Source organism: Natrix helvetica (genome assembly GCF_964273705.1).
Source record: "Natrix helvetica genome assembly, chromosome: 1".
Taxonomy (NCBI): domain Eukaryota; kingdom Metazoa; phylum Chordata; class Lepidosauria; order Squamata; family Natricidae; genus Natrix; species Natrix helvetica.
The window spans coordinates 70,558,390-70,619,009 of NC_138548.1; the positions used below are offsets into that span (position 1 = coordinate 70,558,390).

A 60,620-nucleotide genomic window follows, 5' to 3' on the forward strand; every position below is an offset into this window, starting at 1 on the left:
AGATTAGATTGAAAATGCTTATAGCCTAGCTAAAATTACTTTACATTGTTTTTGCATATGGGGTGTGTGTAAAAATAGGTTTGATAATACTTTAACTCAGTATTAAAGCCATTATTAGAGGGAATAAAATTTCTAAAAAGAAAATGTATCATGAAAGTTGTAATGCTATTTATAATACATTCAGCAGCATAATTTGGTGGATATAGGGCGATTGCTTAATTCCAACAGACAATATTTTTAAAATTTATCTCATGTGGCAGTTATTCAAGACAGGATAATAATAATAATAATAATAATAATAATAATAATAATAATAATAATAATAATAATAATAATAATAATTTGTTAGCCGCTCCCTCTCCACAAAGGACTCGGGGCGGCGTACAATAAAACATATAAAAACATAAAAAACATATGTGAAAACACATAAACATCCAAATACACATATATACAGAGACATACATGCTCGGAGGAGGTAACAATTACATCACATTCAGAATATTAAAAAATCAACCATTAAAATACCCCTTAATAATAACACTCATAATATCTCATTTGAGAAATGTAAAACAGTATCAGTATCAGTCCAATTTTAATTTCTCATCATGTCCTGGTTTAGTGTAATTGAATTTGGGGGGGAAATTGTATTTGTGGGAGATGATATTTTACCACTTTATGATATTTTACTATTTCTTTCCTGGAAGATTTGAATTTGTAAACTAACAAGAGAAACAACATATAAATATGTTTTTATCCAAACAAATAAAATGTAATCTATCAGGGACAGTTTCAAGTATATTTAAGCCATTCATTTGTGATAATACTGTAGTTGATGTGTCTGGTGAAAAAAAAATGCATAGATCACAATATAGAAAATTTGAATTAAGAAATAAAAGAAATGCTGAAATAATATTTCATAAAACAGACTCAGGTAGTGTATAACACTTTTAGATCTGCTAAACTGAAGTTAGAGCATCTATCTGCCCTGGACTCAATTTAAAAAAAAAAAGATTTGTCCATTTCTATAGATACGTCCATCAGTTAAAGACAAGGGCAATCTGTATAATTCATTGCATTTTTTTGGTATATCCTTTAAAGACCTTTCCCATACACTCTTATATTTCATACAATTGGGTCATTGATTGTCATGGCTATGATTATCACTTTTACAATTTTAATGTTTAGAAACCTTGAAAAGATGCAGCAGAGTAGAAGGTTTATCTGAGTGTGATATAAATATACACACATTAGGGAGTTTCAATAAGGACGGGGTGCTTGTTGTCAATTTCATAACTGTTTACATCCTGGGACTTTTTTAAGCTTTTTATCACACCTTAGATAGCTCCATTCTTCTAATACATAGTGACCTACTCAAAATGAATTGCTAGTGTGTTTAATGGGCACTTTTCCTCCACCAACATGGAAAATATGTCTGTAACAAATTTAAATAAATACATAAATGAGAATTATATCCTTTAAATAGGATTTTAGTGGTCAGGCAAGCATATCCACTTTGTGTAAAGATTTAGGATTAAATTGGTGGCTTTCTATATTTCTTTGGTGAACTTGCTCAAGTATATGACATTTGCATCCTGCCTTTTCATGAACAAATTCAGATAGATTTTGATGTTTCTGTTTTTACATTGAACTAGAATTAAAAACACACGTTTTTTTATCTGTGATGATGATGATAAAGGTGATGCCTTTATTACCCCAGTCCTTTGTTTCTATTAAAGATTGCCCTATATACCTAAAAGGCATATTGGGCAATCTGTATGCCTTCTAACACAAAAACTTATTCCCTACATCCTGCACAAGCAAACACAAAAGCAGAAATAAATAGAGCTCCCGGGTCCGCCCGCCCCCATGGGTGAACTAATTTATGAACTCTGGTCCTTCTGCTTTTTTTGGGTGGGGGGCGGGAGAGAAACCTGCTGTTCCCCCTACTTCTCCGTCCCCCTGCTTCTCTCCTGCATTCAAAACTAAGAAAGACTGAGGCGAGGGCGTCGAATTTCACTTCCTGTCACCTGGCAGGAGCGCTTTGTCTGTTCTTGAATGCTATTTAAGGGAAGGACGACGGAACTGCCGACGGGGCAGCGAATTAAGAGTTAACTGGAGATTGACTCGGAAAGGGCGCCACCCTCTTTGACGGTGGAGTAGCCTGTGAGTCAGTTTCACCTGAAACTCTACAGGTGAGTAAAGGAAGCAAAAGCGAAGGGGGGAAAAAAGGAAAAGGAACTGGGAGCCAAGATCCGGAAAGAAGAGGGCCCAAGGCTACGAGCGAGAGAGGCGCCCCATTACATCGCAGGGGCTGCCCCGAGAGCTTCGGGTCGAGGCGGCGGGTTCCCCAGCCTTCGACCTTCTGCAAAGAGGGGCGAAGGGTGCCTTCCAGACGTGGGGACAGAGAGCCTTAAGGGCGGCGATCTCGCCCCGAAGAAGAGGAAGAAGGCAACTTGGGGAGAGTCCTTGCTGGCAGAAGCGCTCGAGTTTCACCCAGGGACCCCAACTGGAAAAAAGGACCCTCGGAGGGGACGGAGGTTAAGGCTCCTGCGCGTCCGGAGCCTTTCCCCGCCTCTCTGCTCGGCGGCCTTCCGTTGTTTTCGACCTCGGAAAGCCCTCGGCTCGGGGAACTGCGCCATTTGGTCCGTTTGGGCTGAGATGGGCCGAAGTAGGAGCCGGCTTCAGGCCGGACTCTTGGTGACTTGGTTTTTTTTAGCCGGCCTGGTTCTTGGTGAGGAACACAAGGGGGAAGGAGCCTCGTTTGGAGAAATGTGCCTTGCTCAATTTACGGCCGGGTTTCCGGAGTTTGTGCTGGACACGAATGCCTCGGTGGAGAACGGCGCCACTTTCCTGGGTTCACCGCCGGTGGAAAGCAACCGCGATTGCGTGCGCGCCTGTTGCAAGAACCCCAATTGCAACTTGGCCCTGGTGGAGCAAAGCCCCGGGGAGGACCCCGACAGCATTCAGAGCTGCTTCCTCCTCGACTGCCTTTACGACCAGGCCTTGGTCTGCAGGTTTGCCAAGAAGGACGGCTTCCTGAACTATATCAGACGGGAGGTTTACAACGCTTACGCGACCATGCGAAACCAAGGCAACCGCGGTAAGGAGACCAGAGCCCGCTTCTCTCAGGCAAGGGTGCCCACGCTGGCTTCCCTCTCGGTCCTGCAGTTATGCCCTGTCCGATCTGGTTGGGTTTGCTTTGCCTTGGTCTGTCGTGTTGAACCTGCCTGCTCTGGCAGCTTCTGACTTAGGACAGCAGGCCTTCTCAAGATCTTAAGGCCTCAAGTGACCTGTCAGTGTTGGTGGCTCTGGGCACCACTGCTGACCCTGATAGCTGAAAAATGCTAGGGCAGTTTCACACAAATTTCCATTTGGAAACGTGAAAATGAAAGTATAAGACAAGACCATAAGCATTCTTCACTAGAAAAAAATAAATACTTGCCTTAATCATTAGCTCTAAAAAGCAATATCCAAATGACAACTGGTGGGTCATAATGTCCTTGAGGGGAAAAAAAAGAACATCAGACACAAGTATGTAAGTTGCAACATTTATGTCAAGATTCGTACATCGTTATAAGCCATGCTATGGATTCCCATGGCTAGAGTTTAACCTCAAATCAAACTCCATTTGCATGCATGAATAAACTGAATTGGTCTTTAGGGTCCCCAAACTATGGGCATCTCTTGGTTATTTGGCATGATGTGGTGGACATCAACTAACACCTTGTCTTGATGACAGAATAATTGAACCTTGGCATAATGTGACCCCAGGCCCACAGTTCCCAAACTATGCACAAGGACATCACAGTGAACTCACAGGGGTGTCACAGGATATTTTCTTACATAATAAATGGAATTGTTAGTTGACTCAGTGTTCTGGGGGCCATGATAAATAGTTTGGGAACTACAAAGGGATGCCATGAACCAAGAAAGTTCAGGAACCTCTACCCTAGCCATTGGCATGGTACATGGGAGTATGAGGTTGCCAATCACATTGTAGCCTTGGCATGATTATTTGACTATTTGGCACTAAGGCAACAATGGTACAGAGGTGAGGGTGTTTTGTTGAAACAATGTGATGCAAATCAGAAACCAGGGTTAAATGAGTAAACTATGGAACAGTTAAATATGAGTAAAGATATTTTGTCTGCAGGATGTCTAAAATGTGTTAGACTCAATTAAATGATAAGATTATCAATGGCTGTAAGTAATGAGAGTTCCTTTTTAGCTCTAGATAGACAGGATACTTCTGATACCAGTTGTTGGGTAACATGAATAGCAATATGCCAGTATGACATCTGAGTTTTTCACTGACTATCATGAAAAACGGATGGTCTTCTAATCACTACATAGAGTGATAGGTTGCAGTTGATGTAATTAAATGTCTATAATGATTCTTAGCCATCCAGGTCATGGTTGTCCCAAAGATGCTTTCTCAAAAGGCAACTGGACTTTGAAAAAAAGCCCTAAAGACCAGTTTCCTTTTGAAAAACCATCTTTGGGATTGTAAGTAAATGCTTTCTGATTCTTTAAAAAGACAAATTAATGGAGTAATAGGTTGATATGCCAATGTGAATTAAACCTAATGAGGAATCCTATTTTTGTGTGACAGGCACTAGGGGCAAATTTTAGGGAATGTTATTTCCTTTTGGATTTTGATCATGAACATTAAAAGGCTCTCTTTGATCCTGTTGGAAGTAGAATAATGAACCTAATGGACTTTGGTCTAATGAAGAAAGGAAATTATTGTCAGAAATTGATTTGGGTGGGGAGGTACGTTAGACATCATTTGTAAGCTAGCACAGAATCTTTTTTCCTTGGAAAAGGGCAATAGTGCAAATTTGCTTCATTTAGTATACAAATCACTCATTTCTATGTATAGATGTCATTTGCAGGGTAAAAACTGGATTTCTAAAAGTTGTAGAACATCTGTAGAATACCAAGTTGTAGAAGACTGGTAAAAATCCATTCTAAATCTCCATTTGGGTATCTGCAAAGAAGGGTGAACAAAAACAAAATGGTAGTTATTATCTGGGCAATGAAAGGCTTGCCGCTTTTTCTGTGTACAATACATACAACATATGTTAAAACAGGATAGGTCTTCGATCTCCCAGTTATACCTGTTATTTCAATGTTGCTTACCATCCCCAATACCCCTGTGATTCTGTTTAACTTAAAGACATGTGCAAGGAAGGAATATACCACCGTATAGAGCAAAAGTATTATGTTGGCAAATGGTTCTAAACAGAGTCATTTGGTGTAGTGGTTAAGGTGTTGGCCAGGAGCTCAAGAGATTGTGAATTCTAGGCTTCCTTAGTCATGAAAGCCAGCTGGTTGATTTTGGACCAGTCACTCTTGGTCCAACCCAACGCACAGTATTTGTAGGAAAAATAGAAACCAGGAATATTAGGTAGATTCACTGCAGATGGATGGATGTCTTTGTGTATGTGTATGTACTGTACACACACACACACAAACACACACAGTGAAAATCTAATAATAATGAAATATTATCTACACACCGTAGTCTTTGCTTCAGCCATCCTATGATTTTTACATTATTGCAGTATTATTCTGTAGTGGTATGCATCAATTTTAGGGACATTCTTTCTCTTTTCAATGCTACACACTGTACTGAAACTGCTAGCTAGGTGGTGGCCTGAACCAGGGAAGTTTGCCTCCTTTCTTTTTGTTCAGATTTTGAATATATTGGTGCCTTTTAGTTACTCTTTAGTCCATTTCATAAGTGGCACAGTTTGTGTGCATAATTGATCCCATAAAATAATAAATGTGCATACCTGCATCAGATTACATTTGTTCTCATGCATGCTTTTGAATAATTGCTGATCTTGTAAGTGTTCTTAAAAACGGTCACAAAGCTAACTCAATGTTGGTCACTCAGTCACATGTCAGCATTAAAAATCAAGCTGAACAGGTATTGAGGCCAGCGCTCTAGGAGATTGCTGTGGGTGATCAGACATAGGAAAATACCTTTGCACATCACAAATAATGCATCTGATTGTAGCCATGTTATAGAAATAGACAATAGCATCCTTCGGTTAATTTTGATCTAAACTCTTCTTTATGCTTGTGACAACTCTGCATTCATTTTTTTTAAAAAAGTGAGCACCCCAGCAGCTAATTGCTGAGTGAGAATATTCTTCCTACAAAAAGGCATTAAATATCATAACGAGTGATATTTGACCTAGATCAGTGATGGCGAACCTTTTCAGCACCGAGTGCCCAAACTGGAAAGTGCGTGCCTGGGTGTGCATTTGCACACACTGCAGCACCAGAAACACAAAGACCAGCTTGTCTTCAGGTTTTTGGCACGTCCGTGTGCGCCAGCCAGCTGGTCTTTGAGTGCACTGGAGCACTGGAAAACCAAAGACCAGCTGGCTGGTGCGCAAATGCCTGTTTTTTGGACCATTTTGGGGGATGTTTTTGGCCTGAAAACAACCTGAAAAACTGCCTGGTTTTTGGCTGTTGGGGTTGTTTTCAGGCCGTTTTCTGGCGCTCCAGCACCTGTGAAGACCAGCTACGCAGGTGTCCACCGGAAACCAGAAGTGCAGCTGGAAACTGCGCATGTGCCCACAGAGAGAGCTCTGTGTGCCATCTCTGGCATAGGTTCACCATCATGGACCTAGATCCAAGCTGTAGTCCTCCAGAATTACAACTACTATCCTGTAGTTGCTGTGAATTATGGTTCTTCGAGAATTCTATACTAAGCACTCCATTGCTCGATCTGGTAAAATTGAAATTACATTTATTTGTTGAATATTAAGTCTTTCTAAAAATGGTAGTACTTTTGATGAACATCCATCAAACTTCTGTTTTTTTCACATTTAAATGTGTGCATTTGTATGTACGTTTCCACCTTTCAATGCCATAACATTAGCTGTTTGAAAATTTCTAGAGGATTAAAGAACCTGAAGTACAAATGCAATTTCTACACACAACACAAATGTAAAGAACAGAGGTTTGTTAATCGTTAAATCATATAAACTATATAAACTTACCATTGAATGTCGTGATAACGGTATTTGTTACTTTCAGTCAACAAAATTTCCATAAAATCTTCATTGTTATTTAGTCAACCTTAAAATTAATATTCAGATGTACTTTCTCCTATTGTAAATAATTTCATTATTACCTACAGGTAAGCTGCTCTATTATCACATTATAACTAGCCAAGCAATTTAAAAAAAAAATGGTTTTCTATACTTTAGCCCAAGAACGACATGCTTAAAGATAATTGCCTTATACTTTTCTCTGTAACCAAATCAAGTTTAATACCTAATTTATTAGTGGGGAAGATCTCAGGGAAGAACGGTGTTTGGATAAAGAACTGTGACACACGACTTTCTCCTTGTTTTAAAATAATATTCTTGCTTCGAATGAATCTGTCTACGTATACAAAAATCATACATAATGTGAGGCATGGCCCCTTCAGTTTGGTGGCATCTAGATGAAATAATGCTATTCCTAAGGTGATCTGCTTGATGCCTGCTTCCCATTTTTGATCAGTTTCTAGGCAGACCATGGATTTATGTCTGCATCAGTTTTCAATTTGTTTATCTTTCTTGTTCTTTATTTAGTTTTAATTTTATAGTTACGTTAGTTGCCTTGGAATGGCAGAAGAAAGAAAGTTGAATCAATCATATTTGAGAAGGCAAGGCATTGCTCTTGGATTGTAGCCAAAGAATATATGAATTTTTTTAGCTCTGACACATGATGAACTGGGTCAGGAGGTGGGGAATAATGTAGAAAGTAGATGGTTTGTTTGAACAGGATATAATGAGAGCATCATGAGTTCATTTGTTGTAGACAGGGTTAACAAAACCTCTGAACCGTAAGATGATTTCATTTATCTAGTTGTGATTTTAGCATTAGGTTTTTCTTCTGATTTTCCTGGAACTTTTAGAGACATCTGATCTGCTCCAAGTTTTAAAGCATACAGTAGGTGTTAATTATATTCATACAATAGATAACAAATTGCATTCAGGTAATTGTCTTACGAATGCTTGGGGTAAGTTGGAGACAAATTTGTGTACTTTGAGTTACCGCTTTTTCTAACAATCATAGCTAACAGCATTTGAGAATATAAGTAATCCTTATTTAGTGACCACAATTGGGATGGGCAGGAGGTGAAATTGTTAGGTTTTTTTATTTCCTGTCTACAAATTGTTAAAGTCTATGTGTCAACCATCACACAGTCATTTAGCAAAGAAAGACTCCTGCCCATTTATTTTTGCTAAGGATATACTTTATTAAAGCTTAAGTGGTTACAGAAGTAGTATAAGCTGAATTTGACATTTTCTGTGCAAACAATGCAAAGTAACCTTTCCTCTCTCCCTCCTCCGGCCATCCCCAAGTTATCTGTAAATGTCCAGTTAGGTGCTTGTATGGTGTTGAGGAAACAGATTCTCTCTTCTCTGCATATCAATAGTTGACCTTGGCTGTCTGAAGCTCCCCCCACCCCCGCCAGCTCAGCTGGACTTACTTTCCACCCCTTCTTCCTTACAGTGCAATCTTCCCCTCTCCCCTGCTTCCCCGCTCCCCCCATGGCTAATGTCAGTCTGTCAGCTCATGAAGCTGGGATAGGAGAGATGCAGTCATGACACTATGTCACCAGCTTTTGTGTCAGTCTTGGGTAAGAGCTTATTCTTCTGTTATGTTTATTTATTGCTATCTTTCCTCCAGGAACATAAGTAAGATATACATAATTGATCCAATTCCCTCCCCCCAACAACAACAACCCAGGAAAGTAGGTTGAACTGAGAGCATGACTAGTCTAAACCATTTATTCACTTGAGTTGAATTTGACCTTGGGTTTCCTTAGCCTTGGCCCCAGGCTTGACCAGTATTGTATTTTTCCCCAATTTACCTAAAATACAAACAAGAACCACAAGCAATCCCAAGACAACTACCTGAATGCAATTTGGCATCAGTTGTGTAAATGTGAGTTATACCGATGCTTTAGAAGTCAAAATAACATGTGCTGGAGGCATTTAATGTTCTCTTCTTGCCATGGTACTGAAAGCAATTGCCTCTCAGAAGAATGCTGTTTTTGTCAATATTGTAACACAAAAATACGGTTAAATGTTCCCTTGGTTCCCTATTCCTTCCATCACAATCTCAATACTTTTCTGCTTCTAGGGACTGAGTCTGTTTTACATATATTCTCATTTCCTTTGTATGTGGTAAGGTGGAGCAAAACCAGGAAGCAGATACAGTGGAATAGGAAGCAGTGGTAAGAAGTCGGAGGGATCATGGGGCCTGCCCAGAGCACCCTTAGCTGCCTTTAGCGGCAATAGAGTGCTGTCCATTTCTAGGATAGATATAATATTCAAATGGCATTGGGCTAAATTTTTGCAGGTGGCAACAAGGATGTCTGACAGTGCCAACACCACTTACCATCAAGCATTGTCACCAACTACCTAAATAAAATAAAATTAATGTCAAAATGCCATACAGGAGCAATGTATTTTAAAATATTAAATTGGGACAGAGTATGGCATTGCTTGGTAATCTGGGTGGGAGTTACAATCCAAGTTTGGGGAAGAGTAGTACAGAATCTCCGGATGGCCCCATTTGGAAACCTGGGGCCCTAGACTGCAAGTGGGAGCTTTCTTATGACACTACTTTCAAAAATTAGCTTGTGAGGGAAAATATTAGGCTAAATTCTTTGCTGACTTTATGTCTTATGCCTACTAGATGCTAGATAGACAGACCAACCGACCAGACAGACAGACATTTGCATTTCATGGAGGGGCTTCTGCTGTGAGAATTCCCAGTTGCAGAATAATCTAACATAAGTTATATTGTGTATGCATCTTTTTTGATTGTATTATAAAGTAACTGTGCAGAGTTCTGATATGTATGTATTGGGACACACCATATGAAGAAGGAGAGAATGTTGAATCATTTTCTTTCAAGTCATTTTTCTCTTTATATTTTGTCCCAGCAATTTCAAAGTAAGTCTACAGATGTTTAAAACCTTCCATGAATGTAAGAGCTGGTTTTGGATGGTTTGTGCATGAATGAGTTTGGGATGTTTTGTTCCAAATAGAATCCAGAGTGGGGCTGATTGATTTTGTGTGTAATTCCAACCCAGAAAGATAGAAAATAAGTTTTTAATGCTCTGGTCCATGCTACTTGATTAGATGTTTTATTTCTTTGCAGTTGGAGTATTTGTTATTCACTGCCCAGACTGGCTTTTGGTGAGATGGGCAGCTCTATAAATTAGATAAAAAGATAAATAAATAATTTTGTATCTCTTGAATTCTGCTGTCAATGCAAAAACGGGAAACATTCTTACTGCTGTTTTCTTAGGCTGGAAGTGTCTGTGAACTGGGTGAACTTTTGGAACATAGAAATAAACATCTAAAGACTAGAGACAGAACTGTAAGGAAACGTTTTTAGATTAAATTACGCTGGAGAAAAATTAGCAGATTGTAAAAGAAGGAATTGCTCCAAGAGATCATTTATTCCATTCCCTGTTAATTAGAGGGTTTTGATTGCCTGTCCTCCACAGTTTAAGTTTCTTTTTTATTGTGAGAAAGAAAAAAAAAGAAAACAAAACTAGATAATTCTTTGACAAAGTGACAAAATTAGTGGACCAGAGGAATGCCGTCGATATAGTTTACTTGGACTTCAGTAAGGCATTTGATAAGATAGACCATAACCTACTACTAGATAAAGTAGAAGAATGTGGGTTGGACAGCATCAGATGGATACGTAACTGGCTGACCAACCGCACTCAACATGTAGTCCTCAATGGAACTGCATCTACAGGGAGGGAAGTATGCAGTGGAGTACCCCAAGGCTCTGTTTTAGGCCCAGTACTCAACATCTTACTCAATGATTTGGATGAGGGAATAAATGGGGAACTCATCAAATTTGCAGATGATACCAAGCTGGCAGGAATAGCCAAAACTCCAGAAGATAGGCTTAAGATACAGAAGGATCTTGACAAACTTGAACATTGGGTACTATCTAATAAAATGAAATTCAATGGTGAGAAGAGTAAGATTCTACATTTAGGCAACAAAAACGAAATGCACAGGAACAGTATAGGTGGTACCTTGCTCAATAGTAGTAACTGTGAGAGGGATCTTGGAATCCTAGTGGACAACCATTTAAATATGAGCCAGCATTGTGCAGCAGCTGCCAAAAAAGCCAATACAGTTCTCAGCTGCATAAACAGAGGGATAGAATCAAGATCACGTGAAGTGTTAATACCACTTTATAATGCCTTGGTAAGGCCACACTTGGAATACTGCATTCAGTTCTGGTCGCCACGATGTAAAAAAATATGTGGAGACTCTAGAAAGAGTGCAGAGAAGAGCAACAAAGATTATTAGGGGTCTGGAGGCTAAAACATATGAAGAATGGTTGCAGGAACTGGGTATGTCTAGTTTAATAGAAAGAAGGACCAGGGGAGACATGATAGCAGTGTTCCAATATCTCAGGGGTTGTCTGAGATAAGAAAAGAGAGTCAAACTATTCTCCAAGGCAACTGGGGGTAGAACAAGAAGCAATGGGTGGAAACTAATCAAGGAGAGAAGCAACTTAGAACTGAGGAGAAATTTCCTGACAGTTAGAACAATTAATCAGTGGAACAGCTTGCCTCCAGAAGTTGTGAATGCTCCAACGCTGGAAGTCTTTAAGAAGATGTTGGATAGCCACTTGTCTGAGGTGGTGTAGGGTTTCCTGCCTAGGCAGGGGGTTGGACTATAAGACCTCCAAGGTCCCTTCCAACTGTGCTATTGTATTGTATTGTAATTTATATTAGCATAAACATGATAAAAAGGAAAAGAAATAAAAAAGAGAAAAAGAATACATTGCAAAATATATAAATTGCATCAGATATTGCAAGGTATTTTGGTAAGTTTCATCTATGTGTGAATGTAGGATGGATAGGTGGTGATTTTAGCGAGTTATTTCCTTCCCCCCACTCTCCTTGCTTTTCAAAACAGCCCCCTTATGCACTTAAAATAACTTTTGCCCCTCTCCAACCCCCTGACACCTATGTCTCTATATGTCTCATTACAAGGATCAAACCACGAACAGAGGAGCAGCTTTGTTGATCAAGGAAGGGGAAGGTTGATATGTAAAGAGGCTTGATTTTAAGTGGTGCCACCAGCTTCCATCACAGTGGGATGAAACAGAGAGAGACCCCAGAGCTCAGTTTATATCACATAGTAAATGAGTAGAATGATTGGAAAATGTTTCTGGCATCAAATATTTTAAAAGAATTATTGATAAAAGCAGCCTGATATAGACTGATGTAGAAACTCCAGCTTGTAAATATGTATTGGCCCCTCTCTTGATGTCTTTGTACTAATCTGTCTCTAATTTCTTAACTGCTTATTTTTTTTCTAAATAGTGCATTTCTTCTCATTTCCCATGTCCTGAAAACAATGTAGGAGAAAAACGGGGGGAAAGTGGGCCGTTTGCCTAGATGTGGGTTAGTAAATCTTAAAAATGGTTAGATTGTGATTTAGTGATATTGGAAAAGGATGTATCCATATAGGCTGAGATGGCATTTTACTTCCTCTTTATTTATCTTGTAGGTCAAGTGTTCCAACTGGCATGTTTAATGTGATTTCTGAGCCCTGCCCTGTTTTTGTAGTAGCAACCTTCCCTCACTTGGTATGCCCTAATTGTAAATGGATCACAAAGCGGTGGTAACATTTCCTCATCTAAAATATTTTTTATATCTGTGTCAAATATAAAAGATGAAACCATCATGTTTTTCATATCATTGCTCAAGAGTTATTTATGTATCTGGATAAAATTGGAATTCATGTCAATTGCATCACAATAACGTGGATGGACCAAGAGCAGGGAAGAAGACAGAATTGAGCTTTATACATTGATTCAAAGAAATAGTGCTCGTCTTCTCCCTCAAAAGAAACTTGAATTTAGGAATCTCTATACCAGGGGGGTCCAAACTTGGGAACTTTAAGACTTGTGGACTTCAACTCCTAGAATTCCCCAGCCAGCCATGCTGGCTGGGGAATTCTGGGAGTTGAAGTCCACAAGTCTTAAAGTTCTCAAGTTTGGACACCCCTGCTCTATACTTTTTTCTGTCTAAAGAGGATGTGTGAGAGCAAAGCAAAAACAGAAATTCGAAGCAAGATCAAGTCTATATAAACAGAGTAGAAAGGGAAGCAAAACAGAGTTTCTGCTCAAAGTGAAATAAGGCTGATCTTTTTCTTTTCATGCCAAGTGTTGCTTCTACCTCTTTCTAATCAATCCATGAGGAAAAAGTACTACTGTTCCTATACTGGGGTAGAATAGAGCAAGCATGGATTTGGGTCTCATCTATGGGCTGTTGAGTGAGGAAGCTAACCTGGGCCTATATCTCCAACCTACTGGCAGCTTCCTCTATTTAAGAACCTTAACAGGAGCAGGAACATGATACAGTAAATGGAATTTTCTGTGAGCTACTGGGGCCCCTGCAATAGCTATCAATGCTAGCCTGCTAAGAGAGCAGTACAGCACTCATTTGATTCCTAGATTCAAAGCTTGGTTTATATGCCATTTTAAGCCATCATGTGTTTGTTTGGTCTTGGCTTAGCATACTGCATGAATCCAGCCATTGTAGTTTGTAAACTATAGTTTATTGTGGGTGTATGTAGCCCATAATAGCTTATTCAGCAAACTATAATGAGTGTGATACATGAATTTGGTCTGAATTATAAGTGATATTCTTAATCATAGGCCATTATGTTTCTTCTATCACTTTCCCTGTAAAATACGAATATTGATTCCCCCCCCCCCTTGGTATATGGGAAGGAGGGGAGATGGAGGGATTAGAAAAACTTTATGGGGAGTACTGCTGTATAACCCAGAGTTTTAGCTATGACTTCATTGTTTTGTTCTGGATCTAGTCAGACTGGAGGTCAGGGTGACTATAACAATAACCTCCCTGAACTTTTTCCTTTTGAGGAGGGGGCGTTATTGGGAAAAATGCTTCAAAGTGACACCATCCTACAAGCAATCTTTACCCTAAAAGCCATCAGTTTGATATAACTGCTAAATTAGGGGTTTATTTTGAAGATTTTGACTTTGAAGTATGGCAGAGCTCAAGTCATTTTGTGGGGTTTTTTTGTTCTTCCGATTTTCATAGACAACAACTTCCTGGCAAGTTGGTAATTTCCTCTTTTTTTACAAACAGTGAAGTGTGATAGTTTATTTAGAGTCACTCATGAATGTGCAGGAGATTCAGTTCCCAAATTCTTCAACCAGTATACATAGCTACTTCTGAAAATTCTGGGAGAGGAAGTTCACACAATTAGAGTGGGCTTAGATTGAGGAAGGGGGTTCCCTTCACTATCCCCATGCATTTATCAAGCAGCTGTATAGTTCACTAGAATTGGATTGAAAAAGGAAGACTTGCATATTTATACATACTGAAAATGTGATCTTTAATCATTTGGAGCCAGTTTAATGTACTGGTTAAAGCATTGGGAGAGCATGACTTCTACGAAGCCAGCTAGGTGACTTTGGGCAAGTTACTCTCTTTCAGCCCTAGGAAAAAAAATCAATGGCAGGTGACTTCTGAAAATATGGTCAAGAAAACTTCATGGACTTGTCCAGCAGTTGCCAGGAACGAACACTGACTCAAAGTGTAGGCGCATGGAAACACACATCTGATCACTTGCCATCCCATCATTTTGAGTAACTTGGAGAAGCAGGATAGATTTCTATGGGATCATATCACACAGCTGCCAAGTAAAATTCCTCTATGGTTACTTTTTGGCTGAGCAATACTGCTCCAGTACCACTACCTGGAACGTCTCTGGAGATAGAAGGGGAACCATTGTGAATCACCCATCCCAATCCACAATGCTGTTTCAAATGATCTGAAGAATTATTATATCGAATATCAGTAACAGTTCAAAGACAAAAAAGGGAACTTTTTTCCTGTTCCTCTTTTATACCAAATTGTTAGTCAGTGCAACCACAATCAATTTCAGAATGAAATTGGCTAGATAATATATTTTTCCACTTACAGCTAGTCAAACACTATTCTCCAGAATATTTTACCTGAGAAAAGAATGTTTGCACAATGAGCAGGAATGTTCACATTCTTCAGAATCAAGCCCTTTGAGGTAGCAAAACACTCCCTGTGTTGTCTCACTGCAAACATTTTCAGTTGATGCAGTTAAGTCAGACCGTGGTAGCCATGGTGTCACATTCAGATCAAATGGATGAACCTTTGAAATGCCTTATGCAACTGTCAAAGGACTGATCTCTTTCACCTATCCTCCAGCTACTTGGAAAATCTCAGATGCTGTCACTATCTTTTGATAGGTATACCTCAGGGCTGCAGATTTTGGTCACTATTGTTTCAGAACTTGCATTCCTTTGCATTTCACCCAGCCCATTTAATTTGATTACATAACAAGAGTTTTGGAAAAGGCACTAATTCGGAGCACTTAATGCACGTTTTACAATATTTTACTGTGATATGGCACTGGTGGATTTACTGAAGACATTTTGCAATAACCAAGAAGTCTCCTAATGAAACCTGTCAACAATTTTGCCTTTAAAAAAATCAGTTTTCTTTGGAAGAAGAATGAAGTAACACATAATACTAGGGTGAACATTGAATGGTTTTTTTATTTACATAAAAATATTTTCTTTTTCAGAAGACAGGTCAACTGCACAATAAAGCCTTGTGCTTAAAAGCATTCAAACAAAGCTAACCTTGTGAGTGCTTAATGAAGGTTAAAACCCACTGTGAATTAATTATTGTTGCTAAGAACCAAAGCAGGAAATAATTGGATAGTTTCATAAAGCTAATCTTAGATCTGCATTTATAATATTCATAAATATGAGTTGAAGTGCGCAGTTGGCAAAGGTACCATTCTCTGATTTACCATAGATAAAATTTGTGCTGCCCTAGGTGGAAGAAGCATTTATACAGGTGTAGAGAAAAGGTGTAACTCTGTGAAGAACTTAACAGGTCTTTATGATTATGGGTCTCAGTGAATTATTGTAGACTGCTCATTTTTATAGAAGACCTGATCTAATTCTAAAGTGTAATTTGCTTTCTGTTTATAGAACAAAGCTTTTATAGGTATCCAAATGGCTTGATTTGTGGAATTATGTAGCAGAAGCTGTTTGGAAAAGAATAGTCCAGAAATGACTAAAACCTAAGAGTTTCCCATCTCTTGAAGATTTTAAATGCTTCCATTTTAAATTTACAATTTAAATATTTGTAGGTTTTGAAGTGGGTTTCATTTGTCTTTTAATGTTGTTTGCCACCTTGAGTGTTCTACAGTCTTGTCCTCAGAACAGCTGTTTTCATTGCATAGGGAACTGAAGTAGAATAATGGAAGTTGGGGCTGATATGTGTATGATGTTTTATAAGAATCTCTGAAATACTTGAAAAGGTAGACATCTCCCCTACCCCTCACCCCCGCAGTTATATAGCCAGATAAGCCATTTAAATATTAGCAGAGTTAATATAAGAACAAAACATTTACAATAAGCAAAGGATTTTAAGATTACTTGTTACGAGCAACTTCCTTTAGCTGCTTACGGTAGAAGAGTCATAGTTGACATTCCTTGGAGGAAAGTTAGAATACAGTAGAAAATTGTCTAGTTAATTTCCAGGCAGTCGTCTGGGAAATTTGTGGATGATGTCAGATATACTGAAGTCTGGACAACAGTATATTTCCTGATTGGCTAGGGAAAATAATTAATTGCACAATTTTTCCAGTCAAGGATCTCCTATATAGCATGTTAAAGCTCTTTTGGGAAGTTTCTGGTAAACAGTTCTCTGAGAAATGGATCGATACAAATGCCAACTTATTGTCATAAATCCTACCAAACCTTCCTTAAATATTATCAGAATTGTACTGTTTATCTCTTCAAACAACCTGAGCAAGTTTGATTGATAGGAAATTAATAATTATCCTACAGTTTAATAGTAATAGCTAAAAGTTAATAGTTAAAAACAAGAAAAAGGTTAAGGAAACAATTGATCCATTGCTGGGTTTGTCAAAAACAGATCATGCCAGACTAATCTTACTGCATTCTTTGGCAAAGTGACAAAATTAGTGGACCAGAGGAATGCTGTCGATACAGTTTACTTGATAAGGCATTTGATAAGGTAGACCATAACCTACTACTAGATAAAGTAGAAGAATGTGAGTTGGACAGCATCACCACCAGATGGATTAGTAGCTGGCTGACCAACCGCACTCAACGTGTAGTCCTCAATGGAACTGCATCTACATGGAGGGAAGTATGCAGTGGAGTACCCCGAGGCTCTGTTTTAGGCCCAGTACTCTTCAACATCTTACTCAATGATTTGGATGAGGGAATAAATGGGGAACTCATCAAATTTACAGATAACACCAAGCTGGCAGGAATAGCCAACACTCCAGAAGACAGGCTTAAGATACAGAAGGAGCTTGACAAACTTGAACATTGGGCACTATCTAATAAAATGAAATTCAATGGTGAAAAGAGTAAGGTTCCACATTTAGGCAAGAAAAACAAAATGCACAGGTACAGTATATGTGGTACCTTGCTCAATAGTAGTGAGAGGGATCTTGGAATCCTAGTGGACAACTATTTAAATATGAGCCAGCAGTGTGCAGCAGCTGCCCAAAAAGCCAACACAGTTCTAGGCTATATAAACAGAGGGATAGAATCAAAATCACGTGAAGTGTTAATACCACTTTATAATGCCTTGGTAACGCCTCACTTGGAATACTGCATTCAGTTTTGGTCGCCACGATGTAGAAAAGATGTGGAGACTCTAGAAAGAGTGCAGAGAAGAGCAACAAAGATGATTAGGGGACTGGAGACTAAAACATATGAAGAACGGTTGCAGGAACTGGGTATGTCTTGTTTAATAGAAAGAAGGACTAGGGGAGACATGATAGCAGTGTTCCAATATCTCAGGGATTGCCACAAAGAAGAGGTAGTCAAACTATTCTCCAAGGCACCTGAGGGTAGAACAAGAAGCAATGGGTGGAAACTAATCAAGGAGAGAAGCAACTTAGAACTGGGGAGAAATTTCCGGACAGTTAGAACAATTAATCAGTGGAACAGCTTGCCTCCAGAAGTTGTGAATGCCCCAACACTGGAAGTCTTTAAGAAGATGTTGGATAGACATTTGTCTGGAATACTATAGGGTTTCCTGCCTAGGCAGGGGGTTGGACTAGAAGACCTCCAAGGTCCCTTCCAATTCTGCTATTGTATTGTATTGTAATTTATATTAGCACAAACATGATTATCTCTAGGTAATCCTCAACTTACAACCATTGTTTAATGACTGTTCAAAGTTACAGCAATGCTGAACAAAGTGACTTATGACTAGTCCTCAAACTTATGACCATTAAAAGGCTTCAACTCTGTGTTAAGCAGTAACAAGACTGCCTCAATCCTTGAATTCTGTAGGTTGAACTTCCCATTAATCTCTGCAACTGGTATAAGTCAACAAGGTGGGAGGCAAAAAATGAGGATGGGTGTGGCAGAAACCAGTGGTAGAGGAGAAAATGAGTACAGTATTTCCATATGTTCAACAGTCTGATCAGTATTGTAAGAGGTAAAGCAGCTACAGAAGTAGCCAGTTGAGCTATTGGCATTTATGAGTCTGGTAAAGTTTGATCATTAAACAACAGCCTTACTCTACAGACAGAAATTCCTTGGTAAAGTGTTTGGCTGTAAGAGGCATTAGCTTGCAATCTCTGTGAATGATGCCTTTTAGTGGAGAAAAATGGATTCAACAGTCTTAAATAGATAAATACATGACTTCATATACGGTATATGTGATATCATCACATGTGATATCATCACATTGTATATACAGTATCAGTCTTCATAGGATCTAAGACTGATATTTCAGTATCTTATTTCTTTTTTTCTATGCTCAAACGGAATGAAAGAAGAAAAGACATAGATTTGATATAATAGCATTGCTGAAGAATCTAGCCTCTCTCTGTTTTTAAAATTGGTATCCTTCATCACCTTCAGTTGGTTTTTAATAGAAACAAGGAAAAAGGAAGAGACAGTCTCCCGGAAGCAAGGATGGAAGTGATATGATTAAAATGAAGTACCTGATTAAACCTGATCTTGCATCTGTTTCATCACAGTATGCTATTTTATTGGGCATACTTACAATCTTCTTTCCTCTTATTTCTTGTCATAAGATATACCACTAAATGATGTTAGGTGCATATGCATAAAAGCTCTTACCTGGCAGGCATTATTCTGGTCACAGCTCTTCCAGATTCATAGCACTTTGAGCACCCTCATAAGGGAGCTTTATTTGTTCAAGTTTACCTATTGAACACTGAGAACAGGTGGTCACCACTAATTGATCTCATGGGTGTTTTATAGGACAAGAGATGGAACAAGGGTACCAGCCAGAGTACTATTTCCGAAGCCAAGTTCGCTCTAAGCGTTTCCTAGAGACAACTTGAAAACAGCAGACGACATCCACTTGGTCTATCCTACCTATGTTTTAATTTGTATCTTTGGCCCAGTGTCATGCATCTTGCTACTGTTAGCCAAATACGTTCGGTTGAGTGAATGGTTTATTTTGCTTTGAATTCAGGCTTTGAAAAAAAATGTGTGTTTTGTTTTGTTTGCTTGAACATTATTGTTCAAGCAAACTAATCTGGACAGGTTACTGCTTAGCTGGGCCAAAACTCAGAACAGTTTGGTTTCAGGTTTCAGCTAAAGTGCAAACCTTAGGGTCTTACAAGATAAGTTGAATGGGAAAAGCTTTTTTTTTTTTGGTCTTCTCTTCATCTTTCTTCCTATCAGTCTCTTTCTGTTCGTCACATACACAGCCAGCACAACCATCTTTCCCCAATCTTCCTATACCTTTCTTTATCTCATTAGCCACTGCTGATAGCCTTATCCATTCCACACTGGATTCCCATCCTAGAATGCTGCCCCCCAGAAGACACATCTTTTGAGTCCTTGCCTGGATGAGACATGCTGTTGGTCTAGGCATGGACCATCCTAAAAAGTTATTCCCATGCACAGAAAGTTTTGTTCCTTCCTACTTTGAGCCTCTTAAACCTGTTTTGCCAAGTTCTGAATGACTAGACTTAGTGATTCTGTTGAACTACGTTTCTTTATCCATAGAATTACCATAGAGCAGGGGTGTCCAAACTTGGGAACTTTAAGACTTGTGGACTTCAACTCCCAGAATTCCCCAGCCAGCTATGCTATGCTGGCTGGGGAATTCTGGGAGTTGAAGTCCACAAGTCTTAAAGTTCCCAAGTTTGGACACCCCTGCCATAGAGCAATAGCTCTTACATCTCTGTAATAATTTATGGCTTCGGTTTGAACATGTCAGGTATTCTGCATATTTAAAAAGAAAAAGTATGTAACATGAAGCCATGTTTGGGATTTACCGAGTCCTTCTATATGTTTCCTGAACATTTCAAATGTTTATTTTGCTAAGTGACAGCAAGCATCTATCTCTCTGGAGCTACTGACTAAAGAACACTTTTTGTATATTTTATCAGCTTGTTTTTAACTGAAAGCCCCCTGCCCCTGAATTGTTTTGTATTTTTACAGCACATGAGAAACTCAAGAATGTGGCTGATGTTTAATGTGGTTTCACTAAAATTGCCTTGGATTGCAATACCTATTGTTCTTGGTCAAGTTGGTCAACATGAATGTTTACGTCCTATGAGATTTTTGAAAATTAATGCATTCTGATTATTGTTGTTTCTAAACTAGATGATCAGCCGCCTAAAGCTAAAGCCTGGATGGATGTGAAGGTCCAGTCCAAGAATGAACCAGTAATATTGAGTGGCTCAGAAAGTACTGATGATAATGGCATTGTGAATTATGAATGGACACTTCTTTCTGGTGATTCCTCAGTAGTAATGGAGGTAAGGCATATCAACAGTCTACTAAGATTCCCTTCTAGGGCATTTAAAAATTCCCACTTAAGCCACTGTAGCCATATTGGGTATAAGAAAAAAATAAACTTCACATTGTTATTAAGATAATATAGAGATTATAAAATACTTGATGATTTTTTTAAAAATTCCTTGGAATTAGCATGACTATATAGTAGAGAATGTGATACACTTGAGATGAGGACTTTTTTCCTCTGATAATACATTAAAGGTAAAGGATCCCCTCGCACATATGTGCTAGTCATTCCCGATTCTTGGGGGCGGTGCTCATCTCTGTTTCAAAGCCGAAGAGCCAGCGTTGTCCGAAGATGTCTCCATGGTGATGTGGCCGGCATGACTAAATGCCAAAGGCACACGGAACGTTGTTACTTTCCCACCGAAGTGGTCCCTATTTTTCTATTTGCATGTTTACATGCTTTCGAACTGTTAGGTTGGCAGAAGCTGGGAAAATAACGGGAGCTCACTCCATTACATGGCGCTAGGGATTTGAACTGCCAAACTGCCGACCTTTCTGATCGACAAACTCAGCATATTAGCCACTGAGGCACAGCGTCCCATAATGCATTCCATCCATGTAATAGAAAAAACTATCTTTATTCCTCCAGATGCTTTTACATCTTTCAACAAGGAGCTGCTGAAATTTTCTGCCGGCTTCTCATATCATGTACATTTTTGCAACTTAACAAAGATGATCTTTTTATAGACTGGCTAATTTAGTTGTTGTTGAAGTTTTTTGTAAACATTATCAATTCCATCATCATGACCACTATGAGCTTGGACAATGGATTATTTCTGTATTCAGTTCTGAAAAAAAATCAGCTTTAAAAAGTTGCAAACATGATTTAATGTAGTCAAATCTAATCTAAATACATATTCTTATTTCTGAGAGTTTATGGATAGAACAGCATAATGTATGTACATGAAGAGTTCTCATATGACTGAAACACATCAAGACTAATGCATGAATAATTAATTATAATTGTATTGGGCATCTCCATGCCTGACAAGTGCTCCGCATCAAAGCAATGCTTTAGTCCCTTTCCCATGTAAGCAAGTACACTATATTGCCAAAAGTATTCGCTCACAACTGCTTCTGATTATGTGGATGGGTGAGTGAATACTTTTGGCAATATAGTGTATGTTACATAACTGGGAGAGATTCAAAGTACAAAGATGGGAGGAGGAATATGATAGCTCTCCCTCCCTCTCTCTCTCTCTCTTCTTTCCCTCTCCTCTCCTTTTCTTTCTTTCACAAACATTTATTGCCTACACAATTTCAGTGTTAGGGGAAATGCTCATCTAAATGATGTAAGTCAAAGGACATCGAAACAATTTACCCAAAAATATTAGAGCATTTTTTCAAAGAAATCATGCATGCATGCAGCGTTAAAAACGAGGCTACATAGGACGTTTTTGAGCCGGGGCGGGTGAGCACCCCCACCCGCAGTTCGGCGCTACTGGTTCGGGCAAGCCAGTCCGAACCGGCTAAATACCACCTCTGATGATCAACCCTCAGAGTTACATAGATAAACTCTAAAATGAGGGGAACTAAGGAGACCTGTTTTTGCTTAGGTCATTTTTATGTCTGATTTTTTTTTTCTTGTACTTTCAGAAACAGAAGGATGTTATGATGCTTTCAAATCTGAATGAAGGGATTTACATCTTCCAATTCACTGTAACAGACACTGCGGATCAGCAACACTCCATCAACATCACTGTCACTGTACTTAATTCTGATCAGACTGTAGGTAAGTCATGTGTAGATGCACTTTTTAGCCTGGAATCAAAAGGTGTCAATTTAGCTTTTGCAGATTGCCAGCCAAGATCACACTCAGGAGTCGTATAGGGTACAAGTATGGAAACAATAAAAGTGAGCTTTTAAGAAGGATAGTAAACTTTTCTTTTTTTAAAAAAAGTTAATATTCTCTTTAGCTTTTCAATGTTTTAGTAACACAAGAAAATAGCCCCAAAGCTATTCACAATTTTAACAATGTTATATCTGATTTTTGGTGCTAATAACATTTTACAAAAAATTGGTGCCATAGATTACCAACATTTTGAGGTAGAAAATATGTAGACTGTACATTAATCCCTAAAATATGTTTAAGGACATTTTTAAGAAGCCTAAAACATTCTGTGTCCCTAAATTTGGAATTGGTAGCTGTGAACCATGTCCAGGCAGCACTCTATGCAATAACCTATTAATGACTGCCAAAGACATATGGATTTTCAGTCTCTGAGGTTCTCTTTCAGGAAAATATTCAGTCATACTGATAGTGATTCCGATGAATGTAATTCTTTCCTGCTTTGTTCTCTCCTTTACTGACTCCAACGTAGCCACATATGGAATAGTGTAAGTCTGGCAGATAGGCAGATGAATAGCCAAATAGTCTGCTCTTGAAATGGTGTCGATTGGAGTGGTATCTTAGGTCAGGAGCCTTTATACACCAAGAAAAATGCAATTACTTCTTAGAATTGTTAAAGTTCCTCCCACCATCATTTTAAAAACAACAAAAAGCTCTTCCCTGTTTTCCCCATGAAATCTGTTACTTCTTTCTTTATTTTATATTTGTAAGAAGAATATGAATATAAATTTTCATTTATATATATATATATGTGTGTGTGTGGGTATTACAAAATATATATAAAAAGAAAAATGGAGCATGAATATTTTACCCAATACTACTTGTACTGTGTGTTATGGTTGAAAACCAATGCTAGCCCTTCCCCACCAAATGGCAAGAAAGACCCAAAGCTTTTATTTGGGGATAGCTAGACATATTGGTATACTATTGGCTTTTTAATATTCTGTTGTAAGATAACCTTAAGAAATCCCCGGGGGCACTGATATCTCATATTTGCTATTAAAATATATTTAGTGATTCTGCTGGAAGAATACTCCTTGACAGCTGCCTTCTCCCCTCTTTCTTCCAACTGACAACACCGTAAAATCTGGGGAAATAGGCTAGAATAGAATTTATGCCTTCTCTTACCCTTACTGTCAGAATTCACTTTCCTTGTTCCTCCTAGATCATTGCTTGGTTCCTTATAAAGTGGGACGCTGCCGAGGTGCCTTCCGTCGCTGGTACTACAATCCGGAAGTAGAGCAGTGTCAGGAGTTCACTTTTGGTGGCTGCAATCCCAACAAGAACAATTATGTAAGAAAAGAGGAATGTGATCTTGCCTGCAAGAACGTTCAAGGTTTGTATATTAGAAGATATTGTTTCTCTATTTTAGAGATTTAAGCGGGGAAACCTAACCAATTCAGAATTATTTTGACACTACTCAATCTTATAACTTTTAATCGAGTTAGGCTGATTTGGCTGGCTTCATTCTAATGTTTTAATCATGATTTATTGAGTAAACAAACCATAGTGCCCCAAATCACCCATAACAAAAAAACCATGCTTTTCAATACATAGTTATTAGGTCCCAAACTTTTCCAAACTGGAACTTTTAAGGTTTGCTGGGCTAAAACCCACATAAATTCCCAATTACCAAGGCTGGGCCGCAACTATTAACTATCACTCAACATCTGGAGGGCATTATCAGGTTGAAGAAGGCTGTGCGAGGCTATACAATCAGGGATACTTTCTCTTTATACCAGTACAGGGAAGCATACGATTGGCATTTGATTGAATGAAAAGTATTGCCTCCACTATGTTTCTATGTGTTGGAGAAATAATTGGAAGTGGCTTCTATGCATTAGATGTATGCTTCTGGTATGCTTCTATGCATACCAGAAAAGTATATAAAGGATTTGGTTTGTATTTCCTGGATTGGCAGATCTCTAATCCCTCTTGTTTTTTTTTTTTAAACTGAATTTGTAAGGTGATTGGATTGAATGTTTTGATGAGAGCTAGTTGAAAAATTGAAAGGACAATATTCTCACCCTAATTTCCTTCTTTTCAGGTGCTGTTGAAAAACGCCAAGAACCAAGTAAGTTCTTCTGTACTTTTCCATGATAGCATTCAAACTTCTTTTGAACTTCCTTACTGACATAAGCTTTAGTGGTACATCTTTGGTTGAGATCATACTCTGTGTTTTTGTAGCACTGCACTGAAGCACTTGCAAATACTTTTCTACAATTATTCCTCAATTTACAACCACAATTGAACCCAGAATTTCTGTTGCTAGGTGAGACAATTGTTAAGTGAGCTTTGCCCCATCTTATGATCTTTCTCACCGGAGTTTAAGTGAATCATTGCAGTTGTTAAGTTAGTAACACTGTTCTGGCCAGTATGACTAAGCACCGAAGGTGCACGGAACGCTGTTAGCTTCCTGCCAAAGGTGGTTCCTTTTTTTTTTACTTGCATTTCGAACTGCTAGGTTGGCAGAACTTGGGACAAGTAATGGGAGCTCACTCCATTATGTGGAGCTAGGGATTCGAACTGCCAACCTTTCTGATCAACAAGCTCAGGGTCTTAACCACTGAGCCACACCTTAACTTTACTTGTTAGAAGGTCACAAAAGATTCAACATGATCCTGGAACACTCCAACCATCATAAAATATGAGTCAGTTGCCAAGCAAGTGTGAAAAACAGTCATGGGCCACTTTTTTCAGTGCTGTTGCAACCGTCACTAAACAAACTGTTGTAACTCGAGGCCTATCTGTACTCTATTCCTGCTGTGCCCAAGGAAGAAAGACATCTTTTTACCAGAATGTCACAAAGATAAATCATCTTTGCTGAGAACTCTTGTGAACTAACCCATGTTTCTCATACAGCATGCAATGGAAACTGCCTACCCGCCTATTTCAAATGTGAAGATGGCTGCTGCATTGATAAAATTCTGGAATGTGATGAGACTCTAGATTGCCGAGATGGGTCAGATGAGAAATCTTGTGATTCATGTAAGTTGGTGACCCCTAAACTCTTGGAATAATAAAAATAGAAATGGAATTGAAGGCCACTGAGTCCAACTCTGCTCACTACAAGAAATTAAATTTAAGTAGCATATTTTTCGGAGTATAAGACGCATATTTTTCGGAGTATAAGACGCACCTTTTTTCCTCAAAAAAAGAGGTTGAAAATCTGGGTGCATCTTATACACCGAATACAGCATTTTTTTGCCTCCCGAAGCCCCGTCCCTTCACCAAAATGACTGTGCATACCCTTATGGAGGCTTTCAAAGCACTCCTGGGGACTGGGGAGGGCAGAAATGAGCAAAACATGGGCCGTTTTTTGCCCCCCCCAGAGCACTCTGCAAGCCCCCCCCCAAGGCTATTCATGCCTTTTTTTAAAAAAAGGGGGGGGCATTTTTGCGAAAAATGGGCCGTTTTGGGTAGGTTTGCAGAGTGCAAAAAAAAATTTTCCCCTCTTTTGGAAAGTTCTTTAACTGATTGATGAGAATTACATTGATCAAGTGCTGTGCCAGCAGGAACAAAGTCTGCAGATTGTCAGCGATTTCCTTCTCAAGCACATGGATAAATACACCTGAAAACATCCACCTACCTACACTCTCTCTCTCTCTCTACCTATCTACTGTATTTCTCTCTCTCTTCCCCTCTATCTACCTATGTACCTACCTACCTACTCTCTCTCTCTCCCTACCTACCTATCTACTGAATTTCTCTCTCTCTCTCTCTCCCTCTACCTACCAACCTACCTACTCACTCTCTTCCTACCTACTATATTTCTCTGTCTCTATTTCTCTCTCTCTCTCCCTCCCTCCCTACTGTATTTCTCTCTCTCTCTCTATTTCTTTCTCTCTATCCCTCTACCTACCAACCTACCTACTCTCACTCTCTCTCCCTACCTATCTACTGTATTTCTCTATCTCTTTCTATTTCTCTCTCTATCCTTCTACCTACCTACCTACTTACCTACACTCTTTCTCTCCCCTTACCTACTGTATTTCTCTCTCTCTCTCTATTTCTCTCTCTATCCCTTTATCTACTTACCTACCTAACTACTCTCTCTCTCTCCCTACCTACCTACTTTTTTTAAAAAAAATGCCTCTTCAAAACCTTGGTGCATCTTATGCTCCAGTGCGTCTTATACTCTGAAAAATATGGTATACTCCAAACATATGACTCTTCAATTAATAGCGAATCCAACAATGACTTACATTTTTTCTATTCAATTTTTGATGGGCATCTAAAGGCTACTGTGAAAATGTAGTTGGGCTGTTGGATAGGACTTTAGTGTTATCTGGCCTCTTAATTTACCTGGGAGAAGATAATATATATAGTGCACCTCTTAATGTGCACATATGTGTGTGTATAAGTTTGAAGTTATGTTGAAGAGAAGCTGTTCTGGCTTGGCTATGAGATTGAAATAGGATTGTTTTTAACTCAAAACAGTTCTGGTAAGGTTGGAGAGCTTCCTAAGAGGTCAGAATAGCTTATTTTGAATTTAAATATGCATAGCTTTCTATTCTAAGAAAGAAAATGTAATCTATTTATTATGCAAAACAAAACAGCAAATTAATGTTCTGCAAAATAAAGTAGAATATTTGCATCATTTATTATTATTATAAAACTTCTCTTTTCTTACATCATCCTTGGATTGATTGGCCTCAAATATTGTTTTAATATTGTTTTAAAATTTAGTATTAAATATACCTAGTTCTGTCTAAAGCAGATTAGCAAATGAGGTAAAGAAATAGAGGCAGAGTGGAATTAACAAATGACCAGACAAAAATGATTTTAAAATATGTCACTTCATAAGAATAATTTCCATTTTCAAATAAAATTATGTCTGTAAATCATTCTGAGGTCTGCTCTTTGTCTCTTTTAGATATTCAAGGATTCAATAAGTTACAGAAAATCAATAGTTCTAACAGAAGTAAGTATGTTATAAAATACAGGAAGAATTACACTTGAAAGAAATTTTAACACATTTAAAAATCTATGTTTGCATTTCTCCAAATATAATTGAATAAGATGACTATATTCATGTAGAATTTGAACTGGATTCTGTTAAGGAATTAACTACTCTGGACATATTTGAGTGTAATCTTGAATAACTTTTATTATTGGGAAATCTGTCACATCAATAGATATGCTCAATTGGCTATTGTCCAACAGTCAAGTCTTTTAAAGCATCATGTTTCTATAAACACAGATCTGCTTTAAGTAGCACAATTTGATAGTTAAAATAGCTAAAGACAAAAAAATTGTGGAACTGTAAGGTAAAGTATAGTATAAATATGGACATGTAGTAAATTTGCTTGTGGCAGTCTTGTGTAATGAGAGTGAAGGTTCGTTCTCGCCTGGTAACTAAATGTTTGGAAACTAACCCACAAATTTGGAGAATGAATGAACTTTTACTCCCATCATACGCCCAAGCTACAGATATTCCCCACTAATAAGTAGAACTTGTTACAAAAAAGTAACAATAGCAATCCATTGTTACAATTAAGCTTATACTCGCTTTAATTGGCTCTGTTAGTTGTAATCAGGATTTGTCCTAGCCAAGACTCCAAATAGTATGTGTGAAGCCTCAAGTGCAAATCTGGCGTTAGGGAGATCTTCCTAGCACCTGAGAAGGACTTGGTAGCCCTGAGATCTTCCATAGCCTCGTTTCAAGTTCATAAGCCCCAAAGGCCACCTGGGGCACATCATACTTGCCAGAGGGGGAGTGCACAGTTTGTCACATCAGCACAATGAGTGAAATCATGAAACCATGTCATTTTCTAATAGTGTTAATCGTTGTTGTTATATTTTTTAAAATAATTTTTGGTAAGTTGTATAAAAAGATGAAACATTCTCTGAATGTTTGTTAACTGGCCTTCATCCTGTAATGTTTAGGATTAGCTAACTGTTGCAAAAGAACAATAACCATTATAACAATGGTGCAAGGTAAAGTATTTCTCTAAAATTTAAATTTTAGAGTCACCAAGGGTCAAGCAGCATATAAATTTAATATGTTTATTATCATTACTATTTCTATTATAATTAATACAAATAGACCTTGACTTATGATAGCAATTGTAACTGGAACATGTGTTTCCAAGCAGTGCACTGTAAAATGCAACTGCATTGCTTAGCAACAGCGATTTTTGCATTCCTGGTTGCCATTGTTAACTGAATCCCATGGACATTGTTAAGGCAAGAGAATTTACTGCTGGCTTACTACAACCAAAGTCAGTGGGGAAGCCAGCAGGCAGGTGAATGACTGGTATCAGATGAGGGAGAGTGTGAGTGTAGGAGTTTACAAATGGTGTGCAAGGGTGTGCAAAAGACCTGGGACTAGAAGGGTGCAAAGATGTGTGCAAGAAGCATTGATCGGGGTGGCTGTGACAAGTACGACATGTCAAGATGGGTGTGTAGGGATACACTATTGGTCTGCATGGTGCAAAGGCAGAGGGGTTAGAGGATGAGTGGGGGAGACTTTCCCCAGTGACTTGCTACCTACCCTGCCAGCTTTCCCATTGACTTTCTGGGGAAGCCTGTAGGGAAGGTTACAAATGATGTTCATGTGATTGCAGGGTCAAAAGCAACTGGTTGAAAGTGCGAACCTGTTGTCAGGCACCCAAATCTCAGTCACCTGATTGGGACAAACAGAACTCCAAGAACTGGTCCTAGCTACCATTTGTTCAGCACCACTGTAACTTTGAAAGATCACTGAACAACTGGTTATAGGTCAAGGATTATCTGTCATACATTTTAAGTTTTAATGTTAGTTGTGCTACACAGGTGGTAGGCCAATTCTCTGAGTGCTAATGATCAAATAATCAAATACTTAATCATGATAGGTCAATAGAATTGGGAGTACAGTTAATTAATAGCTAACAATATTTCTTGTTCCTTTCTGGTAGCTTATTGCGTAAATACGCCCGACACTGGACCATGTGAAGAAAGTATATCTCGCTGGTACTACAACCCTTTCTCTGAGAAGTGTGGTCGCTTCACCTATGGAGGCTGTGAAGGCAACAAAAATAATTTTGAACAGGAAGAAACGTGTTTGAAAGCATGTAGCGGTATCACAAGTAAGAAGAAAATCTTTTAAAAGTTTTTTTAAATCATTGTAGTGAGACTTCTATAGCACTCTGTAGTATTGTTGCTAGAGGCTGGTGTTTTGCTTTGCAGCATGCTAGTTTTTAGTTTTAAGGGACACGGTGGCTCAGTGGCTAAGATGCTGAGCTTGTCGATTAGAAGATTGGCATTTCGGTGGTTCAGTGGTTCGAATCCCAAGCATCACGTAACGGAGTGAGCACCCGTTAGATGTCCCAGCTTCTGCCAGCCTAGCAGTTTGAACGCATGTAAAAACGGAAGTAGAAAAATAGGGACCACCTTGGTGGGAAGGTAACAGCACTCCGTCGGCATCTAGTCATACCGGCCATATGACCACGGAGACGTCTTCAGACAGTGCTGGCTCTTCGGCTTGGAAACAGAGATGAGCACCACCCCCTAGAGCAGTGGTTCTCAACCTTCCTAATGCCGCGACCCTTGAATACAGTTCCTCATGTTGTGGTGACCCCCAACCATAAAATTATTTTATGTTTTCCGTATTTTTTCAAAAATATGTGTTTTCCAATGGTCTTAGGCGACCCCTGTGAAAGGGTCCTTCGACCCCCAAAGGGGTCCCAACCCACAGGTTGAGAACCACTGCCCCAGAGTCAGGAACGACTAGCATTCATGTCCAGGGAACCTTTACCTTTATTTTATGCTAGTTTTTATTTAATTACATTAATTTAAAAAATTCTTTAAAAAGTCAAGTGGGCCAGGAGCCTGGTAGACATCAGGAGAAATGATGTCTCCATTTTGACTTTCCATAAAGCTGTCAAGATCTTGCGATCCTGGTAGGCCTGGGGTCTGCTGGGGGCCAGAGATCTGCCTTGGTCTCAACTACTAAGAATGCCAATTTTATCCACCCAGGATTACTATTTTTGTTTTTATGCTATTTATTACTGTGAGCATTTGGATGTTATCATTTTTATGTTGGATGCTTTATTTATTGTGGCCTGCTGTCCATAATACCCTTTCGGGGAAATAGGTGCCTATATGAATTTGATTATTACAACAGCCTGGTCTTGTGGCAAACGTACCAGCTAGAAAGCTGGAGACCATGAGTTCAAGTCCTGCCTTAGGCATGAAAGCCAGCTGGGTGACCTTGGGCCAGTCACACATACTCAGCCCAACTCCCCTCATAAGGTGGGAGCTTTGGGGAAAATAGGAGGAGGAAGGTATATTGGATGTGTTTGCTGCCTTGAGTTACCTGTAAGAATAATAAAGGCGAGATACAAATAAATACTAACGAACTAATAAATAATCTTCTCTGGGCACAATGGTATCCTTGGGTCTCCCCTGCCCTCCTGGGGATGGTTACTTAATAGTAACTATTAAGCAACTACTAGTAACATCATAATATAAGTACATTGTTGTCTCCATTATTCTGAACATTGTTACATAATCTTGTATTTTCTTTTAATATAGAAGAAGATATGATTGGTGAGAGATGGAGAGCATACGAATATCAACAAGCTAGTTTAAGTATGTAACAGCATTCCAAATAACTCTTGAGTCCCTGCTTTCTGCTGTTAACGATTTTTATTTTTAACAGCAACTTGCCTGGAATTTTTGGGTGGTGGAAAGAAGTTTGACGTGCTTCTAAATAAAATGATTTATTTTACTGATAACAAAGCATTACCACTAAAGAATTAAAAACTATGGAAAATGGGGAAATAAGATGTTACATAACTTGCACTTTTGCTCCCACAAAAAATATTGGCTCAAGAATTCTTTCTAACCTTCCCCCCATAAAAACATATTTGTTTTTGTTTTTGTGGGCTATGGTATAATTTAGATATCAAAGCGCAGCAATTTTTGAAACTGTATTAAGACCAGCATTTCCCTTTCCACCCCCAGTTTGTTGTATGTATCACGTCAGCAGGTGTGCACATCTAAGAATGTTACATGATAATTATAGTTTTCTTAAGGTGACCTAATTTAGGCTGATCCTGTACTTTAAGGAAGCGTCCTACAAACATAGTATTTACTTTGTTTCTGAATGGATTGAGCAGCCTGCATAAAGCAAAAACGTATCTTAAACTTTTTGCATAGCAAAGCATTCTAACAATTTCAGTATAATCATGATTTTCTCTGTCCATCTCCCACTCCTGCTCCATCTCTCATAGGTGCTTTTGAAGTGGCCGTTGCTGTGCTTCTCGGTGTCTGCATCATGATAGTGCTGGCAGTCCTCGGCTACTTCTTCCTAAAGAACCGAAAAACCTATCGAAGACGTCGTCAGTCCCCTACTGTGGCTAATTCCACTCTTTCTTCTGTCTTATCAACTGCTGAAGACACAGAACATCTGGTGTACAACAGCACCACAAAGCCCATCTGATTTTGTAGAGTTACCCTCCATTTTTGGGAAGGACAGTCTTGCCAACTGCTTGTAATACTTGTTTGTGGGGTGGGGTGGGGGAGCGGTGAGGGGATCTATTGAAGGATTTTTCCTTCCTTTCTTTCCATGTTTCCTTAGACTATCCATTAGCTGCTTATAAGCTCTACCTGTCCTGATCCTGTGATAGTTTCTAAGGTTACAAGGAGTGACCAGAAGATTAGCCCGCTCTGATACTACATGGATGGCATTTTGCGTTCATGTTTCCCTGAGTTCTATAATGAAGGTTATTTTAAGTTTAAGGACTTGTTATATCTATTGAAGGAACCATAGTTCAATCTGGTGAATATGATTCTTCTTCCCACAAAATTCATTGGTGTGTGTGTGAGAGAGAGAGAGGGAGGGGGGACCTATGCTGCCTTAAAGCCACCCTCTGTGAGTTTTAACTGGTACAAAAAGTTTTGCAGTTTTGAACCTTGTGTTTTGATGGAATACTTTGATGGACTAATTAAGTAAAAGTGGAATCCTTTTCACAAATCTATTAATGTCTGTGCTGAGGCCTGAGCTTATCTCATCTATTCCAAATATCTAGGTTATTGCTAAATGGAAAACAGACCAACGTTGTGATTTGATCTGAATGCATATAAGAGGAAACAGAAAGTAGGTCATGGCCGAAAATCTGGCCCTGCCTTTCTCTTCTGGATTTCCCCTACCTTCTAGTTATCATTTCTAGTTTAATATTGCTGTTTTGATTTCTTCATCCATATCTATTTATTTTTAGAATGAAAGTGTGACAGAAAAGTTGACATTCCTCATTTTCTAATTTGTCTCCAACTATACAATTTCATTAAGTAGTTAAATAGTATTCTTATATAGGGGCAGTTTCAAAATTAGCTTTTCTTCAGAGCTAATTTTCACAAGATCCTTGGACAAAAGGAGAGTCATGAAAGTTGACAGACTCTGCTTCTTGCACAGCCATCCTTAAATATAGAGAAAGTAGCAGGTGTTGCTCAGAATTTATAGAGATAGAATACAGCTTTGTCCCAATTTTTCACAAATATGTTGTATGAAATATATAGGTTGATGCTTGTGATGTTTTCGTTTACCTTCCTGTTTGTTTGAGGTAAGATATTTTAATCTCTTTCCTCTTCCCACTTTAACCGACACCCCAGTTTGTAAATTGTTATCTTACGTTTTATGGCATCTGATAATTTACAGTTATGCCTGAGTACTGATTCACTTTATGGATAGAGATACTTGGAATAAATTCTCCATCTCTTTTCAAAAACATCCTCAAAACAAAATAGCTGATCAGGCTACACTTCTTGATTTCTGATCATTTTAGGATGCATAGAGAACTCCCCTGAACTTGCTTATGCGTGGAAGGAAAGCTGTTTCCATAAAGGGCTTATGCTTTGGGGTCACTGTGGATCACTCCCATAATCTGGCAAGTTTACATGTGATGTCAAACATTTCTGAGGGCAGTTAATCTTCCCAGGAACAAAAAGGGAGGAAGTATTTCACAATGGTGGAAGAATATATGACAGATTGACCTGTAGTTGGCTTGTATTATAGTGGATTGCCCAGCTCTTGCCTGACTTCTTGAAAATCCAAAAGCAAAGCTGAATATTACTGTTAAATCCAAATCTTGCTTTTGAATTTGAATCATCTTCCTCTCTGTCTATATAGCACAGGAGGTTAGCGTGTGAAGCCAGTGAGGATTCTCCTATCCACTCTGTGTGAAGTTGTACATAACTTTTGGACATACTCTATGATACAAATGAGATGATTATTTTGTTTATATCCCTTTTTTTTTGTAGATGTCATGAGATTTTGTTTTATTGATGTACTGTATATAAGGATTCTTTGCTTGGATGTAAAACCTCTGCTGGCTAAGCTGAAGAGTCCGCAGAAAATGAACAGGATAAATGATTATTAGGGAATTATCTGAAGGGAAGACAGCTGTTAATTGCTCCAAGGGCCAAACCACCTCAAGCATATTGTAGAACTGGCTGAGCATCTATGAGAAATCGCAAATTGGGGTGGGGAAGGAAATGACAGAGCTGGTCATTGTGCCTTACGGGGAAGAGACGAGAGATTACTCATTGTGCTTTGTAGTTGGCTTGATTATTCCACGTTGTTACGGCTGTCAACTCTTACCTACTCCCTCCCTTTCTGTACCTCTTTACTGCTTTCTGAGCCCTCAAATTCTGAATTCCTTCTCTGACGGTGAAATTTTTAATAAAATATTTTCTTTACAACTTGTTTGCCTGATCAGTTTTTTCCCCTCAGCTCCAGAGTATTTATTGCCAGCTTGAGAAAGGCTTAGCATCTTGCTGGTATCTTTGTGCTCTGAGAAAGGAAGAAGCTCCAAAATTATCATAATTCAAAAAAACAAGCCTTTAGTAACTCTATGGTACAATGGCATGTCAACATCAATAGGTTGAAATTAGGCTTGAGAGACTGTGGGTTGGAGAGCATTTCCTGTACATTGGGACAAAATACTGAAGAAGGGAAGGGCACGCATGATTTCAGCTGGTTGGACTAGTTGGGAATTAGGAGCATAAGAAGCAGAAAGCATTTACTACTAAAGAAATGGCTGTCCACAGATAATTATAATACAAATTGTATTAATCAGTACCTAGTGGGGAAAAATTGACACATTTTACTTCCATCATAAACATCCTTTAGTATTTTTTGACGATTGTACTTTTTGAGGAATTAACCATGGTTTTGGGGCCTTGATGTATTATAAACATGTAAGTTCAGTGCAATCTTATTTGGAACTACTGAGAAGTAAGCACCATTTAATACAGCTTATTGTGATAATAACAACTTGGTTGATTAAAACAAAAGTTGTATTTGGTCTATTCTTCTATTGTTGCAATGGCCAGTCGGATATTTTTGAGAAACGACACCCCCCACCCCCCCCAAAGACTGTAGAACCGTAGATTACTCAACTTGTATAAAGCTGAATTTGAATAGGATTGCAGTTTAAAATATACAGCTACAGTGACATTATATTAATAGTAATATAAAAGACTTCACGTATTGTATTGAACCACTAGTGGAAATGTCCTGAAGAATTCAGACTCTCCTGATTATTACAACATGTAAAGCCATAATATATTTGGCTTGGTTTTGACTTTTGGGAGGGAGTGGTGGTTTAAGTCAGTTTTGACTCCTGGGAACAGCTTGGTCAAGTCCCTGCAGTTTTCTTGGCAAGATTTAAGAAGTGGTTTGCCGTTGCTTCTTACCTACGGCTGAGAGAAAGTTATTGGCCCAGCAGGCATTATACCTAAGGCAGGACTAGAACTCATGGTCTTCCGGTTTCTAGTTTAATGCTTTAATCACTTTAACAAAGTTTAGTAAACCATAGCTAATAAAATATACTTCAAGTTGTGCACATATGGTATATCAGTTACAGTCTACTAGTGGCAATAATTTGCTGTATCAGTTTAAGACTGGGTTCATCCATAATTATCACAGATGTTTTTTGTAAAGCACACTGGATGGCTTCATATATCAAGCTGAAATCAAGCAAGTTACATTGCAGTTTACTGCGATGTGTGAGTGCAGTGAAAGAATAGAGCTGCTGTGCATATTTCTATCTTCCCTGCCATCCTGGTGTATGTTTTTCTATAGCCTGGTCTTTGAACCTTTAATCAGTGTGCTCATTGAGAAGTATAGTATCCATCTTTGCTCATAAAATGTTAATGCAGGGACACTTGGCTCTCAATAGCTTGTCAATGTCACTTGACCAAAAAATAGAAATGAACAAATATTAGGTTACAATTTTGAGGGATAGTATCAGTAAATTATGATCTTCACCTCCCACCAGTAGGCTAGAGCAGAAGATTACGTATATCTCTAAATATGATAACCTGGTGCAGGGGTGAAATGCTACTGTTCGCCCGAACTGGTAGTAAGAAAATGCTTTAAAAAAGTTTTTAAAAAGTTCCGATGATCAGTTGTGCCACAATCAGCTGTGCCGGGCAATCATCAGAACTTTTTTAAAACTTTTTTTAAAGCATTTTCTTTTACTACCAATTAGCTGTGCGACAATCAGCTGATCGTGCCTGATTGTCTGTGAGGTTCCTGCTTTTTGCAGGGGCCATTTTGGGTGAAGTCCAGCTGCTTTTGCATTGTGTGTGAGTCAGTTGGGCAGCCACACCCACTCGGTCACATGACTACCAAGCCACACCCACCAAACCACACCTATAGAACTGGTAGGGAAAATGTTTGACCTGGTGGCTTATTTGTGTACAGTAGAAGGGAGCTTGCAAGTTAGTTCCCAATCTGTTGTTAGCAATATGGAAATGATAAGATTCAATGGGGTAGACAAGCAAAAGCCTCTCTTACTGCCCAAGCCTTGGAGGCTTTCCTGAAGCCTGGGGAGGACGAAAAATGGCCCAATGGGCCAACCGGATGTTCATTCCCAAACTTCCGGTTGGGCTGTTTTTCTTCCTCCCCAGGCTCCGGAAGTTTCCCTCCCCAGCATGTCATGTGCACATGGGTGGGGGGTTTATGTGCACATGCACAGGTGGGTGGGCACGCACGCAATAGCGCGTGCACACAATTTTGGCATACCTTTACAAAAAGAACGACCATCACTGTCCTATACCTTTCCTATTCAACAAGTGATGAGAGAAAAAAGAGTGTGATTGTGGCAGATAAGAAGATAAAATATAGCTAGTATAATATTGCTACATTTTGTAGAATGCAGAATGGAAAAACGAAGGCTTGTTATTGGAGATAAGAGATTCTGCCTAATAACAAACCTGAAAGAATGGGAACTGACACAAAATCACTGAGAAATAAAAGGAAAATATTACTATGTCTGAGAGATTCCAGTGCTGCCCACCCCCCCTCCCCTCAGGTCCACAGAAACTGAAAGGAGAGCACGCAAGAAAACAAATTTAATGGGACAATAAACACAACATTTTCCAGATGTTCCATTGAGGACCAAATAAGTCAGCAGGGGGTGAAACAGTTCAGAGGTGGGTTCCTACCTGTTCAGACTGGTTCGCCAAGTAGGTAGTAACTCGGCCTGCCACGCCCCTGAACCGGTTCTATCGGTGGAGCGATCTTGATTTTCGGTTATGCGCATGGGCAGAACAATCTTCATTGCAAAAAGTTATAATTCTCCCCCCCCCCTTTAGGTGCAAATGTGCACACACACAGGGAGCTGGCAGTAATGCCTGTAGCAACCCACCCCTGAAACAGTTGAAGAACACATGGAAAAAGCAGGGGTGTGAACATTAAGAGGGAACATTGGTAGCAGAGAAAAACTGAATCTTTTTGTTTGAGTAAAATTGTGAAATCCTGAACAAGAGCATTCCCTTGAGGAAGAAAAGAGATACTGCAATATTTTATGTTGTTTTGTTTCAGGGCTGTGTGAATTCTGCTTGGAAACAGTACAGAAACCAAGACTTAAAAAGTGCAGTTCGATCCAGTGAGCTGGCTCAGGTTGTCAAGAGTTGAGTTGTCCTAAATAGGTCAATTTCTCCAAGTGTCACTAGGGATGAGGCAATGTTATTTTCAATCTGTACGAAGAAGTAGAGCTTCAAATGTTCAAACAGGCCACAGAGTGTCACTAGTGGGCTGTGGTTCCTTAATTTAAAAGCTATTAAAGAGAATTGTAGCACCTCAAAGTCTAAACCAAATCATTGTGGCGCAAACAATTGTGAATTGAATCCCACTTTCATTGACCCCACAATAACTACCACTTTTAACATTTATTTAATAGATTTATATAAGTCACCCATCTCAAGGATCTGCTTTCTGACTGGCTTATACGTAAAACTCACAGTAGCCAAGGCAGTTCACAATTTGCATGTCATCCTACAATATACCTTGACCCTTTGCAAAATGAGATTAATCCGGTTTTCCTAGTAAAAATTGTTCTGTTATTCTGTTGTGCTATCTGCTCAGATCTTGTTTCTCTTAAAAATAGATGAATAAGAACATATGTTGTGCGCTGCTGAATCAGAGTCCTACCCATCTAGTCTAGCAATCTGTTCTTACAACTGCACAAAGAAGCCCTTTAATCTCCTGTCCTTCAGAATTGATTCTAATACCATCAAAGCCAATAGTCATTAATCCCCATGACATGTATGAATTGGCCCAACCCTATATCAATACTATGTATCAGCAATTTCTCTAATTCACTTAATTGTCAGTCCATCCCCTTATTGTCATCGTGTGTTGAATAGTTTGCTTTTAAAAAGACGAAAGTAGTACTTGTGAATTATTCCATAAATGTATTTTATGTTCAGAAGTACTAGTGAAGTTTCAAAGCTCGTGGGGAAACTGGACGTTTGGTGGTAATACAAATTATTTGTAGCCAAAGGATTGAAAGACACACTCTCTCCATAGATGCCAATCATTTACTGCTCTCAGATCACCCTTCTTTCTCAAGTGACCATGTCCTACATGCCACACTAAATTATTATTATGGACATTGGAGTCCAAAATAGCTGGACAACTCTACCTTGGGAAAATCTTATTTTCATAAACCCAGCCATTGTGTTTTGTTAACTGTAGTTTGTGGGTTAGTGTGCTGTGCAAACCTATCCAGTTATAGCTTTTGACTAAAATAAATCACTGTTTAGTGAAAAAGCCAATAATAGGAAAAAATCATAGAATGTAAGGTTGGCCTATATCTCAGAAATCATGTATACCAACCCTAGGTCAATACAGGAAGTCCTCATTTAGCAACCAAAATTGGGACCAGCAACTCAGTTGTTCAATTACATGGTCATTAACTAAGCCACGATTGTGCTTATTATCTTGTTTTAGTTTTCCTTGCTTTACAGATCTTTGAAGATCATAAATATGAGGATTGGGTTAAAGTTACTTTTTCATCACTGTCAAAACTGTGAATGGTTGCTAAATGAGGCAGTTGCTAAATAAGGACTACCTGTACAGGAATCTAATACTATAGCCTATCAAATCATCTTCCATTCTCTGATGAAGTATTGGCAACAAAGAAGAATCCATCAAGGCAGTCTGTTCCTGTTGGAGAACAGGCATAGCTGGTGGGAGTTGGGGGGGACGGGGACATGGACAGTTAAGTACATCATCAGCTTGGAATCATTACATTGTCACAAACAGTTCAAGCCCAACCCCTCTTGAATTCTCTTGACCCTTCTCTGGTGCCAATGTTGCATTGAACCTCAGTTAACTAGATTGCTGTGTACAGACTTGAGCAGTAAATCTATGAACTATGACTTAACATATGGTCCTGATCCTTTCCAGAAAGCCCTTAAGACTTGGCTTTGCTTTCAAGTCTGGGGTTAATCTGTTTGTGGGATCTCTGTTATGTTTTTATTGTTGCAGCTGTTTTAGTTCATGCTGAAACATTCTGCATGATGCTTTTTTGTATTTGTTTTATGTGTGTTTGGATTTTTATGAGCCATCCAGAGGCTGCTGAAGTGGACAGTCACAACAAATTTAATAAAACAAATATTATTGTTCAGATTTTGAACATGCAATACTTTTCAGTTCTTCATACAACTCATTAATTTCACCCTGCCAGATTTATATAATGCCTACTACATTGCATTTGTAATTTATAAGCCACCACAGTCATCTTGTAAGGGACATGCGTGGCACAGAAATTTGATAAATAAAATAAATGCATAAAAATAATTTGCTTTCCTCCAAAGAAATTTCTAATTTTTCCTATTAGTTCCCCATGCTCTGTGCATTTGCACAGGATAATGGAAACCTTGGGTCATATGATGTTGCTTCTTCCTTCTTGTATTCACATTACTAGGTGTCTCCACAATTTATTTATTCCTTTCTTTCTTTCTTTCTTTCTTTCTTTCTTTCTTTCTTTCTTTTTCTTTCTTTCTTTCTTTCTTTCTTTCTTTCTTTCTTTCTTTCTTTCTTTCTTTCTTTCTTTCTTTCGTCAAACATGTATGAGATAACAGGTATAAGTATACACATGGACATGAACACAGGAAATGGGTATGAATAAATGGGGACAGTAGGACATAGACAGTAGACACGTTAGTGCGCTTATGCATGTTCCCTTACAGACCTCTTAGGAAAGGGGGTGAGGTCCACGGTAGATGGTTTAAGGTTAAAGTTTTGGGGGTTTGAGGATGTAACAACAGAGTCATGTAGTGCATTCCAGGCATTGACCACTCTGTTGCTGAAGTTGTATTTTCTGCAATCGAGTTTGGAGAGGTTTACCTTGAGTTGGTACCTATTGTTTGCCTGTGTATTATTGCGGTTGAAGCTGAAGTAGTCATTGACAGATAGGACTTTGTAGCAGACAATTTTGTGTACTATGCTTAGGTCAGACGGTAGGCAGCATAGTTCTAGGTTGTCCAAACCCAAAATTTCAAGCCTGGTGGCATAAGGTATTCTATTGTGAACAGAGGAGTGGAATACTCTTCTCGTGAAATACCTCTGGACTTGCTCAATTGCATTAGTGTCCGATATACAGCGTGGATTCCAGGCAGACAAGCTGTATTCGAGAATTGGTCTGCCAACGGTTTTGTATGCCCTAGTTTGCAGTACAATGTTACCCGAGAAGAAGCTTCACAAAATTAGGTTAGCAACTCTTAATGCCATTTTAGGAATGCTGTGACAGTGAGCTCTGGGGCTTAGATTGTTTGAGATAAGTACTCCTAGGTCCTTGACAGAGTGAGAGTCATCTCCGAGGTCATAGCCACGTAGCTTGTATTTGGTGCTCTGATTTTTGTTGCCAATGTGTAAGACAGAGCATTTGTTGGTTGAGATTTGGAGTTGCCAATTGTTCGACCATTCTGACACATAGTCAAGGTCACTTTGTAGGGGGTATTACATAGTTTTACATCATCAGCGAAGAGGACGCAGCTGCTTATAATATAATCACAAAGGTCATTTATGTAAAGCAGAAAGAGTGCGGCTTCTAAAACACTACCTTGAGGGAGTTGTTAACTGGTGTAGGGTTTGATAGGGCATTCCCTATTTTGGCTACTTGTTGCCTGTTTGACAGGAATGCAGCTATCCACTTGTGCAGGGATCCGGAAATACCATAAGAGCTTAGTTTTAACAGTAGTTTTGTCAGCGTTCCAAATATCATCCAAAATTAAATTAAGTCCAAGGCAGAGCTTTCCTCAAAGTTCCAATTTATTAAAAGATACATGTTGGCACATCTGTGGAAACCCGAATCTGAAAGCTTCCTGGGTTTTCCCACCCAGTTGAAAGTTCATGATCTTGCCCCCACACCCACAAGTCCATCACATCATCCAATCTTCCACTGCCATGCTGGCTGTTCCAGCCATCCAGTTCCAGTCAGGCTCAGAGGCATAGAGAACAAAAGATGACCTTGGCTTTCTAGAAAGGAATTTATTTTGACAACAACACATTCTATTCCTTACTATTCCCCCTCCCAATTCCCTACTAATGAAACAGCATAGTAAAAAAGAATGTTAGCGTGGCAGGCCAAAGATCCTAAAAGGAACCAGCTGCAGGCCTGACAAGTTTGTTTGTTTTTTTATAATTTTTTATTTATTTTCAAAACAAACACAACACATCCTTCTTTACATACTGTAAAAAGTGTATCAATTGCTTACAAAAAGGCTTTCGTGCATCTCTTCCACAGTCAACAAACATAATTCATATTAACTCAAGTATTTTAACTCAGATATTTATACATGTTACCATCATCATACCTCCATTTTCATTTGACTATAATTGTTTAAACGTCCTTCATCATAAAATATACCAAGATTTAATATATAACCACATACTGGCATTTCATTTACTATTTCTAAAATCCTCCAATAACACTGAATCCTTATGTCCTATTCTAGCTAAACATCCATAATATTTAATAACAAAGTTTTCTAATCCTCCTTTCCAAATCACTGTTTACAATTTACATCCAGTTTCCTTATGTTGTACCCATACCTGTATATACGTTGTTATCATTATCCCTCCTTTATTTAACTATATCCTGCATCATAACATTTCCCCCCTAATAATCAAGACTTAACTGTATCTAACTTAGTTCTTTTTTATTAACCTTTAAATACAGTATAATCCAAAAGGATTTCTAATCTTTCTTTCATGGGTACCATTCAATATTCATATCCAATTATTACTTAGCATAACACTACACATTGTATACATTATTATCATTATCAATTATTTATTTAATTATATCTATTGTCACTAAATTTCACTAAGTTTAACTAGTTTTAAATTATACTCTTCCATCTATCAACCTGTATCTTTCCAGTAGCAAAACAGTCTCATATCTTCTGCCATTTGTGGTGTCAGTCATCTAATCATCTCCTTAATCAACTTTGTATGGACTCCTCTTAGCAACTCCTTGCTTATAAAATTTCTCATGTAATTTCGATGCCCTTCTTCTGTTTCCTTAAGCAGCTTATCTTTGATTGTCGGTAGTGTTATCAATGATATTGCTAATAAAATTTCTCTCTCTAAATCCATAAATTCTTTTGATTTTTCTTCTTCTGTATCTTGCCATCTGGGGTAGATTTCCCCTCCATTTAAATAAGGCCTGACAAGTTTGTTGTGGACCTTTCGGGAGAGTCCCTTTCGGGAGAGGGGGCGGTCTAGAAATCTAAATAAAGTAAAGTAAAGTAAAGTAAGACCACTAAGTCAAAGACTTTGCAGAAGTCTATGTAAATTATGTCTATTGCTTTACCCTGGTAGAGTTGTGTAGTCCAAATGTTTCTACAGTGTAGGAGTTGCAGATTACAGGACCAATTTTTTCTGAAACCAAACTGCATGTTAGAGATTAGATTGTTTGTCTCTAAGTGGAGGGTAATGGATTGGTTTATAATTGATTCTTTATAATTGATTCTTCTTAGCTTTTCTGAGGGACAGCGCATTTCTTACCATATTTCCCCCAAAATAAGACAGGGTCTTATTTTCTTTTGCCCCATGAAATATGGCCTTGGGCTTATTATTGGGGGAGGACTTATTATTTTCAGGGGCAGGTGAGAAGCGAGGCACGCCTTTTACCTTTCCAGTTCCATCGCGTTCCTCACCATTGTATTCAGAGAAGCCACTGGTAAAGAAAACCTTCTCGTGAGTTCAATCAAACTTCTTGAAGTCGTGAGAAAGGTTTTTTTTAATCAAGGACTTCCCTGGACACAATGGCAAGGAAAACGATGGACCTGGAAAGGTAAGAGGCACACCTTGCAGAGCTGTCAGTCTCTTGTAGCGCTAGGATGTGCGTCTCACTTCTCCCCCCCCACCTGCCACCCCTTGCTAAAGGGACGGCGGGGAAGGGAACCAGGCAGGCTGCCTTTACCATTGGGGCGAGGTGGGCAGTGTTGGGCCACGAGGTGTGCCTCTTACCTTTCCAGGTCCATTGCGTTCCTCGCCCTTTCATCCAGTGAAGTCCCTTGTAAAAAAAACCTCACGAGTTGAACTCATGAGGTTTTTTTTACAAGGGGATTCACTGGACAAAAGGGCGAGGAACGCAACGGACCAGGAAAGGTAAGTGGCGCACCTTGCTTCTCCCCCCCGCCCCTAAAGGGACGGCGGGGAAGGGGATCAGGCAGACTGCCTTTACCATTGGGGTAGGCTGGGTGGTGTTTTTTTGCACGAGAAGGAACAGGCGGGAAGGGGTGATCGCATTGCTGGCCTGCCGCTCTTTTTGCAGTGGGCTCTTTTTGTGTGGGAGGGAAGGGCGAGGGGTGGAAGCACTTTGCTTCACCTGCTGCTGTTTTTGCAGTGAGTCCCCTTTTTGCCCCGCAAGCTGTACCGGTAGGTGGTACAGTGGTAATGGTGGGGACAGGTTGCGCATGCGCTTAAATAGTTGGGGGTGGGCTTATTTTCAGGGGAGGGCTTATTATGGCGCATGCTTTGAAAAGCCCGATTGGGCTTATTAGCAGGGCGTGTCTTATTTTCGGGGAAACGCGGTATTACCAGTAGGAGTCCCTTCACCATAGCTATGCTGTACATCCCAAGGTTGAAATATATAAGCCATTCAGTTTGTATAGCCAGTTGCTTGCTTTCAATATTCTTCTATCTCCTCCTGGACTGCATGCTTAAAGAAAACTGGAAAAATAGAACTGAAGTGTGTCCGGCTCCAATTGGAAGTAGAGATGAGGATAAGAAGAGAAAAATGTCAGTGGGTTTAGAACTCTTGGGAGTTTTCCCATCAATACAATACAATACAATAGTAGAGTTGGAAGGGACCTTGGAGGTCTTCTAGTCCAACCCCCTGCCTAGGCAGGAAACCCTATATCACATTCTGAATGTAAGCCCTAGAAAGGCAGCAAAGTTTTCAGAATGAATCTTATCAGACGTTGACACCGCTAGTCTTTCTTTTTTCTAAAATGAATAGTTTTATTGAAGAGATTTTTAATTAGATAAAAACAAAGCCATTATTAGAAAAGAAAAGAAGGAAGCAAGGAAAGAAAGTAAAGAAAGAAAATATAAAAAAGGAAAAGGGAGAGATTGTAAGCAAGTGACTTTCAATTTTTTTTTGACAGTGGTTATAAATGAATTTATATTTTAGACTCTCTAAGTTTGCATCATAATTTTCTTGTTTCCAAAGACTACCATTTCTAATCACAGAGTAAATTATTTTTAATTCATTTTTCTTGTTTTCAGCAAGAAGTCCAAAAGGGATTTCCTGTCACTGATAAATTGTTGATCTATCTCTGGTCCAACAAGTATAATTTTGCCATCTTTGCTAGTACTGGCACCACTCTTTCACTGTTGGTATTTCAGTGTCTTTCCATTCCTGCACTTATAATAGTCTTGCAGTATTCATATACAAAAATCACTTTCCGTGCTGTTTTCTAATTGAGTGCCCATCATTACCAGCAAGAAAAGTTCTGGTTTCAGTTGAAAGTTGATCTCTGGCATTTTTATAAGTCCACTAGGCATGATAAAATGATATTTTGTTCACATCTCCAACATAAATTGGAAGTAATGTTGTACATTCTAGAACAGGAGTCTCTAACTTTGGCAACTTTAAGATTTGTGGACTTCAACTCCCAGAATTCCTCAGCCAGCTCTCCCAAAACTCTGGGAGTTGAAGTCCACAAGACTTAAAGTTGTCAAGATTGGAAATCCCTGTTCTAGAAGGTACAGGTACTTTGATCTTCAGGACAGAAGGATATAAATAAACTTTTTTTCAAAACCTCCTCTTTCCTAAGAGATAGTTTTACGGGACACATATTATTCCTAAATTTTACAAAGCAAATCTTTCCCTAATAAAATATACTATAAAATAAATGTATTAAACCTCGATTTGCCTAATGTATCTATAATTTCTCAAACCCTGAACAAAGAATTAACTAGAGGCAAAAATATATCCCAGGTGATACCAAACCAACAAAAGCTCACTTTCTAAGTGTTTTGGTGGACTGAAAATATTTTAAATGAAGCCCACAACTGCAAAATGTTTCTTGCTCCTGATTTAAGCTAGCTTTCTCACACACACTACAGGAGTGCAATAAATATACATTTAGGAGTTGGTATTTTACAAATTTGAAGTTACCGTGATCAAATTCAGGCATGACCAGCTTTTTCAATGTTGTCACAATCTTTAAATTTGTAACATCAATATTATTTTTTTCAGGCTGCAGATAGAGAGCTAAGGGTGAGAAAAAGTATTTTGTCTAATGCAGCTTTCTGAAATCCAACATCCTCCAGATCTGTTTGGCCACAACGTCTAACCACTATAGCTGGGATTTGTAGTCAAATACCTCTGGAGACACCAGGATGGGGAAAGCTGAGTTTACAAGTTCACGGCCAAGGCTGATCTGAAGAGGGATTTTTGTTAAACACTGTATTATACCTGCTGGCGTGAGTCAACATCAACCAAGCAGGTTCTCACACTTGCATTTAAGGTAAATTAGACAAAACAGATTTGATTATGGAGTTCCAAGGAAGTCATTATGCTTTCTCTGTCATCTTGGGAAGCATGCATTTTCCTTTACCTAGTTTTTAATGAGATTGCTTATGCTGAATGCAAGATTAAAAAAAATATTTTTCGTACTGTTTTGCATCTAAGTTCTCAGTCCTCATAGCTTAAGTCAGGATGAAATTCTCCATTCTGCCCTGATTTCTTCCTTGCTCTCCTACTAACAGTAGCAGAATTCTGAAGGAGTTACATAAATGGAGATTATTCTGCACTGATAAATCTGTTGTGTTATGCGTGCAGAATAGTGGTGGGTTCCAGACCCCATTCCAACCGGTACGGTTGGAAAGGGCTCGGCGGCATCCACATAGATGTGCACAGCGCACACATATGTCTTACCGCTTCCGCGAGCCTCCGCAATGCTCTAGCTCAGTGATGGCGAACCTATGGCGCGTGTACCACAGGTGGCACGCAGAGTCATTTGTCAGGGCATGCGAGGCACTGCCCTGTCAGCTGGCCAGCACCTATGCACGCGCTGGCCAGCTGACTTCACCCTTTTTTAAAGCCATTTTTCGCCCTCCCCAGGCTCCAGAGGCTTTAGCCTCCGGACGATCCCTGAAGCCTTCAAAATGCTTTAAACGACCCTCTGAGCAAACCGGAAGTCACTTCCGGTTTGCTCGGAGGGTCGCTTTGAGCGCTCCAAAGGCGTCAGAGAAGCCTCCGGACGGTCCCTGAAGCCTTAGGAATGCTTAAAACGACCCTCCGAGCAAACCGGAAGTCACTTCTGGTTTGCTCGGAGAATCGCTTTGAGCGCTCCGAAGGCTTCAGGGACTGTCCAGAGGCTTCCCTGACGCCTCTGGAGGGCGTCCGGGGGGCCAGGGAGGCTGTTTTTGCCCCCCCAGGCTCCTATAAAGCCTCTGGAGCCTGGGGTGGGCGAAAAAAGCATGTAAAAGTAGGGGGTCGCACCTGTAGTATGCGCATGCGCACTGGAGGTCGCGCATTGCATTATGGGTGCGGCACACCCGCACATGACCCCCCTGCGCTCTCCCCACTTATGGCACGCGAGCCAAAAAAGGTTCGCCATCACTGCTCTAGCTGCTCAGCGGAGCATCGCACAGGCGTTGTACGTGCCGTGTGCAGAAGCGCCAAAGACTTAAAAGACTGGTAAGGAGCTCGGGCGGGCAGGTGGGCCCTCCGGAGCACCATACTGGAACAGTATCTGGTGCTCCGGGCAGGCTCCAGTATGCCCGTACTGGGATGTACCACCTGCAACACACCACTGGTGCAGAACATTTACTGCTTGAGTCACAGACTTCAAAAAATCTAGTTCCAAAAAGGAAAAGTGTTGCCTCTGTAATCTAGGCATTTGAGTTACCCCAAAAAATATGCAAGCCATGTCAAAGATTTTGAATATAGTAGGTTCTTAAATGTGCAGAGGAAATGGACTGCGTTCAAGATGTGCCTGAAGATGTGTAAGACTAACTGAAGGCAGTGATATTATGATCCAGCTAAAAGATACCTAGCAAGCTAGTGCAAATATTGTACTAGAGGAGTTATTAGAAACAATTACTGTATATTGATTTTTAAAGGCTATAATCTCAGTTCAGAATCAAAAGTCAGAATCAAAGGACATTGTCTATGCAGAACCTAGCAGTTATGGAGTTTACACTGTACTTGACCAAGAGGTAGAGATGGTCATGACTGTACTTAACCAAGTACTGTGGTGTAGTCATGAAAGACAATAAGACAGGATAGTATATGTTGGATTTTGGTTGCTGCTGATATTATCAGTGGTTTTAACTTGATATAATATATCCCAGTGATTTCCGTATTGGCAAGCATGCATAGAAAGGAGAGATGAAAGGGAGTGAGAATGACCTGAAGGAAGTCATAAAATAAGTCCCAGAAAGTGTTATATCACTAGCAAGTTCAGGCTTGCCTTTTGCTCCAGGTGTGGCCACTGTTCAGTCTCTCTAGATACTGCCATGTGAACCGGAGTGACCCATGCTTAGAAGAAGACAGATTCGCTGAGTTGGCTAAGACAACAGCCTGGTGAGAACATTATGCAGTTAGCTGCCCCAGCCAAGAAACCTTGCCTTGAAATGGAGGCAATTAAGAAAAGAAGTATTTACACATTTATGTTGTAGCATATGAGAATAAAAGAATACGGTCATGGGAAGATGAGAAAGAAAGAAAGAAAAACGATCACCAAGTAAAAATTGAATGCACCTTTGTTTCCATCAATTTTTGTGTCCACAACAGGAAACTCTAACAGTAGCAGAACAGAAGGTGGCTGTTGGAAAAAATGGCTTTCTTTGCTTGCAACAGGAGCTATTAAACCAAAAGAACCACAAAACACATTTGTAGGAGCTGTAACTGAGTTATAGAAATAACTTTACAAAATTCTGATCTAAGTTTGAATATTCAGACAAGGGTCAGAATTTGAAATCCACTTTTTGATTTCAAAACACGATGCAATGTTTATATCACTCCAGTCCTCTGTCTATTAAATCTTTTGTTTAAGAAGTTAAGGCAGAAGATGAAGAATTAATTCTTCTCATTCTATTTATCAACCCATGAAACTGCATCATACTGTAAATGGAGAGGTCCGAAGACATCTCAGGTAGTTAATGACGTCTAATGAGTTTGCAAATGAACCTGAAATTAATTTGCAATAATATGAATGCTTTATATTTGGGCAGGCAATACCAAACCAAACCCAGATTCATATTTGCATTATTTTAAGAGGTGTGCCTCCCTTGTTTATATTCTTAGTCATGGTGAATATTTTTTTTAAAAAAAAAACTTGCAAATGCTTGAGGTTAATTTATTTAAATTTTTATTTTTGCAACAATTCAATTCTGTCTGATAAAATGTGTCTTAAAAACAAATTATATCCCACAATTGGTATTCTGCTCTTTATTTGGGAAGACAGCGTGGAGGTATCATTGTTTAGCTGCAGTTGCATGAAAAGAAAAAACAGAGGATAACTTTTAATTGGGGGAAGTGCTAGAGCTGTCTGAGAAAAAAAAAACACATGAAGAACCCTCCTGAAAGAAGTATACCCAGGGCCGGATTTAGATGAAAAGAGGCCCTGGCTATTCCACTTATGGGGCCCTTTCACCTCCCATTTTTAAGTTTGTAAATTACATGAGAAATAATAAAATACATCATTACTGTGATATATATCAATATATTAAATGAAACATGTTGTAATTGGTACTAACCTTTATAAAAAATGTGGCACGGATAATAAATAAAAATAAAAGGCCCCTCTTGATCCTGAGGCCCTAGGCTGAAGCCTAGTTAGCCTATAGGAAAATCCGGTCCTGAGTATACCTGAATGATTTACAGGAGAGGTGCAAACTTTTTCTTTACCTAATCTGGGTTTAGCTTAATTCATTACATCAGAGGTCAAGAAAACTAAATTAACAGTTTGCACCTTCCTGTGATAAACTGTGTTATCTGGTTTTACCTATCAACTAAATGTATGCCAGGGGAATAAGCAAATCATATGAATTGTGGCTTTGGTAGTCCGCAATATCTGCTACAAAAAGACTCAAATCCCTCTTTTCCAAATATTATTCACAGTCTGAATTTTACTTGCTTGGAATGCCACTCACCTCAAGTGAGGGTGATGTTGATTCATTACTAGACTGATGCAATTTCATAATGATGTAGCTGTGATTATCTGGCATGCTGACATTCCATTAAATCTCCTGTCTGTCTGATCCAATTTCCATTGGATTCTGTTATCCACCTGATAGAACTTCATTTTTTTTTAAAAAAAGAGTGTTATTTACGTCAACATTGAAGCATAAAATATAGGCTTTCTGAAAGTTGAAAACCACCTCATGAAATTGACCAGGATTTCCCTAAGCTTGTCAATTTCTTTGGGTGGAGAGCAAGAAGCTGAAGGAAACTAGTACTGATGAAATTGTCCTAAAAGAAATTACAACACAGCAATACAGTACAGTGATTAAGTAACAGAGCAATAACTTTTAATAAAGAAGCATTCCATACAGGAAGGGGGATTAAAATGCAAACCGGTCACTCCCAAATGTGTATTTTCTAAGGAACATGAATGAATAGAGGATTAAATGGCACTTAAGTGACACCAAAAGGCATTAAAAAATACAATGACATTATAAGGTTGTTCTCCATAACTAGTTAAGACAAGTGGAGAACCAAAGTGTTTGAAAGCTACCTTTGTGTCTTTCATGTCTGTCTGAAAGATATGCTAAAAGAAGGGAAGAGATTCAAGGTCATTTTAAGTAGAACATATGAAATTTCTAATGTCAACTGGTCAAAAGGCAGCCCATTGGGTTTTAGATTCAAAGGCAATAAATAATCCAGTCTGTTTGGTCTGAATGGTATTGGTAGAAAGAAGGAAAAGTAGCATGAAATAGCAAGCCACTGGGCTTATGTAGAACAACATGTTGTTCTTGGTAGTCATTATGTTTTCTGTTCTATTGTTTACTTTGTGTTATGAGTTTTTAACATTTTATGTTAGCCACCCAGAGTTGATCCTGCAAGGTAGGCAGCCATATAACTTCATTAAACCAACAGCAGGTTGCCTTATGTGCCAAGATAAGATACATTCCGAAGATACAAGACGACATCATTCTGCTTGGACAAAGGAGACTTCTTTGGGAAAGGAAGCCAGCTAGTCTCAAAAACCATAGCCTTTCAGAAGGTATGACACCCTCAGATAAGAGTATAAGATAATTGCAGAAGATATATTCCTGCTTCACTCTGCACTTTTGCTGGTCACTTGATTTAAATGCCACTGTTCTTCCGTGTGCTCAAAGCAGCATTCTCCCCCTCAACTTTTCCTTGTAGGACTAGCCCTGTGAGGTAAATTGGTCTAAGAGACAGAGACTAGCCTAAAGCCACCTATGGATTTTCCACCCCTGAAGGCAGACTTAAAGCTGGGTTTCTTCATTTCCTGTACAACAATTTAACCATTAAGTCACACTTCACATTTGGGGGCTAAATCTGGGTGGGTGTTTAAACATGCAAGTGATTCTGGCCGTGTCCCCGAAGTCTCTATACGTACCAGTCTCATGTCCTCATTCCCCAGAAGTGAGCAGGAATAGGATGCATTGTAATTATAGGACAGCTTGATTTGGGTCTGTATATAAAAATAAATTCTAATAATATTTATATACATGAGTTTTCACTTGCCCTTTGAAGTTTGTCCCTTAGCACAGCAAGATCAGCAGAAGATCAACACTGAAGCCATGGGGTACACCCTATAGCTGTTACAGAAATTAAAATATATGTAGTTCTTCCAGATAATTTGGGTTTAATTTAACAGGAGGAAAATGGGCTGGGGAAGGCAAATCTATTAAAATATAGAAGGGGGTGAGGGAAAGAATTCAGCAAAATGTTGATCACAAATTCTTTTAACTAAATGTATTGGGAAAAGAAGAGAATTAGCCTAAATTGGTACTACTGATTTAATTGTAAGTGTCCTCAGTATATAATTTTTTCCCTAAAGAGAAATATTATGGGAGTTCAACAAGGCAAACATAATGTTTTTTCCCCTGGATTTTGTCATGAGAGGCTCACAACAGAGATATACACTGGGTGTGCCAAAACTGAAATATACATTTTAACGTACCATCGTTATTGTGTTCACTCCTACAAGACTAGCAGTGGTGGGTTCTGGATCCCGTTGCAACTGGTATGGTGCAACGAGGCTGGGCATCCACTACATGCACGCGCTCTCATGCATACTTACTGCCCACAACGCTCCGTGACGCTCCAGCTGCTCAGTGGAACATCACACAGGTGCCATATGCTCTGTCCGCGTAAGCCCCGATTGGCTCAAATACGGGTAAGGAGTGTGGGCAGGCGGGTGGGCCCTCTGGAGCACCATACTGGAAAGGTACCTGGTGCTCCCAGCAGGCACTGGTACGCCCGTACCAGAGCATACCACTCGTATCCCACCACTGAAGACTATTGGAGACTTTCAAGGATTGTTGCAAAAATGAATTGACTGAAAAAAAGTTAAAAAACATAAATAATAAAATGGCTTATCTGGTTTCTGAATATAGATCCCAAACCAGTGGTGGGTTCCTACCGGTTCGGGCCAGTTCAGCAGAACCGGTAGTAGCTTGGCAGCCTGGATCACTGGAACCACAGTGACCCAGGCCTGCCACCCCCCCCCCCACCCCCCAAACTGATTCTCCTGGTTTTTTTTTTTTGCTTTTGCGCATGTACAGAGCGATTTTAGTTGTACTGCGCATGTGCACGCAGGAAAGAGTGAAAGAGTGGCGCGTCCCTGAGCGAACCGACAGCAGTCTCTGCCAGAACCTATCCCTGTGCCAAACATGCATCTACTCCAGTGTCCTCCCAAAGTTCATAAGTAGGACAACCTGCCTTTTCCCTCTTCTCTGTGCTATCTTCGCTCTGCAGCAAATAGCATGTTACATTGATTCTTCTTGGATGGATTTTAACCATATTAAGAAAAAGTAGGGGGTGGGAGAGAAATTGGTTTGCAAAATGTTTTATGAAATCCAGGCTACATGGAGATTTCAATCATTGCCTGTTTTAGGTCTCCTAACAAAGGAATATTTTGTAGATCTCAGGGCCATCTTTAATATCCACAGCCGGTTCTGCTTCTTCCAAAGCAGAGCCTGTGTGGAACTGCTAACAAGAGTGAGGCTTGTTCCCTGCTTGTTACAGTCTAGGACTGAGCTCAAAATGTGTATTTCATTCCAGCCTGTTGGAATCCTGTTATGCATTTGTCCATAAGGGTTTGTGTTTTATCTTTTTAAGGTGCACAGATTGTTTAGGGGTCAGTGGAATACAATGCTGAATAAGAACAACAGCTAACACTGCATGTCACCTTTTAATGGACATTATCTTTTTTCTCTCAAGAGTTGCAGCCCAGCTTTTAATACAATACAATACAATAGCAGAGTTGGAAGGGACCTTGGAGGTCTTTTAGTCCAACCCCCTGCCTAGGCAGGAAACCCTATACCGTTTCAGACAAATAGCTATCCAACATCTTCTTAAAGACTTCCAGTGTTGGGGCATTCACAACTTCTGGAGGCAAGCTGTTCCACTGATTAATTGTTCTAACTGTCAGGAAGTTTCTCCTCAGTTCTAAGTTGCTTCTCTCCTTGATTAGTTTCCACCCATTGCTTCTTGTTCTACCCTCAGGTGCCTTGGAGAATAGTTTGACTCCCTCTTCTTTGTGGCAACCCCTGAGATATTGGAACACTGCTCTCATGTCTCCCCTAGTCCTTCTTTCTCTTAAGCTAAACATACCCAGTTCCTGCAACCGTTCTTCATATGTTTTAGTCTCCACTCCCCTAATCACCTTTGTTGCTCTTCTCTGCACTCTTTCTAGAGTCTCCGCATCTTTTCTACATCGTGGCGATCAAAACTGAATGCAGTATTCCAAGTGTGGCCTTACCAAGGCATTATAAAGTGGTATTAACATTTCACGTGATCTTGATTCTATCCCTCTGTTGATGCAGCCTAGAACTGTGTTGGCTTTTTTGGCAGCTGCTGCACACTGCTGGCTCATATTTAAATGGTTGTCCACTAGGATTTCAAGATCCCTCTCACAGTTACTACTATTGAGGAAGGTACCACCTATACTGTGCATTTTGTTTTTCTTGCCTAAATGTAGAACCTTACTCTTTTCACCATTGATTTTCATTTTATTAGATAGTGCCAAATGTTCAAGTTTGTCAAGGTCCTTCTGTATCTTTAGCCTATCTTCTGGAGTTTTGGCTATTCCTGCCAGCTTGGTGTCATCTGCAAATTTGATGAGTTCCCCATTTATCCCCTCATCCAAATAATTGAGGAAGATATTGAAGATAACTTGAAGGCCTAAAACAGAGCCTTGGGGTACTCCACTGCATACCTCCCTCCATGAAGATGCAGTTCCATTGAGGACTACACGTTGAGTGCGGTTGGTCAGCCAATTACGAATCCATCTGGTGGTGATGCTGTCCAACCCACATTCTTCTACTTTATCTAGTAGTACAGCGATGGTGAAACTTTTTTGGCTCGCATGCCACAAGGGGGGGAGCGGGGGAGCGTGTGCAGGTGTACCGCACCCATAATGCAATGCGCGACCCCCCCAGTGCGCATGTGCACACAACGCATGACCCCCCATTTTTACATGCTTTTTTCACCCTCCCCAGGCTCTAGAAGCTTTATAGGAGCCTGGGGAGGGCGAAAAGAGCCTCCCCCGCCCCCCCGGAGGCCCTCCGGAGGCTTCAGGGACCGTCCAGAGGCTTCCCTGAAGCCTTCGGAACGCTTAAAACGACCCTCTGCTCGGAGAGTCATTTTAAGCACTCCGAAGGCATCAGGGAAGCCTCCGGACGTTCCCTGAAGCCTTTGGAACGCTTAAAATGACCCTCCGAGCCAGCCAGAAGTGACTTCCAGTTTGCTTGGAGGGTCGTTTTAAGCACTCCGAAGGCGTCAGGGAAGCCTCCGGATGGTCCCTGAAGCCTTCGGAACGCTTAAAATGACCCTCCGAGCAAACCGGAAGTCACTTCCGGTTTGCTCGGAGGGTTGTTTTAAGCGTTCCGAAGGCTTCAGGGAAGCCTCCGGATGGTCCCTGAAGCCTCCAGAGGGCCTCCGGGGGGCGGGGAGGCTCTTTTCACCCTCCCCAGGCTCCTATAAAGCCTCTGGAGCCTGGGGAGGGCGAAAAATGGCTTTTAAAAAGGTGACAGGGTAGCGCCTCACCTGCCCTGACAAATGGCTCTGTGTGCCACCTGTGGCACTCGTGCCATAGGTTCGCCATCACTGTAGTAGTAGGTTATGGTCTACCTTTATCAAATGCCTTACTGTAGTCCAAGTAAACTATATCGACGGCATTCCTCTGGTCCACTAATTTTGTCACTTTGTCAAAGAATGCAATAAGATTAGTCTGGCATGATCTGTTTTTGACAAACCCATGTTGGCTTTTTAATCAGCTGAGACCAAATGAGAAGGGACACAAATGATTTTATCCACAAAGTGCTGTGTAACAGATTTTTCAAGTATTTCTGTCTCTCCAAGGGATAGCTACTCAGTGACCACTCTTCCCTCTTCCTGTGCTCATTGCTAGCTGGAACTAGGCACAGGCAACACTGGCAGAAAACTGGCAGTTTTCGGTGTTTGGGAGACCACGAAAGCTTCCATGATCAGAGACTCCAGTACAGGTAGTTCTTTTTTTCCCCATTTTTTTATTATTTTAATTAAACAGAAACACAAAAAAGAATCATCCTTCATTACATCTTGTAGAAAGTGTGTCGATTGGTTACAAATAGATTTCGTGCATTACTACCACAATCATTATTTATACTTCCTTCATATTGAATTGTACATTTTAAATCAAGAATCTTTATGAATTTTACTATCAATGTACCACCATTCTCATTTAGCTAGAATTATTTAAACGTGCTTTTATATGGAATCATTTGTATTTAAAGACACAACCACCTACTGGCATTCATTAACTATTCCAATAAACCTCCAATAGTTACCCTCTTATAACATATTCTGAAAGGACAAAAAAAATCAATTAATAAGATATCTAAACATTCGCCCCCCCCCCCTTTTAAGGCTTATATCTAATTGCTTTTACCAATGCCAACACATGTAGAAACTGTTAAACATTATCCATTAGCATTTCCTTATTATTATTGTAATTAGGTAAAAATTATTTACTATTTATATCACATCTCTTCTCATCAGACCCAAGAAAAATTACATCTTTATAACAAAATCTAAACAAAAAAATTGTTAGTAAAGTTTATAAGTAGCCAAAAAAAAAATTAGCTCTTTATCGCAAAATCTAAACACACATTTGTTAATAAAATTAATGATTCTTTTTTCCAGGTCTCAATTTGTGGTTTATATCCAAGTTGCTTTTACTAGTTAAAATTATTATTTCATTATTATTATCATAACAAATTATTTATTAATGAATAAACATTTTAAAAAAACAATCTAAAAGCATCTACAACGTCCTACTTATTAATCACTAAAAAATTAACTGAGTTTTTAAGTATCAACATTCATTATCAACCTGTATCTTTCCAGTAATGGAACAGTCTTATATCTTTTGCCAGTTGTTGCATCAATTCTCTTATTAACTTCTTTATAAGGTTTTTAAAAATCTTGAAAACTTAAGGTTTCCTCATCTGCATATTGATACATATTTCCAAAAAGAGAAAAAGAGAAAAGAGGAGAAAGAAGAAAAAAAAGACTCTAAAATCCACTGTCACTCTAGCCTGTCACAAACACACACACACACACACACACACACACACACACACATATATATATATGTGTGTGTGTGTGTGTGTGTGTGTGTGTGTTTGTGTGTGTGTGTGTGTGCCTTTACTTTGAAATGACTTAAGCACAAGTCCCTTTTGGTTTTTTCAAAAAAGAAGGGTTCTATCTTCTTCTTTTCTTTTCCCTCCCTTGCCAAGATATTTCACAAAAGCACTTGCCAAAACAGTCCATGCCCATGAGTCCTTATCAGTCTCCACAAGCAAGCTGCAAAGTCTCCAATTACAGAGTCAGTAAAATCAAAGGAGAGAGAACAAAGAATACCTTGTTTCAAAACAGGAAAAAAAAACCAAGTTCTGGTTTTCGAGAGACAGATTCAACTTTCTCCTATTTATTTCAAACTTATGGAAAACAAAAGTCTTTAAGTGTCTTTAGTGAAATTCAATAAGCAGTAGAAGGAAGGACTGGTAGAATTAAAAAAAGATTTTAGTTCAGCCAAAAAATAAGGTAGCAAAGAATAGAGAAAAAAAAATCCACTCATTCACTTAAGAGGAGAAACGGGAAACATTACAATCACTTCAATCCACAAAACATTGTTACAAAGAGAAAGAGAAAAAAACTTTCTAAGGCAGTCCAATAAAGATAAATGTTGCTGCTTTATTCTTTTGCTTAAAGGACTAATTTATCTTTTTTTTAAAAAGTTTCTTTGGGCAGTCATTCTCAAAGAAAAAATCTCACCAGATGGACTCACTTTCACTGCCTTCTTTCCAGAGCCATCTCCGACTTTGTCAGCCTGGGGCTGTCTGTTTACCACCGGCTTGGAGAGCTTCCCTTGGGTCAATCAGGGACTTTGCGATGTCCCTGAGACCAGCAAGGATTTGTCTCCCTGTTCACTGTCTCTTCGGGACGGTTTAGGACCATATGGACCGTGCAGTGTTAAAAGTATCAACGGCGGTCTCGGACTGTCGAGACTGCACATTGTCTTGTCGCTCTTCTCCTAGTACAGGTAGTTCTTGACTTACAACTGGTTTGGAATTGCAACGGACTCCGAAAAAATAACTTGTGATCCTTCCTTGCACCAACTCCCTGGTCATATGATCACAATTCAAGCCACCAGCTCACGTTTACGATGATTGCAGCATCTTGTGGGTCCTGTGATCCTGATTTGTGACTGTCCCAGCTGACTTTTGGCAAACAAAGTTAATCAAGGAAGCCTGATTTGCTTATTGACCACGTGATTCAGTTAATAACCACATTAATGACCATAGTGGTTTGTTTAGTGAATATTGAGATTCTTCAATATTCATGGATTTCCTGAGTTACAATTGGTCAATTGCACCATGGTACAATCCTTCCCATGCCTTGTCACCAGTATATCTTTTAGAAGGAAGGAAGGAAGGAAGGAGGGAGGGAGGGAGGGAGGGAAGGAAGGAAGGAAGGAAAGAAAGAAGGAAGGAAGGAACCTCCAAATTCCACCCTTGGCTGGCCCTGCCCTGCCCACCCCTCCCAGGAGTCTCCATACAGCCCGTTTTGGATGTGAGGTAAGTGCAGGGCCCAAACAGAGGCTTGGGAAGGGGGAAAATGGGCCTCCCGGAAGTTCCAGAAGGCCAGAAACAGGAGGGCCTCTGGAGCCCAGGGGAGGCAGTTTTTGCCTTCCCAGAGGCTCGAGGAAAGCCTCTGGAGCCTGGGGAAGGTGAAAATCCCCCCCCACCATGGTGCAGGAGACTGACCAGGACATGCCCACCATGGCCACGCACACCCACTCTGCACACCAGTGGTGGGATTCAAATAATTTAACAACCGGTTCTCTGCCCTAATGATTTCTTCCAACAACCAGTTCACCAAACTGCTCAGAAGGTTAACAACCGGTTCTCCCAAAGTGGTGCGAACTGGCTGAATCCCACCACTGCTGCACACCCAGAAACCGGGCTGAGAATTTTTTGCTGAAAGTTTTGAAGCCCACCCCTGATCCTACCCATTCAATTTGTTTTCAGTGAATTGAAGCCATTGTGCTTTTGTGAGATAACTTTCCCCCCATGTTCTTTTTTTCTTAGGGGGAAATAGTTTTAGTTCTGCTCGATTAGAAACCAATGGCGACACAAGATTTGGAAAGTTTCCAAGAACAGATGATTCACTCAGGGACAGCCTCAGTGTTAAGGCTAAACAAAGACAGCCATGAGTGGTTAAAGCCTATTAAACCTTCAAGCTGAAAGGTAAAACAGAAGATTTTGCAATACCTTTGTTCAAAGTCCTCACTTCCCTTGATCTGTCCAAATAAATTTTTTTTAAAAAAAAAACACCTTTCCCTTAGTCACTCCCAGGGTCTTTTTCCGTAACTAAGTTACACTGCTATTCATTCTTGAGTCTGCAGAAAGCAAAGTTAGCATAAACTTTGTTGTCCGATTGATATGTGTATCCACCGCAATTTGCACAGTGATGTCATGACACATGGATCATCGTTGCGGTCAATATATCCATTGCTGGTATCCATCCTTTCCTCTGTAGTATCTCTTCTGAGTCACTCTTCTGGTAATGTTCTGATTTATGAGTGTGTCAATCATCCCAGATAAGGATATTGGTTTTTGCTCTAGTTTTGTTGTCCTACTGACTTCATAACCCGTCATGGCTCTGAAGAGGAAAGACAAAGGTCTGACTTTGGAGCTCTGCCCTGCCTTTTCTAAGCTGGTTTGCCTACCTCTCCTTCCATAGCCTATATGAACATTTCTTGACATAACATAATACAAAATCAAGAAAAGTGGAGCTAAGCAGAAATTATCTAGATCCATTCTAATCAGACTTCAGCCTGGGGTTCAGTATGGAGACAGCACTGGTTGCCTGTGGCCTGTGGCAGAGGCAGAAAGGGGTGATCCATCCATCCTGAGACTCCTTGGTCTCTCAAAAACATTCAGTATCATTAACTATGGTATTCTTTTTAGCCAGCTTCAAGGACTGTAAATGGGAGATACTATTTACGCTGGCTCTCTTCCTTTCCCAATAGCCAATCCTTGTTGACAGGATTTATGGGGTGCTGGAGGGCTTGGACTCTCGCTTCCCTTTTATTTAACAACTATTTGAAACTGCTGGGTGAGTTCCATATATAGGGTTATATGTGTATCATAATTATGTGTACCGTAATTGTTTAGCCAGGTACCAAGTGCCAGAATTGTTACCACTGGGACCCTGCAACAGTTCCAACTCCCAGTGATAGCCCTGAATGAGGAGACTTATGATCGGTGGTCATAAGTCTCTTCATTCAGTGTTATCGCTGAAAGTTGCTCAACAAGTAGGCATTAAGTGAAGACTACCTGTATGCTAATAATAACCAGTTATACATCCTGATTTGTGGCTGACCAGTGCTATTGAGGTCCTAACTCAGTGCCTGGAGACCATGTGGACCTGGATGGGGAAGAACAGACTGAAACTCAATCCTGACCATACCAAGTGCTTTGTTTGTTTCCCTCCCCACAATACCAGAGACATTCCCCAGGCCTTGGGTTGGGGGTGGATATTATGGGATGGTCTTCCAATTAGCTATCTCTTATTTTGCTTGATACATGTTATTTTTCAATTTTATTTCATTGTGGGCTCCCAGAATCATCATGGAGTTTGGTAGCCTCAAAATTGGAAAATTAAATCACGTTACATTTAATTAGCATTGCGGAGGAAGTAGGCAGTCCAAGCCACCATTGTACAATTAGCTATGCCCTGTAGTGTAGGACAACTGAAATTGACTAAATCTGCTCAACCAGTTCTCTTAGTCTAAGAAGAACAAGGTAGAGGGAAGTAAATGAAATATAAGGAAATTAGCAAATAAACAATAAAAGGTCAACAATCATTATTTTCTGGATACTGAATAGGGAAAAACAAGGCTGTCACATTTTAAGATAAAGATATAGGTCAATAATGATACATACTTTTGTTTCCTCATTTTTCACAAAATTCATGTGATTGTACCCAGTATTGATCACACATCTTTGCCATTAAAATAATTGGGACTGAAGCACTACAGAGTTTTTACATTTGGAAACTGTGAAAATAAAAAAAATTAAAGATGGGGGGGGGGAAGTATATAATACAGTGTATGAGGAGATTCAGTCTTGAAAATAGGGCCCGGTTTAGAAGGGAGCCATTTTGGGGCACAAAAACTTGCTGCCAGATAGATATGGTGAGGGTTGCAGGTACTTCTCTTCATAGGCCCAGCTTGGTCCTTCTCCAATGCCTCCTTTTAGAATTGTACCTGATCTTATTGCCCATTTTCATACGACTCCACTATGGAATGGGATGGTTCTGCTTCTTCTTTGTGAGGAAACATT

At 39.5% G+C, this 60,620-nt stretch overlaps 1 protein-coding gene across 1 annotated transcript; it reads left to right on the forward strand.

Moving 5' to 3' along the window:
- Positions 1–2,064: 2,064 nt before the first annotated feature.
- SPINT1 (serine peptidase inhibitor, Kunitz type 1) lies at positions 2,065–34,468 on the forward strand. Its single transcript, XM_081935792.1, has 10 exons — positions 2,065–3,100; positions 20,734–20,888; positions 22,531–22,666; positions 23,949–24,119; positions 24,831–24,857; positions 25,646–25,771; positions 27,660–27,707; positions 29,683–29,853; positions 31,301–31,357; positions 32,002–34,468. Exons 1-10 carry the CDS (start codon positions 2,659–2,661, stop codon positions 32,208–32,210), a joined length of 1,542 nt encoding a protein of 513 aa, XP_081791918.1. The 5' UTR covers positions 2,065–2,658; the 3' UTR covers positions 32,211–34,468.
- Positions 34,469–60,620: the final 26,152 nt, after the last annotated feature.

Bases quoted from the DNA above. Each gene is read 5' to 3' on its own strand.
- SPINT1 (XM_081935792.1), top strand. From the start codon at position 2,659: ATGGGCCGAAGTAGGAGCCGGCTTCAGGCCGGACTCTTGGTGACTTGG. The intron at 20,889-22,530 runs GTAAGGCATATC...TTGTACTTTCAG, and splicing joins ATTCCTCAGTAGTAATGGAG to AAACAGAAGGATGTTATGAT. The intron at 22,667-23,948 runs GTAAGTCATGTG...TGTTCCTCCTAG, and splicing joins TAATTCTGATCAGACTGTAG to ATCATTGCTTGGTTCCTTAT.